This window comes from Schistocerca americana, chromosome 2 (assembly GCF_021461395.2).
Source record: "Schistocerca americana isolate TAMUIC-IGC-003095 chromosome 2, iqSchAmer2.1, whole genome shotgun sequence".
Classification (NCBI taxonomy): domain Eukaryota; kingdom Metazoa; phylum Arthropoda; class Insecta; order Orthoptera; family Acrididae; genus Schistocerca; species Schistocerca americana.
The window spans coordinates 1,105,177,685-1,105,249,773 of record NC_060120.1 but is presented as its reverse complement, the minus strand read 5'-3'; the positions used below and the strand labels follow the sequence as shown (position 1 = coordinate 1,105,249,773).

Below are 72,089 nucleotides of genomic sequence, written 5' to 3'. Positions count from 1 at the left end.
AATGGAACAGCATATGAGTGGTTTAAGTCATACCTACAGAACATGAAGCCAAAAGTTTCTTTATATGGTTTAAATGATTTAAGGAAGTTTCTCACTTCATCTAACTGGGGTGAAATTAAGTTAGGTTTTCCATAGAGTTCGATCATGGGTCCCCATCTGTTCTTGATATATGTGAATGACCTCCTCTCTTATCTGAAACAAGAAGCTAAACTGACACTTTGCTGATGATACAAGCATCATTATTAATCCAGTAAAAGAAACTCCAATAAGTACAAATAATGTCTTTGGAAAAGTTATTGATCGGTTTTCTGTGAGTGGGCTTGCTCTGAACTTTGGAAAAAAAAAAAAAGAAAAGAAAAAAAAATCATCCAGTTTTTTTCTACTGCAAGGAGTACAGTTCCTTTGATAAATATAACACAACAATGAAGTCAGTAGCCAGGGTAGAGCATACTAAGTTTTTGGGTGTACATATAGATGAGAATCTTAATTGGAAAATTTATATTTTGGACCTCCTAAAGTGATTAAGTTCAGCTACTTTTGCAATCAGAATAATTGCTTATTTTGGGGATATAGAAATTAGCAAGCTAACATACTTTGCATACTTTCACTCCCCGGTGTAAAACAGAATAATATTTTGGGGTAACTCAACACTTAGGCAAAAAATATTCACTGCTCAAAAGAATGTGGTTAGAATAATGTGTGGGGCTCATAGTCACACATCTTGTAGGCATATCATTAAAAGGTTAGGAATTCTTACAGCAGTCTCACAGTACATTTCTTAGTAATGAAATTTGTTCTCAACAACATGGACCAGTTTAAAAACAACACGGACATTCCTGATTATAATACCAAAAGAAAGAAAGACTTACACTATCCTCTACTTAACCTATCTTTGGCACAGAAAGGGGTAAAATATGCTGCTGTAAAACTTTTTGATTAATTACCAGATGAAATAAAATATCTGACAGACAGCAGTAAGACTTTTAAAAATAAATTGAAATCATATCTCCTTGAGAACTCCTTCTATATCATAAATGAATTCTTGAACAGGAATAAATAAATCTGTAGGTATAATATATACATTTTGTGCCATTTAAGGTAATGGGGTAGGTAGTAATAATTTTATGCTCTCTCTCTCTTTCTCTTTTTTTAAACTGTCATTCACATGTGCATTTCTTATGCACTAGACATGTTCCAAATCATAATGGTTACCGTGGGATTGGTGCAACTAACTAACTGTGTATAAAAGTCCACATCTGCAGTTTAAACCTGTTTAACTGGTTCTAGTTTTTTATTGTATAGCATTGGGGGCACCCACAATAAAGCTCAGAATTATTTTTGCACAATCAGGTAAAACTTTTAAGAAATTGTCATCTTTAAACAGTTGTGATAGGGTAATCAATATTAATGAGTAAGTCTTTGTGTATTAGTAATAGGGTTGGCTGCAGTGGAGCTTGAGACATACCTTGCACTACTGTGGGCTAATTCATTTAGAGTAAAAATTCATTGCAGCTGAGATGACAAGTACTCTTTGCCCTTGGTTGTATTTGCAACAAATCTGTGCAATGAATCCAGTGTTATTTCCTTGTTGCATTCTGATCTGGTTACTTACAGTAATATCTTATTTTTCAGCAAAATCTGTAATCTTTCTTTAACACTTTCCACAGTGTTGGAAGAACAGAAATATAATGTTAGTTTCCATGTTATGTTTCCGCTTTTATTGAATACTGGTATAACTTATGCTTGCTTTATCATCCACTATCTATACCAAATTTGTGAAGTTTTTTTTTTTTAAAGACCTTTGGTATTTGGTTACTAACTCTGATGCCTAATTCTACCTTACCAAATGACCTCATTGCCTTTGTCATTCATTTATATTTTAAAGTTAACTTATTATTTGTCATTTGTTTGTCTGCCTTCACATTTTTTTAAAAAACAGAGCTTTATACTATCTGACATATTCAGTAATATAAAGAAGAAATACATTGCTACTCATCGTAAAGATGACACACTGAGTTGCAGACAGGCACAACAGAAAGACTGTTACACGTTTAACTTCAGCTAAAGCCTTCTTCAGAAAAGGAAACACATACATCTCTGACATGGTAAAAGGAGGATTACTGCCCTGTTAGGCAGTGGGAGTTAGTATGTACCCTTGTAATGATTACACGAGCTACGTATATTACACTTACTAATAAATAATGTGGAAATCCTATCTCTAGGCTGTGTCACTGTTCTGCTATCACACCACCTGTAACTCATTTCTCACAGTGGTGACCCCAAATATCTGTGTCATGCCATGATTTTGCTGTTAAGCTGAAAATATGCCACATCAATTATGGCATTGAGAATGCTGCTGTTACTAATGGCACAACGTCACTGTTTCTTTGCCAATGTTGACAACATGTGCTTGTGGATTCCACGAACATTTCGTGTGGAAAATTGCTAAATATCTGCCAAGCCTTGGATGATACTACAACACAGAATGACATAGTGACAATGTCTACATTGTTTACCACATCTTTGGACCAAACTCGCATCACCACCGCTGATATGCAGGGGGGGGGGGGGGGGGATGCCATGATGAGTGTTAAATTTACCAAGTGACTTCATGATAAACACTCCAGATTTGACACCAAGCACATCTATTCCTGGTACTTCAGACAAAGGTGAAGCATAAGATCACAGTAAACAATGGCCACATGTCAGCATAACAAACATTGATCTACGTGCCTTCTACTTTTGCACAGAACAAAACATCATGTGTTCCAGTGCTAGTCATCATGAACATTACATGACACTCGTGTTACTGACCTGAATCATATGGATGCCTCTCACAGTGCTGTTACAGTTGAACAACAATGGCCCCCACCATACCACTCATTCTGTTTTGTCATTCATCTGCCAGTGGACTGCGGGATCAAGGTTTACCCCATGTTTTAGCACCTGTGCATTGGGATTTTCCAATTATGGTTCCGACCAAAGCGACTAAATGTCAGTCCCGCAAGACACATTATTATGTCACTCATATACCAGCTTCACCGAGCATCACAACTGGCTCATTTCCCATCCAGCACCATGCTTCACATTTGCAACACCTGCACCCAGCACCAAAACCAACTATTAACTCAGAGAACACTTTTGTCACAACCTCGCCTCAGCAAGGTCCGATGCCACTGCCTCCTAGTTCAAGTGACATCACACATGCGTCAGCTGCGTTGCAAAGGTGTAGACATCTGCACAAACTCCATGAGACACAGACAGTGACACTCGATAATAATTGAACCACACTTTACTTTTTTACAGTTCCAAAACCTATTGCACACTCTCACATACATTTTCCACCATCTCGGACATCTGGCATGGGGAAAGACATACCTACTGCGTCAGCCCCAGAACAGCACTCACACACACGGCCATTCTTTGAATAGCCACTCAAGTCCTACAGGTGTTGGTTCTACACACATTGTTGCATGATGCTGATGCCTCCCATGCCACATCATAACCCACAACACCCTATGTCAAGTCGCATTTCCTGCCTGTCCCACACACCAACACTCCCACTCCTCGTGCACCGTGCTACTCACACCTTGTGATGGTGCCTTACAGTCAAACCACTGATGACCATCATACCATCCACCACCATCCACAACTACCATTGTTCTGCCTGCCTGGATTCTCCTTGCATTGGGTTTTCCCTCAGCAGGCGTTTGATGTCAGCTAGTGGAATTATTGGGGATGATGAGAGTTCACCACTCCTTTTAACCACCTCAGAGACAGTGCAGAACTTATTAGCAACTTGCTTTTGTATGTTCCAGCTTCTCATAAATACAAAACTGCCATGACAGCACTGTTACAATGATTAAACACCCAAGCAGCAGCTACATCTCATCATCAAAGAGACTGCTTTTGGCAACAGCTTGCTATCTTCTCTTTGCTCTATTTGTCCATGACAGGCACCTGCATACATATTTCCTCACTAATATGTGGGCTGATGTGAGTACTCTATTGCCTGCTCACATGCCTTCTACACTGTCACCATAGCCGCTGCAACTGCAAACAGCCATTGACACTGAAATCGCAGTTGCTGGAACTGCACACACACATAGACACATAAATACCTTGGACAGTCCTTGGGGCAGGAATAACTGACCCAGCCCTGGGTGCTCATTTCCTCCGGTACTACCAACTCCTGCTGGATGGCCAGCAGCTGATCTGTGGTGTAGTCAGCACTGTAGAGGCTTCGGTCACACAGCTGCCACTGGACACACCGCTCAGTCTGAAGCTTCAAAGTGCTTTTCAGCCAGCTATGATTAAAGGAAGCCAGGTACTCGTCATTATATCATGATAACGAGGTCGTGTGCCTGAACAATGAAGAACTGCAGAGACGAATTGTGAACTCCACTGCATCACTACACGCAGCTCAGCAGCATGTCATTGACCTTCGTCATCTCAACACTGATCACTACTCTTGCGCTACTACTATTGACGCTTCTCAGGTTAGTGAAACATCACAACCCCCACTTGAGTGGGGCCATGTGGGATGATACAGTCCACCACATTACAACCACACCAAGTCCACCTGTCTGTCGTCACCTCCGCCGTCTAGCTCCCCAAAAACTTAAAGCAGTTAAAAGCTGTGGTGGACGAATTTTTGTGAGCTGGTGTAGTCCACCATCCGACAGTGCTTGGGCCTCCACAGTTAAAATAGTTCCTAAAAAGAATGTTATTTGGCACCTGTACAGCTACCCTGTTCTGACCTTGACTGATTTTTCCCACATCTTGGCCAGGGCGAAAATTTTCACCGTCATCGACTGAAAAACAGCATACCTGCAAATTCCAATGGCAGAAACTGTGATAATCACACCATTTGGTCTCTTTGAGTTCCTCTACATGCCATATGAACTAAAAAATGCAGCACAGACATGGCAAAAATTTATTGATAGAGTATTGATCAGTTTGCCTTTTTCTTATGCCTATCTTTTCGCAAAATGAGTAAGACTATGACCACCACATGTGTATCATCCTCTATAAACTGGCCTCTCATGGGACCATGATAAACGATGACAAGTGCCAATTTCAGCAACCCCATGTGACCTTTGTCAGACACCACGTCAGCGCATCTGGAGTGCATGCTACTCCTGAAAAAACTGACCATATATGACTCTTCCCACGTCCCAACAACTACCAAGAACTGCATAGCCTTTTGTGGGTTACAAATTTCTACAGGAAACAACTGCCACACGTCACTGAGACTTTGCTACCACTCACCCAACCACTGCGTGTTAAGAACACATCTGGTAAGCAGTGCCTCAATTGGGCACGGCAAATGGCCTTCGATAAAATAAAAGAACACCTGTTACATACCATAATCCTTGCCCACCCATCTCCCAACACATGTTTAATTATTGTATCTGATGCTAGCAATCACATGATTGAGGCTGCTTTACAGCAAGAGATTTGTGAAATCACTCAGTGGCTCAGGTTTTTCTTGCATAAACTTGCAGACACCCAGAAAAAATGGTCCACGTTTGACTGCAAACTAATAGCCATAACAAAGCAGTTTGTCATTTTCAAAGTGGAGTTGAGGGGAGACAGCTTACCATGTATATATAGACCATTGCCCATTGGCTGACACATTCCAAAACCCGTCAGTGTTGTGCAGCAAGGAGATTCCACCTCCTAGATTTGATAGCACAGTTGATTGCTGATGTGCAGTAGATTAAAGGTGCCAATAATATAGTGGCAGACTATCTTTCCCATATCAAAGCTACCTGCACCTAGTGGGACTTCAATAGGATCTCAGATGCACAAGCAATAGATGCCGATCTCCACAGTTTGTTTAACAAACCAGATGCTGGACTCCAATTGTGACAACACATGCTATCCAGTGCAACCAAACAAATTTGGTGTGACGTTTCAGACAGACAGGTCCAACCAGTCATCCCAGAGCTGTATCACAGGACAATGTTTGATCTTCCCCACAATCTTGCACATCTAGGTATGCACCCTACCGTACACCTCATCGCAGAATGGTTTGCCTGACCAAGCATTAAAAAGGATTATGCCATGTGGGCCAGGACTTGCATTCCATGTCAGCAAACAAAAACTGGCCATCACGCACAGGCCTAATTTGGTAAAGTCCTTATTCCAAATGGGCAGTTCCAGCACACCCACATTGAGATCATAGGTCCACTGTCCGAATCACAGAGTTACAGTTACATTCTGTCAGTGATAGATTGGTTGACATAGTGTGTGGAGGCCATGCCCTTTTCCGACATATCAGCAGAGACAGTAGCAAAGATTTTCATCAACAGTTGGGTTGCCATATTTGGCTGCCCAGCCTTCTTAACGTTGGACCAGGGTCAGCAATTCGAATACCAACTGTTCAGTGATCTATGCCACTTATTCCGATGCCACCAGTTCCACACATCTGCCAAGCACACCAAATCCAATGACCTCATCGGATGGAGGCATTGGACAGTGAAAGCTGCTGTCATTTGACACTCAGAATTGTGGGTGGAGGCCTTTCCATGAGTTATCATAGACATTCACACAGCACATAAAGATGACCATGATGTGTCACTCATGATACAAACACTCGTGCCATTGAAACTGGTGAAAAACAAACAATAGTGTTGGTGAACTGACTTAAACCAGCATGGACTTAAGTAGACCTGTCACAGGAGACACTCCCCACTCCACTGCCTCCTGTCAGTTTCCAAGTGCATGTGAATCTCCATGATTCTCTGATGATGACATATCCGTCACATTATGCATTACTGACCTGCATGGACACGCAGTCAGGTGCAAGCACTGTCACACACACAGTTTCGTGTTCACCATTCCTGTCCTACCAGATGTTGATGAGGCACAATTCACCTCCTGCCTTTCAGCAGATGGTACACTCACTGTCACCTCTCCAGCTTACACTGCTATAGGCCCTGCAATGCCTCCTGTTAATGCAACAATGTAAGACAATGTTTCTAATACACCCTCCTCTTCAAATACCACCACCAAGCCAACAACAATTGAAAATGCTGCCGATACTACATCCTTGTCTGCTAACACTGTTGGCAGCAACCCATTAGTCGCACCACCAATGTTGTGCTCTGGGCATTCCCTGCACCTCTGGTACACCTTGCTATGATGTGTCTTCCATCACACATTGCATCCACCATTTTACAGCTGCCTACATCACCTCTGACAGGTGATGCCCCAACTCAGTCTCTCCTCATGTGCTTCCACACTCCGGAGAGGGGGACACACCTCTGTGGTAGCATAACATATCTGACTCAGTAAAAGAAGGATCACTGTCCCATGAGACACTGGTAGTTAGTACGCTCTATATGCTAATAATGATTACATGAGTTACGTATATTGTGCTTACCAATAAATAGTATGGAAATCACATCACCATGCTATGTCAGTATTCTGCTGACAAACCGCAGGTTCTCCATTTCCCACATACACATTTATTCACACAAACATCCACACCTAACACAGACACATTACCACCATCTCCAGCAGGTTGGACCGAGCTGCTGTATATGGTGGCCATATGTGTGTGATGTTTGTTTGCTTAGGTGATCTTTTTCCTTGTATTGATGATATTCCAACCTGGAGTTTCTATTGTTTGATAGAGTAATATGCTTGTTATTATTACTTTTTTGTTTGATGTGGACTTGACTTTTTTCAGAGTCAGTAATTTTTATACTTTCAGTGATAAATTTAAGTCTACTAGTTATTTTGTTACCTATGTTCTAAATGAAATGCTTTCATTTAATGTTTCGCAAAGTTACTACTGGTTGGAATACATTTAGTTACTACTACTTGAAATATGGTTGTTAAAAGGACATTATACCTCTCTTACATTAGTACTAAATACGCTTAAATTTTTTCATTGAGTTTTCTTTTTATATGGCTTTCATTGAATGAAATTTCCCCATAAGTATTGGTAGTTCAGTCAGCAATGCAGAGTGGTCAGTGATTCTAAAATCTTCAAATATGTAATTACTTAAATGTTATGAATACAAGTTTTCTGATTTTGTATTTACTCTAGTAGCTTAAGAAAAAAATTACTTGGAGCCATAATATAATTTTCTGTCAAGGAATTTTGATGTATCATTGCCTTAATGTTGAAGTTACCAGCTATTACTGTCCTTCTCCTTTTTCTTGACAGATTTATAAGCAGGCACTGGAATTTGACAAAAGTTCCATTGTTGTGTCACTAGTACTCCATAAAGTAGAAACTATTATGGTATTTAAGTCCCTTAGCTTGATACTGCAGCTCTCAAATATACACTCTTCATTCAAGTATTTAAAATAATTTCTCATTTTGTAATGTCCTGTATGACTCTTGTTTTTAGCCATTTCAAAAGAAAGAATTTTTATTTATTTATTCATATGGCTCACATGCAGTTTAAAATTACAGATAACAGGAATATGAAAATACAAAGCTACATGTAAAACTAACTAAATGTCAATATCTAGATCATCAGCTTTCATGAGATTGCTCCAATGCTCCTGGTAGGAACGCAACTGGCATTCATCTCTGCTGTGCTTGATTGTCTGTTTCGGAGTCCCACAGTCACAAACCGGAGAATCTGTAGCACCCAATTTGTAAAGATAGTCTGCACATCATCCATGCCCAGTGTGAGGTATGTTCACTTTGACCAATAGTTTCCCATCGATTTCTGTGCCAGCAGTATCATAATTGTACTTTAGGAACCACTCATGCTCTTCAGGATTTTCAGTAAGTTGACAGCTTTGGTTCCATAGGTCTCTCATACCAGTATTACTGGCATCTAGTTCTTCTGCTTACCATAATGGTGGGTTTCTTGAACGGAGTTTATTTCATCATAAACTTGGTATGTCTTTTGGTATGGGTAATTCCAGGTTCTTGTGTGTCTTGCTGTATCCCCTAAGCAAGGCCTCACCTCTGCGGATTGTGGGTGGATGGATGTTACTCAGCAGAGGAAGCCAATAAATCAGTGATCATCAGATTGTCCCAGTTATTAACCGCACAGTGTGGTTCAGCTGGATGTTGATCAAGTTAGTGTGGCAGCTGTTTAGCCACACTGGGGCACAATACTCGGCTGCTGAGAAGACCAGCACAATGGATGATGTGCACAAGATATCTGCTGAAGCTCCACACATCAGTCTACACAATTTTTGAATAATATTGTTACGAGTTTTTATCTTGGCAGCAGTATTTTCAAGATTTTTCTATATGAAAGGGTGCGGTCAAGGGTGACACCAAGGTATTTGGGGTACTTGTCATGGCAAAGAGGGTTTCTGTTAAATTTCACTCCGGAAGAAAATTGTTTAATTCATGTCCATGTAGTAACCAATAAAAGTTATATGAATAAATGTTTGTTGTAAAGCAAACTGTGAATTATGTTGCTGTTGCTGGGCTAATCTTTTCAACTCACAGCGTTGTGATCTATCCTTGTTAGTGTCATTTCAAACCTTCAGTGTTAATTCACATGAACAAGTTGTACACATTCTAATCCATTTCCTGTGGAGTTGATTGGCAGTTTCTATAATTGAAGCCCATCTTATGAAGACATTAGGTGAGCCTAATGTCGAATTTTTAAATCATGATCTTCTGGAGAAGCAGACTGCACATAACTCATCACATTTCTTCGTGTTTTCTTTCTATATACCCTCACTTCATGTTCATGAATGTTGTGAGATTCAGAGATAAGCCTAGTGCACATGGAGCATTATGCCTTCTGTTTGGTGCCATGGTTCACTAGGAATCATAGAAAATTCAAATACTTTTGTATAACTGTAGCTATTCCTTATGTGTATAAGATGAACACTGTTGCCCTTCCAGACTGAAGGGGCACTGAGAGTTGATAGCACACCTAAAGGGTCAGGTATTGCCTAGCTGTTGTTCAGACTAAGTAGCCAACTGAACTGGTGAGCTTGCACACCAACCACTATTTCTACTGTAAACAGTGGTGTGTTCTAATATGGGAGTATGTGGGTTTTGCTTGGAGATTAAGATGTAAGACAAAGATCAGACCCACATATACCAGAGGAAGTCTGGTAGCAGGACAACTACTGCTCAGACTAAAAAAATGTATAATTAACAAATTTTAAAGAAAATTGTATAATTTAACAATGGAATTATAGAACCCATTGAACATTTTTTGTATTTTGGGTAGTTAACAGCTGGATGGACAGAAATAAAAATGAACAGAATTTGTGGTACAGACTGTGGTCATTTTGTAAAATGTGAAATGAAACATAGATTAGCCCATTGGAGACACTGTGTTGCCTAACAGAAGACAAGGTGCAACTTGATTGAAAGCAAGGAGGGCTCAACAACAAGCATCACAATGCTGTGAAATAAGGAAAGAATATAAAATTTGTGAAGCTGTGTTGATAATGTTTTCATTTGCACAACCAGCAGTTTTTTACTGATGAATCAGTCTAGCAGCATTTTTTAGAGGTAATGGTAGTTAAAACATCGTTCCATATAACTCATTAAGTCATAGATAGCATAAAACTGAACAACTTTTATTGTCATGTCAGTGAACTAATCTTTTTTTCCATTAAACAGGGATATGTTACTAAACTCAAATTTTTTTGTCTAAGATTTTATTTTAATTAAAAAAGGAAATATGTCTGATTTGAATTTAAACCCATTAACAAGGGTTACTAAATTTTAGAAGGGCAAACACACCAGCTTTTCCTGAATAAATTTGAAAGAGTGGGATGGTGTGGTGGAGGCCTGCCTCAGAATATATTGAGAAATTGCTGTTCATATGACACATGTTATCTCCATCAGCGAACAGCAAACACAAGTAGTAGTAGTAGTAATAATAATAATAATATCTGCAATGGATGTAAAAGGAGAATTCATTTGAGAAAACTGTTAAGTTCCAAAGAGATGGATGTGAATTTTAGAACTGGCAGTAGACACATTTAAAGCAGAAAAATCTTTTTGTAGCTTTTGGAACTGTTAATTTCTTCCTCAGGTAAGAAAGAAGCATTGATTTTGGAAGACTGGTAGTGAGGACTTTGGGATGAGAGAGTCTCATCTGTTTTCCACTTGTACTTGTGTGTTTTGGCAGTACAAGAATTTCACCTCCAGCAGATATGTACTGCCCACATATTCTTTCTCCTTGTAGTTACATAGACATCAGAGTCAGTTGTTTTACTGCCTACAGTCATTTTCATGCACCCAAATCTCACATCCACTTGGTAGTGAGCAGCTGTATGTGGTCAGACTCAGGCTGCTGCTCCATCCATATTCGCCCAGTGTCAAGTCACACAAATGCCTGACTAGCTGATGTTACTACATCTGGTTCAGTGACATTGTCATCCTCCTGGCCATCGGTTTCTTCTCTCACACTTTAAATGATTTAATTGTCATTGAGAATTTGAAATCCAGGGTGTGAAGAGTCACAACAAGCCAGTCACTGCACTGCACTGCACTGCAGTCAGAACATTTCAGAATTTTCAAAAGGATCTTTCTTATGTCTTCAAGTGATATTTTGTCCCCTGCTGCTTCTCTTTCTTCCTCTTTCTTTTCATGATTCTTCTTTTCATCTTTCTGTGCCTCATCTTTGGTTGAAATAGCTTTCAATTTATTCCAATGTCTTTTTAATGTGATTGTCTTTACCAGATTCCACAGTTCTGTCATTGTGTATGAGAATTCTTTTAAATTGCCACAGTGCATTCTTCATTTCCATCTTTTATCTAAGGCTTCCTCAACAGCTGTCTTCTGTCATGTCACTTCATAGTTTCATAACTAGTTGGTCCATTAACTAAACTAAACTAAACTCCGTCCCAAAAGGCCTTCAAAGATCATAACAGTATTGACCGACCACCGTGCCATCCTCAGCCTATAGCCATTACTGGATGAGGATATGGATGGGTGTGCGGTCAGCACACTGCTCTCCCCACTGTTGTCAGTTAAGTAGCTCCTCAATTTGCATCACAAGGGCTGAGTGCACCCCACTTGTCATCAGTGCTCAGCAGACGGAACGGGCAGCTATCCAAGTGCTACCAAAATCCGACAGTGCTTAACTTTGGTGATCTGACAGGAACTGATGTTACCACTGTGGCATGGCCATTGGCTAATTGGTCCATTGGCTGCAGCAAAATCGCTACATTCAGTGGCAGCAAGACTGTTTTGAAATGTTCATCTTCTCATCTTCTCTATCAAGAAATACTTCTGTACGCGATGTGGTTGCAGTGTCCAGAATTAATGTCACCTTACTCCCCCGCCCCCCTTTTTTTCTTCAGGGATGAAAATTGAATAGTAGCAGTCATCAAAGGCTTTGGCTGATTCTTGTAAAAGATGTACGATTTTTCACATTTTTGAAAGCCTGGTGCTTTTTCAATTTTCCTATCAACTGAAGGAATACTTTGTGGTTACCTGTAGAGTTGGAACAGCTCAGTACAGTAACAAGGTCTTTACTAACCTTAAGGCAACAAGCTCTACTTTCCCTTTTAGGAACTATGTTGTTTCATACAAAGTCTTCCAAATAAGGCCTGTCTCATCTTTGTTGCATAAAAATTCAGGGTCATAAGATTCTGCTTCAGTTCTGAATTTTTTAATAAAATTTTCTGCTGCTTTTTGGTCTGCTGATAGTTTTTCACCACTTAAATCCAACTCATGAATACAATGCCTTGCATTGAACGTCTGTAGCCAACAATTGCTCGCTTCAAATGACAACAAAATGTTGATTTGATTGCCTAAAAGTTTTACTTTTTGTCAAACTACTGGCCCTGAAAGAGTGTTTCACAATGCTTGCTGCTGCAAAAACCACTTAAATGTGGCCTCTTTGAGCTTTTGTTTTTTGCTGTTTTCATTGCTTGACTGAAAAAACTCCCACCTTCATTCTCAAGGACAGACTCAAAGTTTAAAACTTAGAAGTTTTTTGTGTCTGAAACTGTTGAGTTCCCACATGAAATGCCTCAGCTACTTGCTTACCACTCAAAATTTTATCTAATTGTTCAAGGATTTTCATTTTGTCTACCAATGATGAGACAACACATTTCCTTTTAGAAGATGTATGCTACACAATAATTAAAACACATCTATGAAACTAAACAAAACAAAAACAAGACAGAATGTGTAGCAACAAATTGATATAACCAGTAAGGTAATGACACAAACTGATGTAGTCAGGCACTACAAACACAGCCGGCCGGGGTGGCCGAGCGGTTCTAGGCGCTACAGTCTGGAACCGCGAGACCGCTACGGTCGCAGGTTCGAATCCTGCCTCGGGCATGGATGTGTGTGATGTCCTTAGGTTAGTTAGGTTTAAGTAGTTCTAAGTTCTAGGGGACTGATGACCTCAGAAGTTTAGTCCCATAGTGCTCAGAGCCATTTGAACCACAAACACAACATTGCACATATTGCACATACAGCAATGCACATAATGTATTCATTGTTCACTGGAAAATTTAGTATGTTTGCTGTGGACTGATTTTAGAATGCAAAAGAAACATACAATGTACTGCACAAAGTAATAACTGTTGAATGAAGTCAGCAGTTTTAGTCATACAGTTCAGATTTAATTTTCTGAAAGCAATCTGGATAATTGGTGATCCAGACGGCTGGAGTTTGGATAACTGGAGTTCTGTTGTATATTTTTCACATAACAGCATTTAAAATACTGCATCTGTACCAACTCACTCAACAAAATGGAAAGAGAATGATGAGTAAATTTAGTCCGATAAGTGACTGAAGAATTTAATTCTTGTCAAATGTATAAAATTATGTCTCAAAATTTCTGGGTAGTACTTACCTTCCTGTGCCAATATTGTAAGTACTGCTGACAGATACAAAACAAGAGTGGAATAATAGTTTCTTCGTCATGGAAGATAGAAAGATAGATTGTGTATGTTTAAAAAGGGATGGCACGTCACTCAGACCCCAGTGTGGTAAGAATCGACCTGTTGTGGTAATAACCCTGCTCTTTCATTTGACTGCTTGGTTTCTTTCCCTTTACTTTACCTTTTGTTTGGTCACACTCATCAGTAGCACAACTGACTCCTGATTTTTGCATGGAAAAATACAGAGAGTTAAACAGCTTAGTTTAATTATTTGTACATTCCAGTTATTATGACTGCACTGTCGCATTATTGTGTAGACAGTTTTACAATGATATCATGGACAAAGTCATTATGTTATTTACAGATGGGCAATCTTTTCCTGAACTCATTCAAAGAGCTAAATCCTTCTACTGAATGTGCAGTCAGTGGTTTGAAGAAAATGAGATGTAGCACATCACATTGACAATGTCTCTCCAGTGACATCAGTGAATGGAATGAAGATTCTACGGCAGGCTGCTGCAACAAACCCCCATGCTAAATGCTGAATTACTCCTATTGCATAGACTACTGTAGTAACAATCATCACCCAATTTGCAAAACAAAACATGCTGTAGACAACGCTATGTATATGTTTATGTAATTTATTGCCGAGAGCAGCTTTTAGTCAGCAATCAAAGAAAGTTCAGGTCATTTGAATGTTGCATTAATGCAGAAAAAATTTTGGTTTTCATTTCTGCTCATGATTTGAAAAGACAGCTTGCAAGGAGCTGTCATGCCAGCCCATTTAACACTTAACAGTGAGAGATAATGTCATGTGGAAGTGAGATAGCTACAAGTAATTAACCTGTGAGAGCAGGTGAGCTGTCAGGCTAGAGCAGTGCTCACCATTCCTGATTCAGTACGGAACAGATCACAGGTGAGCTAGCTCTTGTCAGCCACTCACTGCTCCCCTATCACTCCCAGCTACAAACAGAATGGATCACAAGGTGATACATAGACCATCTCACTTTTTACACACTTGGCTTACTAACTGATTCAGCTCACTGCCTCCTTGGCTCATGCACAAATTCAGCTTACATTTCAATGTGATTACCTTCTTGGTGCAAGGCTTTCCATCTGAGTATGGCTCACTGTGGATATTGTTCATTGTAATAATAATTCTATGTACATGCACTTTCACAGTGAAACCAGTCGTGGTCTATCACAGTGTAACCACTCATATGGTCTACAAGCTAAGCTGCAACCACTGTGCTGCATTCTATGTAGGCATGACAATGAACAAGCTGTTTACCCACATGAATGGCCATAGACAAACAGTGGCCAAGAAACAAGTGGACCACCCTGTTGCTGAACATGCTGTCAAAAATGATATCCCTCATTTCAATGAGTGCTTCACAGCCTGTGCCGTATGGATCCTTCCCACCAACACCAGCTCTTCTGAACTGTGCAGGTGGGAACTTTCCCTGCAATACATCCTACATTCCAATAATCCATCTGGCCTTAACCTTCATTAGTCGCTGTCCTCACCCATCCAGCCCTTTCCCTGCTCCCATTCCAGGACTACACAGCCGACATTTCTCCACCACATGCATTTTATTTATTTATTTTATTTTATTATATTTTATTTATTTATTTCTCTCTGTATTTCCCTCCTTCTCAGCTACTTCCCCCCCCCCTCCCTACCTCGCCCCTCCACCCAACCTGGAGCACTTCACTGTCCACCATCCCCACCATACTATCCCTCCCCTTCCCCACCACAGCCTCCTCCTCTCTCCCACCATCGCCACTCCCATCATGCACTGGTGCTGCTGCTTGCAGTGTGGTTTCAGTTGCCTGAGACTGCATTTCTGTGTGCAAGTTGCATTTGTGTCCTGAGACTACAGTCATGTGTGTGAGTTGCATTTGTGTGTGTGTGGGGTGGGGGGGGGGGGGGGGGGGGGGTACTGTTCGCAAAGGCCATTGGCCAAAAGCGAAAATCTTTTTGTCGTGCCTATTTGCGACTCAGCTCTTGTCCACTATATCGTCAGTAGCAACTTTCCTTCTCATAATATAGATATTATTTCAATGTACTTTTGGAACTATTGCTACTGTCTGTCAGACATTTTATTTCATCGGGTAATGTATCAAAAAGTTTTACAGCAGCATATTTTACCCCTTTCTGTGCCAAAGACAGGTTAGGTAGAGGATAGTGTAAGTCTTTCTTTCTGCTGGTATTATACTCATGACTGTCACTGTTTTTTTTAAACTGGTCAATGTTGTTGAGAACAAATTTCATTACTGAGTAAATGTATTGTGAGGCTGTTGTAAGGATTCCTAATGTTTTAAACAGATGCCTACAAGATGTGCGACTATGGGCCCCTCACATTATTCTAACCACTATCTTTTGAGCAGTGAATACTTTTTGCTTAAGTGTTGAGTTACCCCAAAATATTATTCTGTATGACATCAGAGAATGAAAGTAAGCAAAGTATGAAAGTAAGCAAAGTATCTTAGGTTAGCTTACTAATTTCTATATCCTCTAAATTGGCTGAACCTAGTCACTTTAGGAGATCCAAAATATGAATTTCCCAATTAAGATTCTCATCTATATGTACACCCAAAAACTTAGTATGCTGTAACCTGGCTTCTGACTTTTGTTAATGTGTTATATTTATTGAAGGAACTGTACTCCTTGCAGCAAAAAATTAGATGTACTGTGTTTTTTTCAAAGTTCAGAGCAAGCTCACTCACAGAAAACCAATTAATAACCTTTTCAACGACATTATTTGTACCATTTTCTACTCGAGTTTCTTTTACTAGATTAATAATTATGCTTGTATCATAAAAAGCAGCACCAGTTTAGCTTCTTTTTTTGTATAAGAAAGGAGGTCATTCACATATATAAAGAACAGAAGGGAACCTATGATCGAACCCTGTGGAACATTTAATGTAAGTTCACCCCAGTTAGATGAAGTGGCAAACTTCTTTAAATCACTTAAACCATATAAAGAAACTTTTTGCTTCCTATTCTATAGGTATGACTTAAACTGCTCATATGCCATTCCATTTATACCATAGAATTGTAATTTCTGTAACATGATGTCATGGTTCACCTAATCAAATGCTTTGGGTAAGTCATACAAAATTCCCATTTCTGACATTTTACTATTTAAAGACTCTATTATGTGGGCAGTGAAATTGTATATTACTGTGTCAGTAGAATGGCAATTTTGAAATCCAAACTGTGGTTTACTAAGTATCCCATTACTGTTGGGATGGCTAACCACTCTTGAGTACATTACTGTCCCGATAATTTTTTAAAATACTGTAAACAAGGATACTGGCCAGTAATTATTGACATCTTTATACTTTACTAGGATGGCATAAAAATATCTGACACTAACGTTAATATATGAGTGTCCAAAGTGATGATGGTAAGCATTAATTGCATTTTATCACTACACACACCGAGTGCAGCAGATGACAATTTCAACATTCTAAGCCACAGGTTGAGTTGCTGTGACAAGTAAGGTGGCACTTTGACTTTGTTCCATGGTGCAATTGACGCAATGTTAATGGTGAGCTAAATTTTTATAGGAAGCTCCAAATTGAGTGCGGAGGTCACCATGTGCGCTGTCCATGACATTGTCAGTTCTTGCTGGCTTTGTCACCTCACATTTAATGGTCTGCTTGGCATTCATCTTCTTAGCTTGTAGGTACATTAACCACCATGAAAATTATGTATATAATGATCCAAAGGAAAAAAACAAGATATAATTGACACTAAGTTAGTACAAATAAAAAAAGCATGGACTGTGATTATGTCAGAGCAGGGTGGAAGCGCAGATAGCAGTCAACAGTAGCTATAGAGAATGTACTGTCTCTGTCAGTGACTATGTTTTACAATTGGAATAATCTCACTGCCACAATACTATTGCTGTTGCAGGGAAGCAAGAATTGGATGAATAAAAAGATGCTGGCAAAATACAAGCAACAGAGAAGAAGTTCTTGGGGAAAGTGAAGTTCTGCACAAGAAGAGATTTAATAAAAAACGAAAAAGTTAGGAATGAATTGAACATACAGGCTATCTATTAATGAGGAAATAACTGAATATGGAGATGAGGAAACAAAATTTGAATAGAATGATAAATGAAAGACTGCCCAAGAAGATCCCAAACTGCAACATGAAAGGAACGAGAGAGATGGGTCAACCAAGGAAATGATAGACATAAATTTTGTGAAGATGGAACAAACAGATACCTGTTACCTGTACATAAGACAGTGACTGTCATTCATGAATTTTGATTTATTTCTTATTAATAAACTTTACAAGGGGGTCAGTGAATTGTGAGGCTGTAGTCAGTAAGCACATCTGTGCTTAGTGCTTTCTATGAAAGGTTGTGCAGTGCTCACTTTACAGTATCCTTATTACATGTTTTTGTGGAACAATTTTTTTCTTTGCCAGTAACATGTTATCCCAGAATACGATACCGTAAGGCAATGGTGAATGAAAATAGGAAAAGCAAGTCAACATTTTGACATTTTCATTTCCAAATTCTGGTATTATCCATTGCAAAAAAGTTGCACAGCTTACATATTTTATGGGATGTGTAACATGTGGCTTTCAGTTTTAATTTGTATCAACATAAGGACTTAAAAATTTAGAATATTGTGTTTCATTTATCAGTTTATCTTCATGCATGTTTCTAGAGTTGTGGTCAGGTCTTGTGCAGTACCAGCAGTATTGTGTATTATCCGTGTTCAGCAGCTGTCCAGTTGCGGAGAACCAATTATTAATTTTGAAGAAAATTTTATCTCCATTTTCGCTTGTTGAAGTCTCTTTCCTAGGCCTTATTATAATAGAAATGGGCAGAACAAAAGTGCTGAAAAATATAGTGTATTATTGTGGTTTATGATTCTGAGCAATTAAACATTGCCAGCATAATTTACAACGACCACTGAAGCCACAAAATTATTACTAAAATACAAGATCCAATAAAGTTCTGTATCATAGCTGTATGCTCTGCTGTTTGAAGGTAAAAATGTTATACAAATAAATAACAATGATTATAAAGTATCCAACAGTCCACATAACACCTTCACTTTGTTTTTTTTCCCTTCTTTTTTCCTTTCTAGAAATACATAACCCCAAGCTATCCATAGCACAATACTAACACCTCTTCCTCTTTCTGAGCTCAACATCTCACTCATTAAGGAGGGATGCTGAATCAGTTTTTCAGGATAGCAAATGGTTAGTTGCGGTACAGAAAATGGCCCAGAGATTACCAGTGAGTGAGTGAGTGAGTGTGTGTGTGTGTGTGTGTGTGTGTGTGTGTGTGTAGTGAGTGAAGTGTTATGAAACAATGTGTCTATAGTGTGAGCAGTGACTGATAGTGAGATATGAGTGAACAGTGTGGCATTCCATTATTTAATAAGTTATTTGTAAAAAATTATTGTAACCAGTAGTAAATCTAATCATTGTCTCTAACTAGAAGTCTGTAAATATATGTGTATACGAATTAGCTTATTTTAAATTGATCTAAACTTGTAAATACTGTGACATGTCATATATCCTTGTAAAAAGAGATCTACGGATGAATAAAGCTACTACTACTACTACTACTACTACTACTAACAGGATATCACTATTTGTGTTTATAATGCAGAGCATTTTGGGAGGCATCAGGAGCATTGTAGTTTCAAAACTTGTAAGCATTATTTCAGATTAGCTAGAAAGGCTATTTACAATAAATTACAAAAGAAATAACTTAAAAATTGGGAATTTGAAGAAGTATATTTTGTATTTAATCCATGAGTTTACATCATTAGCAGAGGCATTATTGTCACATGTGAATACAATCAGCTTCTCTTTGAAACATGAAATCATTTATATAAATGTATAAAAACTGACATTTACACTGGAGCTAATAAATAGTGTTTTCTTTAGTCAAAAGGCACTTGGTAAGTTTAACTTGCTTCATCACCTTTACCACTGTCTGTTAACATCTCGCTTACACTGAAAACTTTCTCCACAACACTTGATAGTGGCTACCTGAAAAGTTGCAGGTGTTATTAATACCTATGTGCTTGGTACAAATTATGTAAGGGTATCCACTCAGGTGTTTCGTTTCCATGTTGAAGTTTCCTGTGAATTTTGGAGTATGTTGAATCTGTGCTGCTTCCATCCTGCAATAAAGTTTAAAAACACATATGAAGTGATAAAGTATTGATAAATCAGTTTTAACACAATGCAAAACCAGCTGAAAGTTACAAACAGTAAGCATACATGGTAACACAGCATTTCATGAGGTACGTGCTGAGTGTAACTGTATATCGTCTCTGCCATGCACATACACTAGTCTCAAAGGCAGGCAGCACATGAAGGGAACAAACATGTACCAGAAACAAAAATGGAAGTTAGACTTTGGTGTAGCAATCATTTTAATGTTTTGTGAATTGGAAACTCAAATTTTTTTGCTATATATTACGAAATACTTCTAAACAGTGCTATCACGTAAGTTAGTTTTTGCCAACTAACATTTGTACCTTACAGAAACAAGTCCTGTAAACCTATGTTTCCTGATTCCTCTACTCCCAGCAGCCAATCTGAGAAGTTCCAAGTCATTCTTTGTGCATAATAGCAGGTAGTAAAGGAAAAAAAACCCTTATTGGCAATAAGAACATGAATAACAAGTAGTTTTCTTCACATTTGTGAGTAAAAGATGTTGTTTTGTAATTTCCTCAAATGCATGAGGCCTCCTGCTCTAGATTGGTTTCTTCAAAAGGGTGTAACTGTACACCACAGACAAACCTGATGAAGCAGGCATGCACAATAACATCAAATACACATACATGGGGTCAGCACAAGGCAATTAGCTGAGACATAATTTTTTGAGGTTGGAAACAAGTGAATTTCTGTCATTTCACCTTAATAACCTCAGATTGCTGCAATATAATGTAAAAATTAGTTGTATTTAATATAACAATATACGACACCATTTGAGAGAATATAGAGTTTTATATGTACCTGAAATAAGCCAAAAATTTAAATGAAATACTTGTTCCATTCTTCATTAATTTTCTCAGTCAACAGATTGGTGAGTAGCATGTATTGACATCTACTTATCATAAATATTCTTTTCAGGGACAGTCTTTTATTTCTGCATCAGTGCATCCATGTTTTATAGAGTCTATAAAATTATTTCTTCTTCTTGGTTGCACTTTCCTTCACTAGGATCTCACACTTCCTTCCAATAGATTTGTGCAACATCTTATCACATGTCTTATAAGTCAACTTCACCTAAATTGGTGAAGGCCTTTGTCAAGTTGAGACACATCAATGTGGAATGGTTCCACTCGCTACAATTCTGCTCCCTAAATATTTGTTTTGTTCTGCATTACACACATAATCTACACACAAAAGTACTTAAAATTACTAAATTCTTATTCATGAAGCATTTAACAAAACCTTATTACTAACAGTATGGATTTGAGACTACTGATGATAATGGTATATTCAGTTTATGTGGAAGCATTTTATTTAAGGAAAGATTTACAATTTTAGTGTCATGTAAACCACACGCACTTCAAAATTTGGCATAGCTTATTTGCAAGCCCACACTTACCTCTCTCACAAAAGCATTAGGCTTTTTCAAAAACCACATACTTCAGAAGTTAATTGTAGGTATTCAAAATTTTTGTATTTCAGAAAAAATGCAATCCTGTCAAAATTCTACTGCCATAGCTATGTAGCCAGGAATTTTCTGTTTTTGAAAATTCATAAATTTCCTAAAATAACATGTTAGTTTATGAAATAAACAAATCATAAAATGTATCTTTCCTGAAAATTCTCAGGAGAGTTTGAAATTTTCAGCACACAGAAAAACTTCCACTTCATACATTACTGCTTATCAGTTCACCATGTTTTGATTGTGAAGCTTATAGTTAATCACAATAACTTCAGTGTCTAATTTATTTTTGTATGTTTCATTTTTCCTGTCTTTAATGTTAATACTCATAATGCAATTGTGATTCCTATATTACATGCTTCTCTGTATAGGCACTGCACACAAAACTGCAGTCAATCAGAGAAGACTATTCAATCAGTTCGCAAACTAATGCATTCATTTTATTTATATAGTCAGTCGGAGGTGGACATTAAGTTATGCAGTCACTATGTTGTTACCATGCATTCAATATCTCAACTTCTATGTATCTGTATATCTATCTACTTGCAAATTTGTGGAACCTCTGAATAGTATGTGTTGCTTACAGATCTGTATTACCAAACTTCTATTAATGCATTTCAAGAAAGCTGAATGCTGAAACCAGTTTTGTGTCAAGAATGGTGAAGAGAATGAAAAGGTAAATTCAAAGTGGTTGTTCACATTTATTGAACAACGTTTTGTAACACTACATAATGACAGGAGGAAGACTTGTGAAGCTGAACATCCAGGAGACTGTAGAGGCACACAAACAGGTTGTGAATACTTCAAAGTGCCTGGCTGAGGGTACTTGCCATTGTACCACATATTAGCAATCTATCCCACTGGACCTGCATAGAGAGCACAGGAAGCATGGCTATTTAAATGCCTCTGTGTCGCTGTAATTAGTCTCATTCTGTCTCTACAGTGCCTATGGGAGTTATATATAGTACATGCGTAAATTCCTTACTTAATATTACCTCTTGAAACCTTAGAAGAAGCCTTTTGCAGGTATTTTGGTGTATATTTCCAAACAGTTTTTCCAGCATCCCTGTTATAACTCTCGCCTGCATCTGATAAACCTGTGACCATTCTATATATCCTGTTAGTTCCATTTAATATTGTCCGACACACTTGGACAATATTCTAGGATGGATCACACAAGTTTTTGTAAGCAGTCTCCTTTACAGACTGCATTTTTCTAGTACACTACCCGTGAACCAAAATCTGCTTATTAATTTCATATCCATGCAAATTGTTACTTTCAGTTATTTGCATGAGTTCACTGCCTCTGCGACTCATTGATATTGCAGTTACAGGATAGTTAATTCTTCATTTTGTGAAATACACAGTATTTGTGTAAAATATATGTGTTGAATGAAAAATAGCTGGAGAATTGAAAACTAGCCTTTGCATTAGTGTGAACAAGAAAAAAAATAAAAATCATATGTGCTGTAATAAAGCATTGAGAAATGGGCATGGAAGGCTATGAAACACCAGCCAGTGGCAAAGACTTCTACATCATGTAGATGTAGGCAGGGGACAATCAAATCTGAGCAACCAGCTCTATAACAACTCAGGACACTGCTTTGACTTCCCTCCTGTGATGATTTAACAAATGATTGCTTTCCAAAGCACAATCTCACACACTTATTTTTACCAAAATGTCTCAATAGATGTTTCAGTCAACAAACAGTAGAAATATGAGTCTCTTCCCTGAGGTTTCCAGGGAAAATCAATTTTGCTGAGAATCCAAATTTATCAAATAAATTATCACACTGGTATTGAAGAGAGTATTCTTCATTTAAGGGGCTGCTACTGTCAGGTAGCCTGCAGTGACAAACAATCACTCTCCAAGTTCACTGACAAACTTGCCGAAGCTGCCACCATCTGAAACTACCTTGCGTGCTCGTCCAGAAACAGATCTACTATGTGACACTAGAGTTTCTTCCAGCACATAAAATGTTCAAACAACTTGGAGAATGTCTTTAACAGGTACACATGTGCCAATTTTTCAAGGTACAAATGCAGCAAGTGAGCAGTGTGCAAGAAAATTTAAAACCTTGGGGCATATGCAGGCAGGAATATAAAGACTCTCTCTCTCTCTCCCTCACACACACACACACACACACACACTCTCTCTCTCTCTCTCTCTCTCTCTCTCTCTCTCTCTCTCTCTCCCTCTCTCTGTAAACACTACCACCACCACCATCACCAATACAGAACCAAAAATGATCAACATCAGAAATTATCGATAACAGTTAATATAAATTACCAGCAAGTGAGCACCCAGCATTAACTATGTCCTTCTGAGTACAATCAAGGAGAGAGCAGGATTCCAAGCATAATTTAAAGCCTTGTCTCTATTTAAAAAGTCACTTTCTATTTAATCTCAACTGCCTCCTTAATAACATTATCCCAGTAGATGTACGTGTATGTCAGAATCTCTGGCTGCATCCCTGAAATTTATCTAAATATCCACTTCACTGGGTAACTTTCGAAATTCACAGTATGACTACAAATATGTGACAATGTTTTTGTTTTTCTAAAGATTCACCTTGTCTGCAAGCTTATGATTCCGGTCATGTGGCTCTAAATCCTCTTCACAGTCAGAACAGTCAGGACCTCCAGGTGCTGGAACCTGGAAGGTGGCATAGGGACTGATGTCCTGCCTGTATCCCAGAGAGACGCGCACTGGAGTCGGCAGGTAGACTGGTTCTTGCAAGCTTGGAGACATTTTTCCACAGTCTGAGCTGTCAGCTCTGTCCTGCAACACTTTCTTGCCCAAGTCTGACAGCTGCTCAGGATCTTCATGTTTATCTATGAATACCATAAGTGGCATCAGTAATTCTTTTGTGTCCCTTAAAAGTGTAACATACACTTCTACATAGATATGGTAGAAAATATAGCAAGAAGCAGTTCAGGTCTGTGAATTTAAGTGAAAATGAAATCACCAAATATTGAGTGTCACAATGTCATTATTCCATTATGGAGAATAAATATTATTATTTTAATATCAGTGTCAATAATGGTCTGCAACTTACTATAGTAGTACTTCATAACAATGTGAATTCGAAGAAACATGTGGCATAAATTCTTTCTGAAATAATAAACCCTAAAATAGCAAAATATTTTGATAATTTATATTTCACAGTATTGTAGCATATCTGAAACAGCTATATAAAAATATTGCTGTAAAATAATGTTCTATAACTATTCTATAACACTCTGCAAATATGAAGTTACAGCCACTTTCATTCTGTTACCAGTGATTACAGAGATATGTACTGACTTTAGTATTACGTGTAAATACCTATAAAAATCTAGACAAATGCACCTCAGGCACTCAGGGTTACATATTCAAACTTAATTATGTGAGTAGAAAGTTAATCCATCCTGGGAATCAAGAATCTTGACAATTTCCTGCTATCAATATTGATACTGGCAAGGTACTGGTGCTAGGAATTCCAAGATGTTCAAGAATGTTTTAATTTTATGGTTAAATGTTTCTGTAATTTTTATTCACTGTTGTAATTTTCATTTATTTTATTACTTTTGGAGTTATATTAAGATGCTATGCTAACTGGCTATTGTAGATGCATTGTCTGCTCTCATCCCTGTTGCAATTATTGGTAAGATATGGCAGAAGAAAATGGTTCAGTGGGCCATGGTGTTATTGTAGTCATGAAAATGCAGAATTTCTCTGTGGAACGTTTCAGTTGATACTTTATGGGATGTCAGAATGCAAACCAAAACAATGGAAGTGCAATCCTGCATCAATTACCAGCATTACTTTGCTCTGGAAATATTACAGATGTTGTACACTTCACTTCATCACAACTCAGTCAATTAGCATGAAATATTTTTAAATTATTCACACAAACCTTCCTCGTGAATCACACTACCTATTATTGAAAACCAGATCAAAATCCCTACAGCAGTTCCTGAGACTTTCAACAGATTATGAATACAATGTCAGTATTTAAAAGCAAAAATTTTTCTTATGTGATATAGTTACAAATTAATAATTTTTGGATTTTTTCTTTCATTTGTACTGTGAAATCCTGCTTCTTGCCAAATTTCATGATTCTAGGTCAATGTAAAGTATCCTATAGGCTTTGATGTGTGAGTTTGTGAGTAACAAAAAAATGACAGTTTCCTTTGATTGCATTGACTGAGAAGTTTACCCTTCAAAGGGACCATAGACCTTAGAGTGTGACACTAATTTTAGCTTCATAGCTCTATACCCACTTCTGAGAAAAAGGGATCTTAACAGTCAGGCAGACAGACAGCAAAGTGATCCTATGAGGGTTCCATTCTTACCAGCTAACATACAGAATGCTAAAAGAGCAAATAACATTACTGTAACACAAAGCCCAGAGGTATGACTGTGTTGACATTGGCTTGAGTAGACAGGAGCTACAGTCAGTAAATATCAGTTTAAAATTAATTAACTTTAGCGGCACTATGTTCACTTAGAGAGAGTGTAAGGATAATATAATTAACAATTACTCTTGTAGAACTGGATTTTTGTTTAGAACTTACCACAGTAAAGTAGTATGTGCAATGGGAGGAAGAAATATTATTCTATAGGAGAGAAACTGTTTAATGAAATCAGACATATTGGGAAGGATATAGTACAACTAAGTCCATAAGTGCTGCCATTATATTCATTTGCACTTCTTTTTCTCTTTCATTTTCTAGCTGTGTTTTACCTCTGTATGTATTAGAAGACATTATGGTATGACTTTTCTTCAAGTAGGCGAATAGGATAGCAGCAGCAGCAATTGTAATTGTAATCCCAGTGGCAGCAGGAATTATTACTGCTATCTCACTATAAAAAGGTTTTCTTCCATATCCATAATATACTATGAGTTCTGGAGCTACTGTAGCTGGAAACAAAAAATAAACATGTGTTGAAAATTATGCTGTATGAGAAAATTTACGGTGGTGACTATAATTAAAATGTCATGTACTTTTGATGTATTTAATAAAGGCACAAACTTAAGGTACATGGAACTGCAACATCCAAAAAAAAAAAAAAAAAAAAAAAAAAAAAAAAAAAAAAAAAAAAAAAAAAAAAAAAAAAAAAAAAAAACAGAATGAATTCAGTCTTGTAGGAATAAATGATTAAAACTGCATATAGAAAGTATACTCAGTGCTCTGTCTTGCACTGTATGACTGTTTGAGAAGAATGTATGTAGTTTATGTCTTCTCTCACATGACTGAATAGAAAAAAGGGTGTTATGCTGTACCCAGTCAATGAACATCCATCAAATGAAGTAAAAATGAAAAGGCAAGAATGGCTTGTCAGTTTCAAAGAGTGCAGTATTAGTATATGAATGATAGTGAACAGGGAAAATGAACAATGGAGCTGCCAGATTCAAAATGTTTGGCTTGTTCGCTGTTATGGCAGTGATTCAAGTGTGGAATAATTGGGCACAAAAGGGTTATACCAGAAAGTGGATCTCGTAATATGACCATTGCGAAGCAGCTCTTCCATCTTGTCTGTATAAATGTAACAGACTGAAAAGTTATGGCTACAATGATAACTTGTTGCTGTGTCACTGAAATGGTTGAGGTACTTATTTTTGAAGCTGCCGACAGGGAGGTCTTGATGATGTGGCAGCTCATTCTCCATCTCACTCACCCATGCAGTGGAAAATTCTGCTATGCTGCCACATTACCTTACATGGTAAGGCATGTGGAAATAGTGAGGGAGGTGAGGTTGAAGTGCAGAAACTGAAGTGGCTACTGAGTGGTTAGAATATAAATTGGTAAATGAAAATAGTTCTAAAAGAAAAAGAAAATTTTGGTAACTGCAACAAAAGCAAAAAGATATCATAAAGAGAAATTGTGTAAAATGTGTCATCAAAAATACTGAAGAATAACCTCACTTTAACAGATAATATTATTCTTGGGCTGTATTGTTGAGTGTGCTCATAATTTAGATGCCACTGCCGAAAATCAGAGTAACTGCATTGAACAAACAATTTAAAACAGCAATCTGAACTTGGTGAGCACCCATTATAGATTATGAAAATTTTTATTATGTTGTACTGTTGGGTTCAGTGTCTTCTGTGGCACTACACTGTCTTTCCACATTGTTTAGTAACAAAGTCCAGGAAGGAAAATTCGTGAACACTGGTGACATATTAGGTAACAGCATAATACTACCACCAGGTAGAGGTTTGTTGAGTCAGAGACGGGCACAATGAAAAAATGTTCAGCTTAGGAAATATATTGTTGCCTTGCATAGTCCATAAGATGAACATTTCTAACATACTCTTTCACCATGCTTGTCTGCAACTCAACACATCTTCTATGTGGTGATAGCTATCTATCCTTCCCATATTCTTGTTGTTTGTTTGATGGCCCACTTGAAACACAGGTGTCCTTCTTGGTGTTGCAATTTTCATAAATGATGGTGTCTAACACACATTAAAAGTTACATTTCTCTGCCTTGCAGACACAGCAGTCAAATGTTTAACATTTCTGGGTAGTGATCTAAACATCTCATATTTGATAAAACCCTGTGTTTACATACTGAATAACAATCATCAGTTACACCAACACAAGAATTGTTCTACGTGAAGTCACCCTCTGTCAGCCAATACACGTTCCAAAAGAGGGCTGCATATTGGATATAGAGGTTCATCATATCATATTCTCTTCTCACTGTCATGATAATCTGCCCTTTACAATCAATAGTTATCAATGGCATAATATCAGGAGGCTGCAGAAGACAGCAGAACCACTGCATTAAAGTTACAAAAGATGTATCAACATGATATCAGGATTGCAACTGGTCATCATAAACTTCATTCCACGATATTTCAACTGGACACCTGCCAGTCACCTTCAGGTCAGTCATAGAAGACTGACAAAGACATTCTCTCCTCTGCCTTATATAGTGTGCTGATGCCGTGTATGTGTCAGAGTCACGGTAACAGAAAGACCAAACTGCCCAGTGGCAGAACCCTAGCTTGTGGAGCTGCAAGGATTAACTGTCTTTGTCACATCCGCTTGCTGCAGTTATCGGAGTATTCTGGCTGCATTTTTCAACAGATTCTCTTATAGCAGAATCCCAAAAAGATGTTGCTGTGCCCAAAATGAATGTTTTGTCAGACTCCACTGAATGTCCATTGCAGATACAATGTTCCGCAACTGCAGACATGCCCAACAGGTCCAAAATCGTAGATGGTGGGTGGAAAATCACTTTCACCTGAAAATTATTAAGGCTTCTTACTATTTTGAAGGATGTATTTCCAATGATGGAAATACAAGCTAGGGACTTTGTTAGCCCGTTCTCCTCTTTATCCACTTCCCAGTTCTTGGTTTAAGCTGAGGATGCCCTGTTAATTTGCCGGGTTGACTATCTATTGTCTCTGAACAATGTCCTTAAATGTGCAAGCTCTTTAGGTAAACTGCTTCCATCCGACACTGTATGGGCCCTGTGTACAAGGGTTTTAAGCATACTCATGGCTTGGGATGGGTGATTGCAACTTGAGGAGTGCAAGTACAAATCAGTGTGATTGGGCTTATGGTAAACAGAAAGTCCCAAAGAGCCATCGCTCTTCCATCTAAAATTTCTTTGCACACATGTTGTAGGGTTGTGATCAGTCTTCCTGTACATGAAGTAGATGATACATCATCTCCAAATACAAACTACGAGGTAATAGAACAGTTGAGTTACCGTTATCAACCTTCAGCACCACTATGTCTGGAGCCTCTCAGAGATTTTGTAGTGCAACCCTTTCTTCAGAGGTTATATTACTGCATTGAGAAGGAGCTTTCAAAAGAGCACGGCAAGTTTACCTTCTTATTTCTTTGGCAGTGTCCATAGGAAGGCATTGTACAGTTTCTTCAACACCACTCACAAAACTTGTCAGAGTTGCTGCATTTGGTGTAAGTGCAAAATTGAATCCCTTACCCAAAACAGATAGCATCGCATCTTCGAAATTCCTGTTGGTGAATTTAACATTGGAATGTCATGCAGTTATTCCCTGTGGTGATGGCTGTTGTGGCACAAAGCAATCAAATTTTGACATCTACTGAGAACTTGCATCCTCGTACCGAGCGAGGTGGCGCAGTGGCTAGCACACTGGACTCGCATTTGGGAGGACAACGGTTCAATCCCGTGTCCGGCCATCCTGATTTAGGTTTTCCATGATTTCACTAAATCGCTCCCGACCAATGCCGGGATAGTTCCTTTGAAAGGGCACGGCCGAATTCCTTCCCCGTCCTTGCCTAATTCGATGAGGCCGATGACTTCGCTGTCTGGTCTTCTCCCCCAAACAACCCAACCCTTGCATCCTCATACACTCAATCAAATTTTGCTGAAGTCACTCCATCAACCGAGTCCCATGATATGGGAGAAAGAAGAGCTGCACTCTTCAGATGTAGGTGGAACAGTTCTTCTGAAATGGCATCAAACCTTCATCTTGCATAACAAATTCTCTCCTTCACAATAGCATGACACACCTTCTCCATCTTCAGTGCAGTGGCTCTCTCTTCAGTGCAGTGGCTGTCTTAATAAACTGTATCACTCTGACAGATTTTGGTATTATGCCATGGTCTTGACATCTCACTAAAAACTTAAAGAACTTAAAAGTTTTGCTGTGGACATAGTGGCGCTGGAGGCTGATAAAAGTAACTCAATTGCTCTGTTACCTCATAGTTTGTATTTGAAGAAGATGTATGGTCTACCTGGTGGAACAGGAAGTTTGATCATGACCCTACAGCTTGGGTGCAATGGAAGACATGTACAGTCCTGAATTCTTCCTTGTTATCTCCAGAGACCATCAGGCAGTTATCACCACATGGCAGTGTACCACTAAGACTGTATGGTCTTCCTGAAGTGCACAAAGGTTGTCTTCCTTTACGGCCCATAGTGGGTATTATTACACCCCCACATATGATTTCATCAAACATCTTGCTTTCTTGCTGAGACCATTGGTTGGCAAAGGTCTACGTCATACATGGAAATCTGCTGATTTTATCAAAAGACTGAGGGCTGTCCACCTAAGTAGCTCAGATCTTCTAGTGAGTTTTAACATACTACCTCTTTTTGCAAATGGGCCTCTTGCTGATTCGTTGGTGCTAATGGATAAACATTTTCAGTCAGATGTCACTGCTTTGTTTTGACATGCTCTTTCCTCAACCTATTTTATGTTAATCCAAGAATATTTTGAACAGACTGACAGTATCGCCATGGGCAGCCCCTTATCTCCCCTAGTGACTACCTCTTTTTATGGTGAATTTTTAGGAAAGAGGACTTGAATCAGTGGTTTGTAAAACAACTGTTTTTTGGCGATACTTGGATGACACTTTCATAGTGTGGCTCCATGGAGAAGATAAGTTAATGTAGTTTTTACATCATCTTAACTCCATTCACGAGAACATTCGATTTACTATGGAATTACAGAAAGATGGCTGTTTCCCATTCCTGGATGTTTCGGTTTGATGGAAGAGTGACGGCTCTTTGGGACATCTTGTTTACCGTAAGCTTGATCACACTGATTTGTACTAGCACTCCTCAAACTGCAACAACCCATCCCAAACCATGAGTATGCTTAAAAACCTTGTAAACAGGGCCCATACAGTGTTAGATGCAAATAGTTTACCTGAAGAGCTTGCACATTTAAGGACATTGTCCAGAGACAATAGATACTCCACCCGGCAAATTAACAGGGCATCCTCACCTAAAACCAAGAACCGGGAAGTGGATAAAGAGGAGAAAGTGCCAGCAAAGTCCCTAGCTTTTATTTCCATCATTGGAAATATTTCCTTAAAAATAGCAAGAAGCCTTAATAATTTTCAGGTGAAAGTGATTTTCCGCACACCATGTAAGATTTTGGACCTTTCGGGTTCAGTAAAGAATAATTCGTTATTGAGGATGGCAGTAAGTGTGGTACTGCCTATATAGGACAAACAACGTGCATATTGAAAAAATGTTGCACATAACATAACCGTTGCACTTGCCTCCTGCAACCCAGTAAGTCTGCAGTTGCAGAAAATTGTATCTCCAACAGACATTCAATGGATTATAACAAAAATTAATTTTGGCCACAGTAACATTTTTTTTGGGACTCTGTTATAAAAGAATCCATCGAAAATCTCATGAATATCGACAGCGGCTACCAGCTGGATAATGTGTGGAATCCCGTCATCTCCAAGATTTTCTCCACAGATGAAGGAGCCAGAATACTCTGATAACTGCAATGAGTGGCAACATTGAAGACAGCTGATCCTTGCAGTTCCACAGGCGCTGCCATTGGGTGGTGTGGTCCTTCTGTCACTGTGACTCTGATGCATGTGCAGCAATACTATCAGCGCACTATATAAGGTGGAGCAGAGACTGTCTTTGTCAGTCTTCTATGGCTTGCCTGAAGATGACTGGCAGGTGTCCAGTTGAAATATTGTGGAATGAAGTTTGCGACGACCATATGCAATCCCAAAATTTCTTCAATGATTTAATTCATCAGGAAAATTTTAAATTTCACAACATAGTTTTTTTTACAACACACTCAGTTCAAGAAGGCCACCATTGTCTTGCATAAATTTTTTATAAATGGATTCTACAACAAAAATATCCACAGATGAGTAAATGTTGGCTTTCCAAACTACAAATACTCTTGCATCAGGAATTATGGCAACATGCTCTACAAATTTTGTTACATTAACTCAATTAATAACTGATTATCATACCTCCTAAATGTGTGAGGGTAACAAAGTCATAGTGTTCCACAGTTGAGCCAGCACTGTTATGAGCTGTAACTCGTAAATTATACCAAGTTCCTGGATTTAAATCCAGGACAATAAATTGAAGTTGCTCTGTTTTGACATTGTTTGATACAAGTGTCCACATGGTTTCATCCTTTACTTTGTATTCAATCACAATAGACGTTATGTGGCAACCACCATCATCCCATGATGTTAAATTTAACAATATGAAACTGGAATTAACTTTTATGAGATCGGAATTTTTTGGAGCAACTGGTGCTGAAAGTAAAATGTCATTAATTAGCACTTGGAAAATTAAGCTTGTAATAAAACACATGAAAATATATCTGCAACCATTTATGTCAGAGATAGCCTACAAAGAATTACTTCACTTGTGCTCAAAACACTAAAGGTACAACAAATCCTGGGCATATTTTATTTCCCATGATGGGATGAAGAGTCATCCAATATGTACCCAACAACAAAACATTACACATGTTAAAAAATCTATAATAAAGAAAAATAATTTGAACATAAACAACTGTACTGTACTTCATAAAAAGGTAACTGAAAAATAATAGTAAATTCCTCAAATTACGTGGTAGTTAGAAGACTAGGCATGAGATTTCTGGCCTACCTGTGATTTTTTTTCCTTTTTCACTTAAAAGATATCACCAACTTTGTAGGAACAAATTTTACTTTAGTCCAGATCACTGTCAAATAGAAATTTTGTAGGTTATAAAAATATAGACCTAAAACAACTCTATACTTGGTGCAAATGACCAGAAACAAATGACCAGTTAACACAAGAATATGTTTAAGAAAAGAAGAAAATATTACAAACTAGTCACAAGGGTTCTGAAGGTTTCTCAGGGTACTTACCTTAATTCTGTACTAAGAATATCCTCACAGAAAAAGACTAACTTCTTAATGTCAGGAGAACCTGAAAACTGACCTATCAGGATATCTCTTCATACTGACTGAACTGGAAACAATGCATCCAACACACACTACACGTTGAGTGATCAGTTGTGTGAAGTACCTGTCTGTTGTAAAAGAATGTTTCACTACAAGTATTTCTGGTAAAGATAAGCAAACAGCTCATATTCAGGTGTTACTCAAGAATTTTTTTGGCAAGAAAAATCATCTAGTACTTAAGTTGCTTAGCACATCTATCAAACGTTCAGTTCTAGACCATCTCATATGAGTCTTCTAAATCATTTTGTGGTTTTTTAATTAGCTAGCCTGTGACAACTGGCACCCATAATGGTGGGAGACTGTAGCCCTCTTCACAGTTTGTTAGATGACAGCTTTGCAGCCTCAGTGATACGTCTGCTTTTCCTGTTAGTGGTAAGTGGCAGCCACACTAACAGATCACCACACTTGTCATCATGTTGTAATACCAACAATTTATTATGTTCTCAAAGTCATGTAAAGTGCTCACCATTTGCAATACATGTTTTAATTGTGCATCCCCTCTCACCATTGACTAGTTAAGTCACATTATTGTTTATGTGCCTTTCAGTCAAATTATTGTTTGTTTGTCTTTCAGTTGCTCATTTCCTTCACTGCACAATGAATGATTATCAGTACTTAGTACATTAATAATGCTAATATTCAACCTGTAGATCAGATCATATGCCAGCACAGCATTTAAGTTAGATCATTAAGACTGGCTGTAGATAAGTAAAATTATGAGACTGTGTGAGATCACTTAAACTATCCACAGTATGTCGATAACTTGCTTAGAATGGCCTTAAAGACTGTGCATGTCCACTGGATTAATGTACAAAAAGAAAAAGATTTTGATCCATGGATACCTTTTTAAAGTACTGATCTTCTCATAATACCAAATCTGCTCTAAACTGACAGGTTGATTTGAACACCGCAATGCTTTACTGGGTATGGTACTGCTGGAAGTCATATGCCCTTGTTGTTGTGTGACCTTTTGACTTACACACCCCATTAGCAGGACCTACAGTTTAATGTGTACTCATAACCTCACCATAACTTGGAATTTCTCACATTAATTTATCATTGCCAAATGCGAAAGATGAGGCAAGTAACAGACACGACCATGCCTGGAGCAAGGCAGGATAAGCCTCCACCATGGGTACAGGCACTGAGTGGCCACGAAATCTGATGACTTAAAAAAAATGTGTTTTAAAAATTAAGCAGGGGAGGTCCATGAGTTCTCCCACCCCTCGGCTTTCTATCTGATGCCTAGAAGAAGAAACTTACCTCCTCAGCTGGCAACTGTAAATTCAGCTGATGTCACAGTGCCATTACTACGGTGTCATTTAATCCAAACAGAATGATAAAGAAATGACTACTATCAAACAGGTGTCTATCAGTAACGTGGTTCATGTAGCAACAGTGCACTCGGTTCACACAACTGCTGCAAGATTCGCTCATATACAACACTGGAGCTCTTGCTGCAACTTCATTATAGTATTGTGGGATTTCAAATGTTGACGAACTGATGCTGAAGCAAATATGGTATTTGACCGAAGCTATCCAACTTTTGCCAATTGGAGACTGGAGCAAAACTGTTCGAGCTAAGATGTTTTAAAGTATTTAATAGAATAATAAGTGCAATAGAACACATAAAAGTATTTCATCTAACTTTAATTTCCTGTCAGGAAATGCCTTAAATGCAAGTTCTGTCTTGTCTTGAAGAATGTGCAGCTGATTTTGGTGCCAAATGTAGCAGAGATATTGATACACCATAAAGTAGCAATTGTTTTTAAGTTCTAGGTGAAGAAGCACATTAAGAGCACTGAAACAGATTCCCATCTAGGTGTTTTGAAGGTTTTTCAAGGTATGGGTTAAGAGACGGTATTCCAATGCCAAAATTTGTTTGCCAGAGACTGCAGCATCTCGCGTGAAAGCAGACTATTAAATCTAAAATCTTGTTGATAGGACACAACACAGCTGTTAAACTTGACTTCCGTGACTTAAGACAAATAAATGAAAAGTAACATTATAATGAAACATAATTCTTGAAAGGGATATTGCCTCAACTCTTAATTAGGCCTTTTTTCTTCTATATCTAGTGTGTGCACTATTGGTAATTTATAAAGATCTCTTCTTTATTTCTATTATTATTATTGTTGTTGTTGTCATTGTTGTTTGCATGTGGATCATGCTGGATGTCACAGTGCTTTTAGATTCATTTTCTTGATTTTCCATACAGCTTTTATTCTCTCTCTCTCTCTCTCTCTCTCTCTCTCTCTCTCTCCATATGCTATTTTTCCTTCCTCAGTTTACTTGGTTTCTGCTTTTTTAGGAATCTCATTCTACCCAACAGTTAGTCCCTTTTAACTGAATCAATCTACTACTTCTGCTTTCCTGATTTCCTTTTTCATTTGTTTGATCCACGATGAGACTGTTAATTTTTTGACGTATGCCATAATCTTATACATAAGCTTTATTGTTGGGAGTCTATGAACATGTCCACAAAATTTAAATCCTTGTTTCCCAGTGTCTACTGTCAGGTTTCAGAATTTCTGTGTTGCCTTACAGGACTTCAGCCTCTGTCAGTTCTCTGTTTTGTCTAGGTCAAGAATTTTCCTTGTAACTCCTCGTTCTTCATGTAGGAGGTTTTCCAGGTTGCTTCTTCTGTCAAGAAATAAAACTTTGCCGACCTGCAGAGCTTCTGTATTGATCACCATTTTGTAATGTCTAATCTTTGTTTGTGTCAATATTCAGTTTTGACTGAGCTTTTGTAAATGGATTCTCAGTGCTTCCTTTACTGTCGGGTTTGTAGGCCAGCCTTCTCATTGCATCCTTTCAGAACTTCTATCTTATTTCTGTGATTTCACTGTCTGCTAATACTGCTAAATCATCTGCAAAAACTAAGCAAGGAATATTAATGTCATCTTTATTTCGAGAACATCTGTTTTCATTAAAAAGGTTTCTGATATTTTGCACCTAAACTTTACTTTGCACATTGTGTACTTTATCTCTGCCAAGTTGTGCCATGACCTTGCAGGATTCTTAAATTGATTCTTTATTATACATAATTCTAAAACCAATGTAAAATAGCTCTATAAACATTACATTACCGTTTTACTTCAATTTCTTGTAGAACATTTTTACTACTTATGATTTATCTACTACAATGACAAATTTAATTTGTTGTGTGCATTATATTATATAAATATTTGTAGTTCAGTTAAGTGATATTTTTAACTGAAAAAATAGCTTTATGTATGTAGAAAAAAATGCAGAAATGTAGTTTTTCTTGGTGAAGCATTGGCAGTTTTGTTGATGTGCAGGATCGTCTCAGAACAGCTCTGGTGGCAAAAAAGATCATGGGTTGAACTGGGAATCAAACCTTAGAACTTGTTTTCAGATCTGATGTCTAGTAAGCCATACACACGACTTTACAAATTAAGTGGCATTTACTTTCTTGAGTAACACAATAGAAAATCAAAAATATGTTTAATGTTATGGAAGTTCTCTGGAAATAATGTAACACTTACCTGAACCTTGTGTGCATGCAGTAATTGTAGAAGTTGGTTCACTTTGCCCTAGTTGATTAAATGTTTGTAAGTAGAAGTAATACTTTGTGCCACACTGCAGGTTATTGAGGATGAAACTGGAGTCTTGAGCTCTTAATTTTGTCTTTTCCCATTCGCCAAATTCTCTCTTGTGGTAGAGATAGAGACCTGTGAAAATTAATGAAACTGTTAAGCTAGACAATTCGTGACCATAGTATATTTAGACCAAAATGAATTGATGATGTTTTATTAATGTTATAGTGGTAAGTCAGATATAAAGAACTAAATCTCACCAAATACAGGTAAAATTATAGTAGAGAGTTAACTACATCTATAAACCACAGAAAGACAGAATCAAATAATATTAGAAAAGCACAAATAGGAAAAAGTGTAGAAGTTTTTCCACCAAACTGTAACACAAAGTCACTTGAAAAGAAAATATTCATTTAACAAAATTCCCTGTTCTACTTCTTGTACACTTGGTGTCAACTTCTCAAAATTTATCATTGCACTGTAATATACTAAGCAGAGACAAGTTTAACACAGAGACACTAATAGGAATGCAGATCAATACTGTTTGCACAGGGAGCAAAAATTGAAGAACGACAATGCAGAATGAAAGGAGGGTCTAAGTAAAGCATGGCATTAACTTCAGACTCTCTGATTCCTGAGGGAGTAGATGAACAGGAATTGAAGACAAAAGCAGAATTCACATTTAAATTTATTTCAGTATTATGTCAATATATATTTCCTACACATAACAGTATATGTAAAGGTGACTGAGATAGAACAAAAGATGAATTACACAGGTATTTTTTCAAGCAACAAATTCACAAAGGCAAAAATATGACTCACACTGAACAAAAATAGAAGAAAATTACTTAACCTAGAAAAGCAAACAAAATCAAGCAATAGAAAGTCTGTCTAACCTCCCTACTGTGCCTAGTTGTCCTACCATCTCTCCACCTCATCCCTGCACACTCCTCAGCAGCATTTTACCATCCCCCACCCCTACCTTGCTATCACTCCCCCTTCCCCTACCTGCCCCAGCCTCTTTTCTAGCCCCACCCAGGTGCCTCTCCCATCATGTGCTGCTGCTGCTTGTAGTATGGCTTCAGCTGCCAGAGACAGTGGTCATGTGTATGTGAGTTGCATTTGGGTGTGTTTTTGTGTGTGTGTGTTGCCTATTTTTGACAGAGGCCTTGTTGGCTGAAAGCTTATTTCATGACAGTCTTTCTGTTGTGACTATCTGCGACCCAACATCACCGCTATATGGTGAGTAACAACAATCCTTTTCATAAGAAAAGGAAAGTGTGTTATGATGAGGAGTTGATTCACACAATTACTCAATAAAATTACATCTGTTTACCAGACAACAATTGCCACATATAAATGAAGGTGAGAAAATTAGTCTTTCATCTTATCCTCCTCAACAAACTTATGTCTGAAATACAGTACTCTATTTTAGCAGAGTATACAGTGAACTGAAACTTTTAACAATGTAGGAAAAGGTAGATAGCTACTTACTGTAAAATGACATGTAAAGCTGCAGACAGGCTCAATTAAAAGACACCTATATATAAGCTTTCAGCGCAACCTTCAGGAGATAAAGGAAGAAAAACACACACTATACATGATTATCTTATATTGTAACATTGCACAAACACAACGTCTGAAAAAATTTGTCTACGAGGGCCCTGACACACTGTCTTATATATGACTGTTTACCACACAACACAGTGCCTGCTGTACCATCTGTCATGATGTGTGGCAGCCTCTTTTTTTTGGGCTGACTGTGGAGTCACACACTGTTTGATTATGAGCACTCACTGTGCATGGGGTTGCAACACCCCTTCTCCCTTGGGGAAAAATATTCACAGTGGAGATGCCCATGTCTTTGTCAGAATTAACACACCATCAAGAACTGAGAGGCAGTGACAGGGACTGTAATAATTATGCAAAGGATTTGACACTCGACCCAGTAAAATAGGATCAACCGTAAAAGCTATCAAAATCTGAGAATTGATAATGAGAAAACCATCCATGGTGTTTTGCACTTCAACATCTAAGTGGAACACGAAAGTTCATCCTGATTAAATACTGGATCATGGCCAATTTGCAATTGAGAAAAAGCATCTTCATTAGCATATTGGGCCATAGGGCAGAAAGGAACCTTGCAGTGTAATGCAACAAAACCAGAGCCCAGCACTGCAGGCTATGGACCATTTTGTCTGGTAAAGGTGCCAAAGGATGGAAAAGAGGGACCAGATGTAAAAAAAAAATAAATAAATAAATAAATAAATAAATAAATCTGTGAGTAGCGCTATTGAGCCGGATTCATAGTTTTGGAAGCATACACAACAGGGCATTTCAAACTGTCCATGTATTTGTGTATGAGAATGGACCCAAGGCCATACTGGGATGCTTCTGTGGCCAAACCAGATGTTGGCCCAGTTGGAAGGTAACCAGGCAAGGTATCGGAGTGTAATTCTGACTTCATCAGAGTAAAAGCATGCCTGCAGGCAGGTGATCAGTGAAAAGGAACACCTTCCCATAAGAGACCATGAAGCGGGTGAACTACTGGGACTGCGTTAGGAAGAAATTTATGGTAATACACAATCTTTCCAAAGAAAGGTCTGCAGCTCTTCGACATTGGTATGATACAGCGAAGCTATAATATCATTGACCTATTGGTGCAAAGGCTTGATGCCAGTATGCAGCACTTCAAAACTGAGATGAACAGTTGAAAAAATAGCAGTTTGTACAAATTACATTTCAATCTAGTGTCATGCAGCACCACGAACAATACGTGAAGGATGCATAAGTGTTCTTCTGTTGAGGAACCAGAAACCGTAATATCATCCAGGTAGTTAATGCACCCCGGCATAGAGGCCATTAGTTGCTCTAAAAATCATAGGAAAATAGAAGGGTCACTAGCTGCACCAGATGGCAGGTGATGGTATGGTATACCCAAATGGGGTATTCTCTATGAGGATATGTTTGGAATCATCTTCCAGAGTCAGTTGCATGTAGGCCTCAGACAAGTCTATGTTGGTAAAGCTGCACTGAGTTCATCCTGATGATGTAAGGGATAGGTATCAGTTGTAGAATCTGAATTTACAAAATTTTTAAAGCCACCATAGTGCTGAAAGTTACCATTAGGTTTTGCTACAACTACCACCAGAATAGACTGCTCACTAGAGGAGAAAGGCATGATAACACCCAAAGATGCAAGTCAGTCTAGTTCTAATTTGACCTCCTTCTGTAAAGCTATTGGGATTGGTCAGGCATGAAAAGAATGGAGACATGCTGTTGATTTCAGTATGGTGTGAGTCTTGAAATTGGTAGCACTCCCTAGATCTTTTGAAAACAGGGATGAATATCCCAAGCAGTTGCTAGTATGAAACCTGATCTAATACCAGATGCACTTTTTCAGAAATAGAGAAGTCAAAATTTTTGAAGGTGTCCAACCAAATTAAGTTTTCAATGTTGGCATCAACCACCACTAGAAAGGTTAAATCCTGAGCAATTGCTTAATATACTACAGTAGTAGGAAACTGTCCAGTTTTACTATTTGTTGTTGTGATCCAAGATCCTAATGATGGGACTGTTGCACTTGTGTCTACTTGCAGTTTTAACATTTTGTCCATAGCACAGACTTTAATATAGAGTTGGTTTCGGGCAACCATCACTTGAGAAACACTGTTCAAATCCATGTTCATGTCTGATGAACAAAGTTGAGAGCTACACACAGATGCAATCTCTCTCTCTCTCTCTCTCTCTCTCTCTCTCTCTCTCTCTCTCTCAGAATGGTTGTATGTTGCCCAATCTTTGGGCATGCAGCCCACTCATATTGAACAAAACAATAAGAGCATGATGGGAGAGGAGTATTTGGCTACTGTTGTCTTACTGGCTGTTGTTGCTATTTTGCATGGAGCTGCCCCATGCATTGTGGAGACCACGGTTACATGTCTGTGATGTCGCAATCGATGGTGTGGTGGCTAAGGAGGAGAATCAGAGGCTGCTACATCACACAAATCTTCTGATTTCCTGCTTCCTTAGGTACTTCAAAAGACCAGGAAATGTTCAAAACCTCTATGAAAGAGGAATATTCACACTGTAAAGCACTTTCATGAACTTCTCTGTCAGGACCAGGTATATTATAGCAACACAAACCATCAAATCAGCTTCAGTAATGAACTGGCAATGACAGCTAAACCCATAAAGTTCCATTGTCCAGGATATGTAGGGTTGATGTGGTCACTTTTGACAACATTAGAACTCAACATGAACAGCAATAAAATGGGCACATTTTCAATGATAAGTAGAATGATAAGTAGAGAGCAGCTGACACATTTCATCAAGATAGAGACTGGAAGGTTCCTGAAGAGGAGCCAGCTGACAAAAAGGTGATAAACACAAGGTGAAATCCATGACAGAAAGAAAGCCTTACAGATGCTGAGGTCAGGGACAACAAAAGCTTCAAAATGTTGCTGAAGGCATTTTTTGTATGCATCCCAATCATCCACAGTATCATCATACAGAAGAAATGGTGGGGATTGCGGCAGTGGCAAAGAACCCTGTCATGTTATCAATGCTGTCAAATTATTCAATACCATGGAGAGAGCTTGCTGCAGGTTGGTGAGAGCTCACTGCTAATAATAATAATAAAATTTTATTGTCATTTGGCTGATTATAGCAATAGACAAAGTCAAGAACATATACTTGTACATAAACTACTATATCGATGTAAATTGGTTTACATAAAATAGGTACATGTTAGAATACAGTATTTTCATTTTCAAAAAATTCATGAATGGTGTAAAACGGATTGTTCACTAGTATCTTGTATAATGTAGCTTTAAAAAAATTTACAGGCAGTTCTTTAAAGTCAGAACTTAGTCTATCAAACATCCTTAGTCCAGGAACTAGGTAGGAGTTCTGTGATTTTGATAATCTGTGATATGGCACATCTACAAATGTTCTGTTTCTGGTATTAGAACACACAAAATTAGAGACATTGTTTCTAATGTACAATAAAAAATTGTAGATGAATAATTTTACTACTGCAAGACACTGCAATTTAATAAACAGAGGTTTACAATGTTCTGTTTTATCAGAATCCATTATTATTATTATTACTTTCTTCTGTAAAAGTAAAATGTCATTTACATGACAGCTACTACCCCACAGTAAGATTCCTTAAGAGATGATGCTTTTGGAAGAAGGCAAAATATGCTGATCTCACATAGTCAATGGGAACATGTCTTTTTAAATTTGTAAGTAGATAAATAACTCTTGAAAGCCTAGCCAATATATTTTTAATGTGTGGTTCCCATGTCAAGTTATTGTCAACAGTAACACCTAAAAATATGACAGTTTCTAGTTCTTGGTAGTTAGGAATACCTTTGAGGCTAAAGTAAAGTGTCTGGGTTTTGTTTTCATTTAGTAAGAAGCCATTAGCTTTGAACTATAATGAGGACTGAGCAAGGGTATTTTTGGTCAGTGTTTTCAGTGTGCCTAGATCAGAGCTTTTATGTATAAGAGTTGTGTCATCAGCATACAATATTGTGTGAGAATTTATGAACAAGGACAGGTCATTAATCCTTAGTATAAACAGTAAAGGTTCAAGCACCAACCCTTGAGGCACTCCGTACCTAACATTAAACAAATTTGATTTCTCCCTACCAATGCACACAACTTGTTGACGGTGCTCTAGAAAAGACTTGAACATATTTATACTGTTGTCATCAAAACCATAGTAAACTAGCTTATTCATCACAGTAGCATCTTGTTGAAAATGGCCTTGGTTTCCCGCAAGCGATCAGGTGCAAGCCTGCGAACATGTGAGGAGACTGGTGGGCCTGGAGTTGTACGGATGTGGTGCACCGTCTCATGCTTCGCCCTGCTCTTTCTTGTTCTCTGTTGTGGTTTGGGTGTCGCCTTTGTGGTTGAAACAGCAGGAGCCTGTTGTTGTGTCGTCAACTGTTTTGACGTCGTTGAGCCATCTGCCGGTCAGATTCCTTCATTGCTATGGTGTCCTTCCAGGTGGGTGCACTGAGGTTATCTACCCTTTGGCATGCATGAGAGGTCAGACATCCTTGTATTCCCAGCATAACAAATCCCTTGGCAGAATGGACGAGTTGTGACTTGCATAAATCCACGGACAATGCATGTTTTGCCATGAAATCAGCACCTAGTATAGGTTGGTCGATATAGGCCATAACGAAGGTCCAGTCACATTTTTCTGGTAGCCCAGTGTCCACTGGCAGTGTTTTCTGTCCATATGTGTGGATGACTGAATCGTTGACTGCTTTCAAAGTGGTCTTCCAGTGTGTTTGTCTGAAGCGAAGAAATTTACAGGCAGAGTGCTGACATCTGAGCCAGTGTCAACCAAGAACATCCATCCTATGGAGCGATCAGGAATGAAAAGTCTTTGTGAAGCAGTGTACCTTACAGCTGTGAGAGACGTCGATCCGCATAACGTAGGCTCGTGCTGAAATGGGGGTGTTCTCCTTCCATGCGTCTGTGAGTTTAGGCACACTTGCTTGTTGTCATGGTCGGCTGCGCCTAAAGCAGGCCGTGGGATGCGTTTGGGTGCGAGCACGGCGCCTTACACTCAGTAGCTTGCACGCCGAAGCGCTGGTGGAACCAGCAATAACTGGTGCCGTTGTTTGCGTGACACGGCGGTCGCGTCGGCTGGTGCCGACACGTGTGTGTGTCAGCCGCCACAACGTCGTGTGGCTCTAGCCGCTGCAGCTGGGCGGTCAGCTGATCGATGGCAGCGCGGAGAGATCAGAAATCTTTGGCTGCGTCCGGCGCTCATCGTGCAGTCGTGGCAGCACAAGCAGGAGGCGCCGCGGCGATCGGCTCTGGCTGTGCTCGGCTGGTGTCATTGGCCGAGGTGGTTGCAGCGGCGGCCACTGTGGCGCGCGAGTCGAACAGGGAGTGCGCTCTATCAGCCACTTGCAGCAACTCGCTTAATGGCTGGCCCTCGTAAGCAATTAAGGTTAAGCCCACCTGTGGAGGTAACTGCTGTTGCCATATGTGCAAAAGTAATGTGTCTGAGAACACGGAAGGGTCCACCATAGCACGTAAATGCCGGTAAAAGTCTGAAGGCGACCTGTCACCGTGTTTCTCGTGGTACAGGAGCTGTGTTATCCGCTGGTCCACAGGTTTTGTATAACGCGAAATTAAAGCCGTCTTGAGAGTGGCGTAGGCTTGTTGTGATGTGGGTTGCATAATTATATCCGATACCACTGATGACGCACGTTGGTCCAGGTTGCATATCACTGGCGTTAACTGTTCAAAATCGTCGACTATTTGTTGCTGCACGAAAATGTTCTCCATAATAGTGAACCAAATTTCTGGACGATCGGGAACAAAAGGTGGGGGCCGAATTTGTAACCGCGACACGGGTGGGCCACGATCACTGGTGAACGGTAAGTGCGAAACTCGTGGGAGCGGTATCGACACCGGTGATGAAAACGGGAGCACTTTTGGTCTCATATCAGCGTGTCCGGCATGCTGGTTGTACGAGGCAATATCCTGTGGCGGGGGCGCGGGACCTGCCGGCACACGCGGCGCGGTTGGAAACGTAACGTCGTGGGCGAAGTCAGTTTGCGATGTAGGCGTCCGTGGCACTGTGAACTGAGGGTTTTGCTGCATCGTGTTGAGCTCCTTCTTGATATTTTGGATGACGCCGTCGATGTCGCAGAAGAGGTTCTGTGCAGATGACATGTCAATACGAGATGTCGCGGAAAATATCTAAAGAAACTTGCCTACTGTCACACTGTTTAGCTACGGGGTCACCACTTATGTAGGAGTTATTTCACTACATAAAGGAAAACATTTTTGTGGAATTTATACTGTAAACAACCACCTTTATTGTACCGCACAAACACAATAGATACATATGTTAACGCGGGAAATGAACACTGGTTGTGTCCTCCAAAGAACCCCGCTCATAAAGAGAATCTCTCAGTGTCTTGTCGACTATCGACTTGTCACTCCCACATACCCAAGTAGACACTAACTTGCTCATACATAATTGTTTCTAAAATTTTTGAAAAACTAGGGTTATGGATATAGGTCTGTAACCAGCGGGACAGTTCTTTTACCCTTCTTTATATATGGGCACAGCTCTAGAAACTTTTAGTTTGTCGGGGAACTTACTTTCAATTGGCATTTGTTAATACAAAAAGTTAAGGGATAAATCACACAATCAATGACATCTTTCAACAAATTACATGACATGTCATAGTAATCAACACTAACTGAAGGTTTGAAATTTTTCACTATTTTTAGGGTATTATTTGGGCTCACTTCTGTGAAAGTGAAGGTGCTTGGGGGAAGCTTTTCAAAGCAGCTGTCCATAATACTAAGTGCATTTTTCAGGGGGTTTGTTTTTTGAGCTACTAATTTCTTCAATTGACTGAATGCAATATTTATTAAATTCTTCTGGGGTAATGGCGATTTCCTCTTTGTGTTTACTATGAACAATGGAGTTTATTACACTCCAGGCCTTTTTGCATTTATTGTTGGATTTTTCAATGTTTACTATGTTATGCAGTTTCTCTGCTTCATTTATTGCCTTCCTATACTTGTATTTAGCTTTAGCATACAGTTCTTATACAGTTCTGATTTACTGGTTTTGTACAGACTAGAATACCGCATAACAGTATTTTTCAGTTGCCCTAACTGTGGAGTATACCATTCCTTAGTTCTCCTTTTCTTGTGATAACTACTAATATTCACTGTACAGAGGGATGTTATTTTCAAATATATTTAAAAATATGGAGAAATACTTTGTGAAAAAAATATCAGCTGAACAGTGTTGAAAGCTAATAAAATATGTGTCCCAACTGAAATAAGTGAGGGCATGTCTAAACCTATCCATCCTCTCTCTAATCACTGGTCTAGTAATCACAATTTTAGATTCCGGTTTGACGCAGTCTGAAGTTACATTATTAAGACTAAGATATACTGCATCATGGTCTGAGAAAGAGAAACTAATTACATCAGTGGACATAGAAGTTTTCTTAATATTTGTAAATGTATTGTCTAGAGAGGAGGAGCCTCTGGTAGGTTTGCAGTTAACATAGTACAGGTTAAATTGTTGAAGCACATTTTTGAGCTCTGTCACAGTTTTTCTGTCCTGCAGGACATCAAAACTTGAATTGATATCCCCTCCAATGACAGTATTGTATTTTTTCCATTTCGGTATACATATGTACATTAAAGAGTTCCTTGAGTCTCTCCAGAAAGATATGGGGGTCAGCACTAGGTGGCCTGTACACTACTCCTATCATTAGCTTAAGGCTCTCAATTACTGGACCTGATATTTCAAAATGCATTTCATCACAAAGGGTATTAAGATCCATCCTGCCACAGTTTGGTGCAAGAGGTGATTTTGCATATATTGCTACCCCACCACGTAAGTGCTGTTTTCTGCAATAGCAACTAAGTAGTGTGTAATCATCCAATACTTTGTACCCATGCTCATCCTCTTTAGACCAATGTTCACTTAAACATAGAATATCTACCATGTTTTCATTTGAAAATTCATTGTCTATTAAGTTTTTGTCTGCCATATCCTGAATATTGAGGTAGCGTATTTTAAACTCTGCTGTTCAACAAGAGACTGAAGAATTTCTTCCACTGACATATTGACCATAATGAACCAAGAAATGGAACACATGGAGTAGAACACCATACAAGTCATCAAAACATTGTAATGTTGCACAAACACAATATAAGAATTCCAAGTAACCCTCTTTTGCTCCATTTACACATGCAGAAGTATACTAAGACATTGAGTGAAGTAGTATCTGGTATAAACACAGTCCACCAAGAAGTACATGGTGCACACTCTAACATAGAGTGTACAACTATCACATTTGTCTGTCCAAGGCCCTTTGCAGACAGCTTTCATATGGCTGTTTGGCACATTGATCTCTTGTTCTTCACCATTTGCTTCCACTTTTGATTTTCTAACCAGATGTATGTTACTGATGCTTCTCATTATCTGCCTTTTCATTCTGCCTGACAGTATGGGTACATTGAAATAGTGGTAGTAAACATCTCTCCTAATGAGTATGATACTGAATTTGGCGAAATTTGGTCCCATATCTAGGGGCACCAATAATCTTTCTTCCCATATAACATGCATAAATGGAATATGAAGGAGAATAATGAGACTTGTATCATCCACGACATATCATACAGTGGCTTACATAATAGATATGTAGATGCAGAGCTCCATTTTTTAACAAAAGAGCACTGATAATGGACTGATAACAAGGAAGGAAGGCAGGGAGGAAAGAAGATTGGGTTTAACTTCCCGTCGACATTGACGTCATTAGAGATGGAGCACTAGTTTGGATTGTGTCAAGGATAGGGAAGGAAATTGGCCATGCCATTTCACATGAACTACCCCAGAATTTGCCTAGATTGATTTAGGGAAATCATGGGAAACCTAAGTCTGGATGGATGGACAAAGATTTGAACCATTATCCTAAATGCCAGTCCAGTGTGCTAAACACTGCCACCTGACTTGGTGACTGATAACAAATAGCATAACTCATAAAAAATTACTTCTGTATAAATAGATACAATAAGTATGACAGCAAGGTGGAAATAAAACAGTGTGTCAAAAATTCACTTATTTTTCCACATAGCCTTCTTATAGGTCAGTGGTTGTCAAATGTATGTGCTCAAGATCCAATACTGACATTGTGGGGTGGCACCTCAGTTTGCACGTGTACTGACCTTATTATTAATAGGTAACCTACATAAATTAGTATGTTATGAGCTCCCAATAGACTGACCTCCGAATACTAATCATTAAGCTGACACCATACAGAACACTTCCTGCTGACTGTTCTCTGTTTAATACTGCTGCCTCGCTAAACAAACTCAAAATTGTGACACAGTTATTTCTTGAGTAGGTGTTTTTGTGCTGTCTTTGTAAGTGGATGATTAAGTGATTAATAACAGTAAGTGTACTTATTTTTAAATGCATTATGCAAGAAGAGACATGCTCACAAATGTTTACTAAATGTTTTGAATGTTATTTTTCTTTTACACATTGTCCTGTACTACAACAGCGTTAACTTTATTTCATATTACTTGCTACGAATATGTACCACGTTTGAAATGGGAGATTGGTATGAGGCACACATGCCAATGAAATGTCAGCACTGGGAAGATAAACAGAAAAACATTTGCCCTATCATGTCCCTTCATCCCACAGTGACAAGTCTATCTGTGTTCCTGTACCAAGCATCACCCCGAGGTGATCAACTGGCTTTTAGCATGCCTACTATAATTCCTTCAGCATATTTTTACTTAGACAAAGAAGAGAGATACAGTAGGCAGCTGCAAATGTAAGTGTTTATTCATTACCAGATTTGCATATAAATCACTTATCCTTTGTTAGAAGATATTAAATGTTAACATTGTAACAAAAGGAAATGTATTTTTGAAACTGGTAAAGAATAAATACTTCCCATTTGCAACTGTTGGCTCTACCTGACTCGTTCATTGACTAAAATATTGTGCAGATACTGGCAGCGATAAGCCATATTTCTTATTCGACAAAAAAGTGAGGTACAGTAGGCAGCTGCAAATGAAAGTATTTATTCATTACCAGATTTGGATGTAAATCAGTTACCCTTCATTAGAAGATATTAAATGTTAACACCTGTAACAAATGGAAATGTATTTTTGAAACCGGTAAAGAATAAATACTTACCATTTGCAACTGTTGGCTGTACCTGACTTATTAAATTATTGTGGAGTTTCTGACAATCATCAGCCATGTTTTTATTAAAATCCTGTAATACGGGGAATAAGAATTCTAAATTTCTGGGCACCAGTCTGACAACAGTTAGATTTTGTGGGGCATATTCATATTCATGGCAGTCAATAATTGGCATGTGCCATTTTGACAACAATTAGATTTTTAATGAGTATTCAAGGGAGTCAGGTGTTGGCACTGAATACAATAATTGTTATGGCACCATGAGCCAGTTATGGAATTCATCACTGACAGAATTTTACAGAATGATTGCCACCATGTTTGCACATGTAGAAAATAGCAAAGTGCTGCTGATCAACTTCAGTAAACAAGAAGAAAGACTCCAGTGTGCTGGTCTAATTGAGTCCAGTCTTCCTTAACCCTGTGAAAATAACATTCACTTGATTTGTGTAATCTTATAATGCTCATGTCTCTTGCAGGTGCATGAAAGGAATGGACATATCAGTAATCTGATCATTTCGAGTCACTATCGAAAATGAGTCTGGAATCGGCATATTTTGTTCCTTATTTTATGCAAGATCTGACAGATGTATTATTAAAAAATTATTTTACATTATTTAATGTGCATATCAATTTTATTCTATTGTCTTTACTCTCAAACTGTCAGAATGACAAAAAGCCAATGCCCTCCTTCATTTCTGATATCTTTCACATGTCAAAGGCTATATAAGAATTAGAAAGCTAAAGGTTTGTTCTTGACTCTGTATTCTCGATTTTTATTCATTCTAACTGGGAAGAAGAAAAAAAAAAGAAAAAAAAGGGATACAAAAATAAAATTGTTTACTTATGTGGTGTTGTATTCTTTGGCTATCTCATCAATATTTACATCACATAAAGTCCTCACTGCATCTTCTAAATGGCTGGACAACCGATTACAACATCCATTTTTCAAGTAGTTAATTTCTGAAACTGAAGCTTCACAAAAGTAAGTCAAAGGAAACCATCAAAATAAACTCTGCACAGTGTTGTAAATTTTTATAATTGCTAGGAGCTCATCTCCAAAATTCACAATGTTCTATAACAGGGTGTATACGTGGACAAGAAAAAAAAAAATTCCTGGATTTTTCCCGGATTTCCCGGTTAAAAATACACTTTCTCCCGGGTGAAAATACACTTTCTCCATGTTAAGTGACAGTATACTCTTCCCTGGAACTATAAAACTCATCAATCCTTTGAATGTTTATGGTTTTATATATGGACGTAGAATTTCCTAACACTTAGGAAACGAAACTCAGGGGGGAAAAACACGTTTTCAAAGACCTTTGATGTGCACCAACTTGTACGCTGCATATTTCCGTATTACAAAGGTATAAATTTGAATTCCACCAAACACTGCATGTCACTTTCTGAAGCATTAAAATCGAGAGTGCGATTTGCTTTTGTAAGCCAGTCATAGCTCACGTCACACGATACCGCCAGCTGATGACAGCATAGGACACGTGATGTAGTCACCCAATAGCAATATCACTCTTAAGTAGCGCGAACATACAAATAAGAAAATTTAATGGTTGAAATTAATATACATAGCATTCACATATAATATTGGTCTCGAAGATTAATAAGCTGGATGAGAAGCTAAGCTTCCACATATAATGTTGATCTTTTTTGCGCGTGTTGCACTTTAAGATAGATTACACAAATGTGCCAGTAAAATCTATAATAACAACGTAAATGTCTTATCTTCTGGGCTCGAAATTCTCCTAAATGGTTATCCTCAAAGAGTTGATTTTTAAATGAGAGTCAAACACTTTGTGATTTTAGAAATTCATCTTACATTCTTGCACATAGTTCATTTTGCGTAAAAGGAAATTTGGTTTGAATGTAATGCTTTTCAAACCACCATTTGCAATATTTTCCGGCAACCTGTTAGAAATAGGTTCGTTTCAGTAGGTGTCATAAGGTATTTTAATTCATTTGATAGCTCTCCGCTGCAAAAATCCATTTGTTATCATTTAATGTGAGAGCAATAAATGAAGAGGAAGCAACAAAATCACTAAACGTAAACACATGACATGTGGTGATGACCCACCTCTCCACCACAACTCAGACTGCTCTGGTCATCACCACCAGATTTACTACATTTCCGAACTGAGGCAATATTAGATAGTGGTCCCCAGCCACACTTCTGTAACCACAAGCGAAAGAAGGTACTGCTCATATGAGACTCAACTGTGCATGCGCAAGAGCCCGCCTGCAACTGCTCAAGTGAATCAAATTTAAACAGTTGTCATGTCATGCTCATCAGAGGCAATTTGTTGTTATGAAGCATTGCATAGTCTTCCTAACACCTTTGACACACTTTGCTGTTGGCAGACGGTTGTATGAGCACTGTGTTGTGTTGTTGTATACGGCGCATTTCCTTTGCAACTTAAGTTTTATTTTCATTTTTCTTTCTCTCGTTCATGTTTTGTTGCTGCAGTATCATTCTGCAGTAGTGGGATACAGTAATATCCTTTGTTAGAGTATTGGTTCTTACCAGTCAAAATCACAAAAATTTAACTGAAAACTAATACAATGAATAATTCCCAGTATTCTAAACAATTCCCGGGTTTTTTTCCCGGTTGTCCCCCAGATAAAAAAATTCCCAGTTTTTTTTCCGGATCTCCCGGTTGTCCTGGGTCATATACACCCTGTATAAGTAGAGCTTTAAGCAGTGTGTCATGCTGAAGTTTCATTATTTATCAAATGAATTTCATGAAACCCAAACTGGCAGAATAATTTGAGATCAGCACATTCAACATGCCAAGGATTCTCTATGAAAATGAAACAGCATCGAATATTTCAAATAGTTGCAAATCTGAATAAAATGTTCTTGTGTTTCCGATTTTGTCAATTGCTTAAAACTACATGAGCTTTCGGCCAAGCACTCCTTGGCCATTGTCAAGTGGTATGACTGCCAGTGGGCTGTTGCTGTGCCATTATATACGTTATCTGCCAGCTGTGACATTGGTGCCCATGACATTGCCATATATGGGCATGTTTTAAGTCGGCATTCGATGTGCCCTCTTCAACCGCGTGATCGCTGGATCCCACGCAGTGCTGAGCTGCAAGCCACCGTCTCTATTCACGGTGTTTGTGGTAATTTTTATTTCAATAACTTCCTTTATTAAACTGTCCCAAAAGCCATTAGTGTAAGCCACAACAAAGGTATCTTCAAATTTTATGTGGTGACCGTTTTCTAACGCAGATTTCTCTGGATAGCATAGGCGATAATACCTCTCATGTTCTTTCCTGCGTTGTTCCACAGTGTGCACTGTTTGTCCGAAGTACTTCCAGCCACACTCACAAGGTATTTTGTAGACTCCAGGTGTTCTGAGACCTACTGTGTCTTTAACTGGTCTCAGTAACTGACGGATTTTTGTTGGAGGTCTGAAAATTGATTTGATTTTGTGTCTTTTCAACAGGCGGCTTATCTTGACCAACACAGAGCCACAGAATGTCAGCAAAGAAATTTCTTTTTCCTACTCTTCGTCGGTGGTCTTATTCTGATATATCCCAGAAATCACTTCTTTCACTTGATGGGCGCACTACGTAATGATGAAAGCATTGTGTTACTTCCTGCCCACAAGGGCAATGCCACCATAATTATGGAGTTCGAGGACTATGATACAAAGATCTGTGCGCTACTGAATGAAGATACTTATCAAAAGCTCCTACATGACCCGACATCAAGAATAGTAAGAAAAACATCAGAACTTCTTAAGCCACCTTCAGTGGAAGACAGTGTGGTTAAGAATCTTCTCCCACAGATGCCTAGACCACCTACTGCTTATGGTTTACCGAAGACACACAAGGACGGGACGCCATTTCACCTTATTGTGTTCATGATAGGTTCTCCAACATACAAGCTGGTGAAGTACTTGACCAAGCTCCTCGTTTCACAAGTGAGGCACTGTGAACATCATATAAAAAAGTCAGCAGAATTTATCAGCAGAATCCACCATCTATGCCTTAGTGAGGATGATATTATGGTCAGTTTTGATGTTGTGGTGCTGTTTATGAATGTGTCTATCAAAGACGCTTTGGACCTAATTTCCCAGTACTTTGTAAGTGACATGGTTGAGCTATTTAGGCACGCTCTTATGTCCTCCTATTTTGTGTACAGCAGCCAGTATTACAATCAGACAGACGCCGTAGCAATGGGTAGCCCATTGGCTCCAGCTGTTGCAAACCTCTTCATGGAGAATTTTGAGGATATTGCCATAGATACTGCACCACTGAAGCTGAAGTGTTTCTTTCTATACATTGATGACACATTCGTCATTTGGCCACATGCACATGAGAAACTAGATGAGTTTTTGAACACCTCAATGGCATCAACAGTAATACCCAGTTCACCATGGAAGTGGAAAAAGATAATGCATTCCACTTCCTCAACGTTCTTGTCCACCGTAAACAAAATGGGTGCCTTGGCCACAGCGTCTACAGAAAACCCACCCACACATACCTGTTCCTGCATGCCACCAGCCATCATCATCCAGCACAGAAGCACACAGTATAACAAACATTGGTGCATCGTGTAAGAGCAATATCAGGTGACGATATCCTGCCCATGAACTGAGCCACCTATGCAAGGTTTTCAGGAATAATGGCTACAGCGCAGAACAAATGAAAGAAGTGATTTCTGGGATATATCAGAATAAGACCACCGACTAAGAGTAGGAAAGGAAAATTTCTTTGCTGACATTCTGTAGCTCTGTGTCAGGCAAGATAAGCCACCTGTTGAAAAGACACAAGATCAAATCAATCTTCAGGCCTCCAATGAAAATCCGTCAATTACGCAGACCAGTTAAAGACGCAGTAGGTCTCAGAAAACCTGGAGTCTACGAAATACCTTGTGAGTGTGGCCAGAAGTACATCAGACAAACAGTGAGCACTGTGGAACAATGCAGGAAAGAATATGAGAGGTATTATCGCCTACGCTATCCAGAGAAATCTGCATTAGCTGAGCATGCATTAGAAAATGGTCACCACATAAAATTTGACGATACTTCTGTCATGGGTCACACTAACAGCTTCTGGGACAGTCTAATAAAAGAAGCTATTGAAATAAAAATTACTGCAAACACCCTGAATAGAGATGTTGGCTTGCAGCTCAGTGCTGAGTTGGATCCAGTGATCACATGGTTGAAGAGGGCACATCGAACACTGACTCAAAACATAACCATATATGGCATTGTCACAGGCACCACTGATGTCACAGCTAGCAGCTAGCATATATAAGGGCGCACCAACAGCCCACTGGCAGTCATATCACTTGACAATGGCCAAGGGGTGCTTGGCCGAAAGCTCGTATAGTTTTAAGCAATTGACGCAGTTGGAAACCTAAGAACATTTTATTCAATGTTATCACCACAAGACTGTATTCATACAGCTGCAAATCTGTTTTTTATTTCTTGCAAATGTTCTCTCAAATGGTACACCATATGACTTAGTAAATAATTCTGGTGATAGTTAAGGTCGTTCTGAGCATAGAAATGGTTGTAAAATTAGACAAATCTTTTTTTTTCTAGTTCATTTACTTACAATTGCAGTTTGGCTTCAAATGCAAATATTTTGTTGGTCATTTGTCCAACTATCTTGTTTGGTTCTTGCAATTCCAAATGAAATTTGCTGACATTTTGTATAATATTGGGCAAAACAGCAGTAAGTGCCCACCATTCATTATTAAGTTCAGCATAATTTTTTCCACTTTTTTTTGTAAGAATAAAATAATTTCAGATTTCAAACTGACCAAACATCCCAGCACTTTTCCTTTGCTTTGCCATCTGAATGCAGTATTTTGGATATCATCAGTGTAACAAACTTGCAATTCCTACAGTAGTTCTTTACTTTTTCAGTGATTAAATTCACATGCACGAATGAAATAATGTCCTTTAATTTCTATTTGAAATCTGACACGCCAAACTTTCTTCACACAGCAAGCAATGAATGGGCAGTAATTGATAATTTCCATCCATTCTTAATTAATTCTATCAAAGTACTGTTTTTTCCTGTCATTGACGGACAGCCATCTGTACACACTGATATTAAATTGCTTGTAGATAACAAAATCTTTATTGCATTCATAAAATCACAATCTTTTGTGTGACCTCTCACGATTATAATTGCCATAAAGTCTCCTCCTATTACCCCATCATCTGTGCAGTTATGCACAAATAATGTAGATTGAGCCATCGAAGCTACATCTGCACTGGAATCAGATGCAAGGCTAAAATATTTGCATATTTTTACTTTATTTATTACTACAGCAACCATATATATTGAGACATCTTCTGTGTGGTGGCAAAAGGTAGATTCTGAAAACATAAGCTTATTTATTTCAGCTAATAGTCGTTTACTGTTTGAGAAATGCTGAAACAAAGTTTGAGAAACAATTATCATACATTGCTTCACTAATTCAGCATCAGTGAATAACATTCAGTTACCTAATATTCTTCTCTGGTTTTTTAAATCACAATTCTACACAGTGCCCTGCAATTAAAATAACCACTATGGCAGACAAGTCATCTGGCAGTAGGTACTTAGCGATACCTGTGAGAAGCCCGTTAGCATTATTATAAAATATGGCTGAGAACCATGAGCCACATGAATGCTTGATTCGGGTCACATGCAGCCTATGGGCTGCAGTTTGACAGCTACTGTTTTAGATCAATGCACTTTGTCCACCATTTTTAGAGAGTATATTCCATGTGTGAAGTGAAATACTGTATAGCTTTCTGAAAAAAGTACTGAAAGGTAGATGCGACACTCCAGATACCAAATATTATGACATAATGAATGGTGAAACAATTTTATATCTTTCAGATACCTTGTATCCAAATCATCTATGCTGACAGATGCTGGCTTGAAGATAGTCTTTTAATCAGTCCAAGTTTTCTCTCATGTATTTGGACAACCATTTGGTCAATACGACTTGTTGGGCACTTGCCAATAATTGTTTGAGCATTTTAAAAGTAACCAGTTATTATATTACAGAAAACACTGGTCATGGTCCCTCCTGCACATAAAATGAAAGTTACCTTTGCTTGGTGCACCATTGACTTATGCCTATTGATTTCATTCTTGTTTCATTTATGACATGGAGTGAAGGACCCATACCAAATCCATTAGAAGAAATGAGTGGACAAAATCAGTTGGATTATTTTTTAAATGATACAGACATTGGTAGTAATTATGAATTCACAGCTGTTTTTGGTCACTGTTCAACATACTCAGCACTTGTTTCGCAGAAACCTCTCTCTTAGTTAATTGTTTATTTGAAATGTATCGTACTTCTCTCTTTGATATGCCTCTAAAATCAACCATTCAATACAACTTCAATTCCTTATGGTCCTGCATCATAGTCTGCCTTTTTCAGTGTTTCCATGAGTGATTGCAGGTGTTGCACATTGACTGTCTTCAAGAAATTATTGTAAATTTGAAATCAGCCATACATTTCTTGATCACTGAGAATGAAGGAGCAGCTCCTGTATAAAATTCCTCCAACTTTGGATTAACATCCTTACAAAGCTCCCAGAAAAGAAGTTATAATTACATAGTATTCAAGGGCATAAGTTTGAATGAAATGTAGAAACAGGAGTAAAATGCCAACTTAAAAATAATTTCCACATGCACCAGTGGCATTTCTCTTGGTTTCATAAAAGAACTGAAACACTTGTAAAGCCTGGATGTTATTGTAATCCTGTTCTTTAATTCAAACCTGATTTTTTTTTTTTTTTTTTTTTTTTTTTTTTTTTTTTTTTTTTTTTTTTTTTTTTTTTTTCATAATGCATTGGACAGAATTTCGGAGAAGAGGAGCTTGTGCCACGACTTGACTAGAAGAAGGGATTAGTTGGTATGACATGTTATTGGAGGGCAGCATGGAGGGTAAAAATCGTAGAGGGAGACCAAGAGATGAATACACTAAGCAGATTCAGAAGGATGTAGGCTACAGTAGGTACTGGGAGGTGAAGAAGCTTGCACAGGATAGAGTAGCACGGAGAGCTGCATCAAACCAGTCTCAGGACTGAAGACCACAACAACAACAACAATGCAAAACTGAGGTGGGTCATTGCAGACACCTCTTATTTTCTCAGTATTCGATGTCAAACGTGCATCTGTATCAAGTGAAAGGCTATTGCAAGCTTAACAGGGGTTTTTCTTTCCACAATCTTTCTGTCCCAACTTGTGACAGCAGGGCATGCTTGCTGAATAGTGTTGTAATAGATGATGTGACACACAAGAAAGGTAGAAAGTAACTTCCTTGTTGACACAGTTTGATCCTCTTGAATGGTACCTAGAGAACCACCAGTCTTAATGTACCTACCCAATGGATGGACCATCACTAAGTGTCACAGTACCGCACTCAATGAAAAACTGTAAAGACACAGGAGACATAACACTTAACACAGATTATTGGTGCACAAACAGGTGAAAATAAACAACACAATTCAGTGAAGAATCTTATAATATTAGTGATCAAAGAATCTTATAATGTGTGTGATTGAGCTTCAAAATCATGGTGTTACTATATGCAATGTATTACCTTCAAGAACATGGCCAGCATCTGGTGGAAGCTGCCACTGAAGTGCAATGCTTGATGCAGTTGTTGAAGATATTTCTATCTCGCTTGGTACAAGTGGAACTGAAAATATTATAGTTTTACATTAAATTTCAGTTAGAAATTTCACACAGAACATAAATTCATTTAACAAGTATATGATATATACAACACAACATTTTTAAGACCTGCATGCAAACTGAGTAATAAACATATATACTTTCTCTGGCCCTGCACACAGAAGACACAGTGCATAATGGGCACAAATATCAAACTGAATGCATCTACCCATATAATGGAACTTATTGTGACAGTGTTTAGCACATGGAATAACAAAAGAGAAGAAACATGATGATATCCTTGCAGCATTGCAACACTGTAATATGCAACATTCTGCCCCCCCCTCCCCCTCCCATCCTCCTGAAGAACATGGTTTATGGTGTGGACATGCAGTACGCAATATGCAACGTCCACCACAAGGATGTCCTTCAATCAAGGAAATGTCCCCAGTCATTTCCACAGCACAGCTGTTCTCCTAGTTTTTGTGGATTTAAACCACAAATTCTTTTCACGTTAGGGATATGCCAGTCAGCAGTTAACTTTCTGGCAGAGACTAACAAACTGAAATACCGATCTCCTACTAATATAACCAATATCCTCATACCATAAAATTCAAAATCTTACAAAATAGTTGCAGACTTTTTGAGATTGTAACCTACACAGAGAATTATCAGTAACTGTGTGCTCTGTATTTACTACCATAAATATACTGTAATCATCAGATGTGCTATGTATGTTATGTAGTGCTCACTGCATTTTATCTACACAAAATGGCAATAAAATAAAATTTAAACAAGTTCAATCCAATTGACTAACTAGAAAAATGACAAAGATATAGGGACAGACACTTCAGTAAATAGTTGTAAGTAATGTGACTAAAAAGTGTAACATAGAGGGAGTTGAGAAGTGAGATAAAGAGGGAATTAGAAATGTGAATAAATATTTTGAAGCCATTATGGTTCAAGGAAAAGGAGAGAGAAGGCATAAGAAATTTTAAGTATCACTTACACAAACTAAATAGCGGAGATGCTGAGCCACGATAGGCACAATAAAAAGATTCACACATCATAGCTTTCGGCCATTAAGGCCTTTGTCAGCAGTAGATACACATACACATACACACACATGCACACGCACACACTCACACTCTCACTCACGCAAGCACAACTGTAGTTTCAGCTCTCTGAGACTGCAAATGTGTGTGCAAGTTTGGTGTACTGTACTAGACAAAGTGAAAAATCAGTCATGGATAATTTTTCAGAACTTTCCAGAACATTTTCAATATGACAGAAGTTGCCATTCCCTTAATTCCACAACTAATCACACCAGTTCAAAAATCTCACCAAACAGAAGCAGCAGTTGAAATGTCGTAGTTGTGTCAGGCCAATCAACATGATTTTCATGTCCACCTAATCATGATGTAAAAATGCTGGGGGTGTCACAGTGATCCTGAAACAAAGCAGGAAAGAAAGCAATGGAAACATGTGTACTCACTACCACCAAGGAAGGCGAAGACCCAAACATAATCAGGCAAGGTGATGCTCAGCGTTTTTTGGGACTGCCATGGTGTGGTGCTAACAGAGTATACTCATAGTAAGCCTGAACATTGCAGGAGCATTGCAAGAAGCTGTCCATGTTGTTGGTTTTGCTCCAGACAATGCCTCAACTCATTCTGCAAAGAACACAGCCTACAAGCTGCTTCTTCAGGCTATCAAATGTTGACTCAACATGTTACACTGCTGATTAGGGCTCTATAAAAACTGTAGCACTTGCTGTTGAGTAATTCACATTTATTGTCATGTTTTGACATTAACTCATCATCAGAACATCTGTCAAAAGATTACAAATGTCATAAGAAACAGAATAATAAAGATTTTCTGAATCATGACTAACAAATTCTTTTTTTTTTTTTAAACATACTGGACAAACCTAAGAACATACAGAAGAAAAATATCTTCCTACACAATATGGTGTCATGTGTGTGCTAACTGCTGCAGAGTACAAATGAGCATGAAGTGCATAACAAGCTGGCAGGTTAAGGGAAATGACCTCCAGGTAGCATGAGAACATACGTGATGTGGCTAAGAGTAGCTAATTGGAGTATAAAGAAAGAAGTGTGCCAATACAGTAAAATGAAAAAGAATAAACACTTAAAGGTATTATTGGTGGCATAGCCTATGCCTATTCAGAATGGTGCAATGACTGCATACAAATTTCTATTGCTTTTTTAAGTGCCCATTTATTTTCATACACTCGTTAGCTCTTTCATTTTGCACATTATGATTTCATCATGTGTTACATGTTTTAATCTCTTCATACCAACTGAATTCTTCCTTTTGTCTTTACCCCTTCTCTTGCATTAACTTTAACAAAATAAATTTAAAAATTAAATAGTGATATTTGGTACACTGCTCTAAGATCATATTGTATATATCGTTTTTTATTATGGTTAGTATTATATCAGTTAATGTTGTGCGTAATTTCATATCATTAAGAATAGTATTCTTCCTTTTATCCCATTGTCTACTTCCTGTTTTTTGTTTAACAAATGTCTGTATGATGTCCATCCATTTTACTTGTAATCTTTTTGTATTTTTTCCATTATTATTTATCCAGTATTTTGTTTTTACCACCTCTTATGATCCTGTTTATGATTTTTAAAGATAACTGTTATTCACATATATGTTATTGTTAACATTATTTTGTGCAGCTTTATATTTTGTATATCTTAACAAGCAAGGTGGCACAATGGATAGCACATTGGACTTGCATTTGGGAGGAAAATAGTTCAAACCTGATTTAGGTTTCCTGTGATTCCCCTAAATTTCTTCAGACAGATGCCAGGATGGTTCGTCTTAAAGGGCACAGCCGATTTCCTTACCCATCCTTGCCTGACCCAAGCTTGTGCTCCTTCTCTAATGACCTTATTGTTGACAGGATGTAAAACACTAATCTATTCCTCCTCCATTTTGTATATCTTTAAGTATTTGTTATTTTACATCTTATTTTAATAATTAACAACTTGTTTTTTCATACCTCCACTAGTCACTCTTAGTGCCACTTCAGTCATGTACTCACACTATCTGGAGGTCATTTCTGTTAACTTCATAGCTTGTGATATGCTTCACTCTCAGTTGTACTTTGGAGCAGTTAGCTCATACATGGCACTGTACTGTGTATGATGAACCCCACCATTCTTCTTTGGCATGTTCATAGGTTTGCCCAGTATGTTTTAAAAAAGTTGTTAATCATGACTCAGAAAATCTTTATGGTTGTGTTGCTTATGACTTTTGTAATCTTTTGACATGTCTTCTGTTGATGAATTAATCTCTAAATATATCAATAAATGTGAATTACCAAACACCCGGTGTTAAAATTTTTTGAGCAATGTAACCAGCAATGATACAAGTTTTACAAAATTTTGTTTGATGATGGTTGCAATCATCCTACACAACTTCAGGTAGCACCTCTTCTTTTTTTTTTTTTTAAGGAAAAAAAATTGACTCCCCCATCAGTTCACCTGTCATGGTGCCTAGTGACTTCAACCAGATGAAGACATTGTTTGGCACAAATTTCCAGAATGGCAACAAGGATAATTTAAGATAGAATGTTTCCTGAACAGCCAAAAGACAGATTTCTACAACCAAGGTCTCTAGGAAGTCATCTGTCGTTGGAAAAAATGTGTTTTATTGAAGTGTGAATATGTAAGGAAGAGTAACATCTCCAATCATCATAGTCATAGCTTGATTTTTCAAGGTAACATTTACAACTTTATGACTACTGCTTTTGATGGAGATTAATTGGAAAGGTTGGAGGGTGGAGCATGTAATGTGATTAAGGCTAAGGAACTGCGGTACAGCAGCTCATATTATTCGGAGGCCAATAACTGTTGAATGTTATTTTCTATTGCAGAATTGTAAGGTAGTGACACTGGAATGACTACCTTACAGCTTTACATTTATATTTAAAAATGTAAGTAGCATTACTGACATACTTACTTCCTTTAGTTTGACTCTCTAATGGGGCATGCGATTAAAGAAACAAGATGAATTAATATAAAATATAATGATAATGACATTAAAAGTATTTATTTACATTTAAATCATCAGTAAATATACATATACCATGGATTGTAACAAAATAGGCAATTTGGTCTCTCCCAAATATGTTTTCTGCTAAACAGGAGTAATTCCCAGCATCAGCTCTTTCAAGGGGACTGATGACAAGCAGCTTTCCCTGGATAATCTGGAGACGGCTGTCTTCTTGTATCGAATTCCCACTGAGAAAAGAAAGACAGGGTGAAATAAGAAATGTAGCTGAAATATAGTCTAAAGGAAGTAAAACTAACTGAACATGTCATGTATGAGTTGTGTTTATTGAAGACTTTTCCAAAAGTGACATTAAGTGTAACTCAGCAGTTGATAAAATTAACCATTATGTGTCTAAACAGAAGGCTAATAGGTTCATGTCAGTCATGGCATTATAAAACACCTTGAAGAGGTTGGCGATAGTTCTTTTTTATGTTATTTAGATTGTGCCTTAAGCAGAAATTTCACGTAAGGCAATAGACTAAAAACTTCACTTGATGTATTGCCCTAGTCGTATAGACTTTATTAAATATACAAACTGCTTCATAACAAAAATTATTCCATTATTGTTATTATTATAGAAATATACAGCATTTTAAAAATACTTCAGCACTATAGTTAAGAGAAGCAAGACTTCTTCTGTGAGACCAGAGACAAATTCTGGACTGGTTTAAAAAAAGTGCATTTTTATCACAGTCTTATTTGCCTTATTTAAAAGTAAGCATGTTGCTGATAAATGAATGACATCACAAGCAATTTTAAATAGCGAGTTGGTGTGAATTCATATTATAAACTGTAATACTGGCTCATACTATTGCAGAGCTTCCAAAATAGGTGTGTTTGCTTGAAATTAGTCAGAAAATGTAAACTGGTTCTACAGTGAGAATCATTTCAAGCACCATGTTCTTGAGATGAGTCAAGAAAAACAAATCACTGTCTGCACTTACAGGGTACCAGAAGACAGTTTATCAATATTCCAAGAGAAATTGGCACAAGTTATAAATTCCTACACAACATGTGGGGATTTTAATATAAACTTTGCCAATGAGTCACGTGGATCAACCAACATGAACAACCTACTGGCTATGACTAACATAGCCCACGTGGTTAGCCATGTGGTCTAACGCACTGATTTCCAGGCAGGAAGGCATGCCGGTCCCAGGCACAAATCTGCCGGGCGGCTTAGTGTCAAGGTGTGGTGTGCTGGCCAGTCTGTGATGGTATTTAAGGTGGTTTTCCATCTGCCTCGGCGAATGCAGGCTGGTTCCCCTTATTCCACCTCAGTTACACTATATCGGCGATTGCTGCGGAAACACTTTCTCCACCTACGCATACACTGTAATTACTCTACCATGCAAACATTCGCGTTACACTCATCTGGTTTGAGACATTCCTGAGGGGGTCCCCTAGGGGCCAAACCGCACAATAACCCTGGGTTCAGCAGGGGGTGGTGGTGGAGTAAGTGGACTGCTGTAAGCTGTTGTAGGGTTGTGAACCACTGAGGGCTATGGTGGGGATGAAGCCTTTCCATCATTTCTAGGTCCCCAGTTGCATACAGTACAATAACATAGTAAAGTTGCCTACATGAATAACACTCACATCCTGCTCCTCAGTAGATGCCAGATTAATAAACACTAATTCTACTCCTGCACTCAGTTTCCAAAACTTACTCAATGGGCTTTCTGACCATTAGGGCCACTTACTTAAGCTTAAACAAATGGGTGTGAACAAACACTTATTACTAACAGTCATGTAAAGATATCAACAAGAGAATGTTAATTGAGCACCTGCTAAAGCACAAGACCTGGGAAAATGTTTATCTCTAGGAAAACACTGAAAAGAAACTAAAAATATTAGTTGCTAATTTGTGTCATAGTTTTAACATAGCCTTTTCCCTCAGAAAATCTACAGAGAACCTACTGAGAAGCAATGGATACAAAGGATGGATCACCAAGGGAATAATTGCTTCCCGTGCAACCAAGAAAACATTTTACACAGAAAGTAAGCCAAACAGTGATACAAACTTCTAAAGATACTTATGAAACTATGAAAATATCCTCAAGAAGGTCATCACTAATGCAAATCAGATCTATAACCACTAGTTTATTGTGAACTCAGGTAACATGAGTAAAGCACATTGGAAAGTTGTCAATGGTACCATAGGAACCTAAACTGAATGTGTCTCAGCTGAATATCTCCAGCCAAATTAAACAAATATTTCTGATTGAAAACAGGTTATTGAACATTTTAACTTCCATTTTTCAAAGGTTACTGATAATCTAGTGTCAGGAAACACTATGCCAGCAATATCACACGAGGCTATAATCCCAGTAACCAATCAAGGCATATTAAACATTGTAAGAGCCACATAATCATCATTTCCACATGTCACACCATTATGTAATGTGATCAATAGCTCAATAAGCAGAGGATGTTTCACAGAAGTATTAAAGGCCTCGAATGTGATTCCAGTCTTCAAAAGGGGACTGTTATGATGTAAACAATTATGATCTTACTGCCATACTTCCAGCTATATCCAAGATATTTCAGAAAGTCATATACAATAGAGTCAGAGCATTTCTAGAAAAAACGAAATCATTGACCAAACACCAAATTGAATTTAGTGAAACCAGGACGGGTATTAATTTCACTAACCAAATTCTTAAAACCATTGATCAATATGAATTTTTTCTTGACTTTTCACTGACGATAGTAAAGCTTTTGATCTGATTAATCACTCACTGTTCCTTAAGAAGCTACAATCATATGGCATCAGAGGTACAGAAAATAATTGGTTTAAATCCTATCTCACCATATGAAGCAAATGGTAGAACTCACAAGCCCTGAATCTATAAAAATTTATTCTGACAATGCCCTGACAAGCTGTGGAGTCCCACAAGGCTCGGTACTGAGCCCTCTTCTCTCCGTCCTCCTTTTCAATGACCTTCCTATAAATCTCCCTAACACTTCCCTTGTGTTGTTTGCAGATCACACAAACTTGCTCTTCTGTTCAGACTCAGTTCTGAAATTGGAACTCAAAATCAATGATACAACTGAAAGACTCCTCTCATGGCTCCACTGCAGTAAATTATTTTTAAACACAAGCAAGACAGCTCATATGCTCTTCTACCCTTCCTGAAACCATCCTGCCCGCACGGAACCCTTGCAGGATGTGGCAAAGAAACTGAACTAGTAATAAAAACAAAGTTTTAAGGAGTCTGGATTGACAGTTCAGACCAGTGGGACCCCTAAATGGAAAAATTGTTAAATAAGCTTGGTAGTCTCTGCTATGCTTTCAGAATTCTTGGGCAATCATGAGATATAAACACACTAAAAACTAATGAGTCTATTTGCATGGCCATCCTCTGCAGTACAGAAATAATTGCTTTGTAAATAATAAATGCCTTCTCTTGCTGCGTTGTAAGCTACAGTGCAGCAACAGAAGGCATTTTTATTTACATAACAAACACTAAAAACTGTTTATCATGGGCTTGTGCAATCAATAATAGCACATTGTATCTTGTGTGTGTGTGTGTGTGTGTGTGTGTGTGTGTGTGTGTATGTGTGTGTGTGTGTGTGTGTGTGTGTGTGCAGGGGGGGGGGGGGGGGGAGATTCTTGCACAATACTTTTCAATGAGCAAAAAAGAATAATAAAATGATGAAGAGAGCACCAATACAAGCTGCCAACAAACCCATCTTCAGAGAGTTTAACATATTGCCAGTCTCCTTTATTTATATTCAGAGACAGTACCAAACAATGGAACCTCTAAGTAGGAATATCAACAACGTAAGAAAAGACAGATTGTTACATACCATAAAGAAGAGACAGTAAGTTACAGACAGGCTCAACTGCCAAAAGCTTTATGTAGCTGCCTTTTAATTGTTTCTGTCTGCAAATTAACAAATCTTCTTTATGGTAAGTAGCAATCTGTCAAAAACACCCTTGATCTCTTTACAACTAATGGAGAAATCCACAGCCATGACAAGAACAAAAGCAAACATTTTTATGGTGACACAAAAATTAAGTAGTCGTCACAATGGGGTGACATATATGGGCAGCCTACTTTTCAACAAACTACCCCTACCAATAAGAAACAAAAGCAATACCTTCAGGAAGAAAGTTAAAGATTTTCTAATGAAACATACTTTTTATTCTGTTGATGAGTACCAGAAGGCAAATTTGCATTGACTTCCTGACCTAATCCTCTCCCTCACAGTGTGCAACAGTGCTTATCATTACTTTCTATGCTTGTCTCCCACTTATGGCAGAATTTCTTTGTCACTGTTTTGTAAAGCTGCGTAGAAATAATAATCTTCCATTCATATGTAACAGGATCTGTTAAAATATTACCATGTATCCTCTATTTTAGGTACATTAAAATAAACACAGAGTATTTTTTCATTCATACTATTGTAGCCACTATTGTATTTTGCACAATATGTGTGCTGAATTTTCATGTATATTTTAATCTGTTTAACTGTTAAAAAAAATGTTAAGTTATTGCTGTCATTACTGAATATCTGCTATTGTTTGCAAATATAGTAATAATGCAATTAACATCAGCCCAATATCTTTGTGGTTACACAGTGTATGATTTCTGGGCTTCAAATATACAAACAAACAATAATGAACCACATGAAAGGTAACTTATGAGGTGTAATGCACCACTGATGTTAAATAAGATAATATGGTACAGCTGTGACTGAAAAAAGAAGTCCATTGTGGATTACAATATCTTTGATGGGGAACTGAAGTGGCATGTTACCAATATACAGAATACTTAGACAGAGACCACTGGCCTTATTGATGAGTCTCAGTGCCATGATGGAAACAAGGAGGAACAAAAAGGAAGGAGAAAAACTGGAAAGTAAGAGAGGAAGAAACCAGAGGAAAGTATCAAGATACCTGAAGGTAAACCCATAAAAGAGGAGAAGGAATGGGACAAGTTTAAGACAACACTTGTGAAAATCTAGTATTAGTTTGTGGAAGAATATACAAAATTAAAAGATGGAAGCAAATACAAATATCCTGGTGGAATGAAAGAATTAAAAGAGCAGTACAAGAAAAGAACAGAGCAGGATATGGTTTCAGCAAAGGGCATTAGGTGCAAGAGATGGATTGTGATGCCAAGAAGAAGCAAACCAACAAGATAGTACCAGAGATAATGAGGGAATGAATGGACAAACGCATGAAAATGAAGGAGGGAGACAGATGAGCAGTAGGAAAACAATGAATGGGATGGTGAAGGGAAAGATGAAAGGTGTAACTGAAAACTTCACTATTCTGGATGTAAATGGAAAAATGAAAAGAAAAACTGAGAATAAGGTGGAAAGCAAACTTTGAAGCCTTTTTAATCCAGATTAGGCAGCTGATGAGGAGAGGCCCAAGAAAGAAATGAATAGCAACCAAGGAAAAGAAACTGGGAAGGATCTGATCTAAGCAAAGCTACAATCAGCAGAGTACAATATGAAAGAAGGAAAGGTATTAGATGTGGATGAAGTGTTTGCAGGAATGGTAAGTGCACCCAGGATGACATCTACATCTATACACACACTCTGCAAGCCTCATGCACTGAATAGCAGAGTGTGCTACCCATTCTCTTTCCTGTTCCACTCATTAATGTAGCAAGGGAAAAATGAATGTTTATATGCCTCTATATGAGCCCTGATTGTTCTTATCTTGTCTCTGTGGTCCTTATGAGAGATCTACATCAGTGGAAATAGAATTTTTCAGCAATCAGTTGTAAATGCAGTTTCTCTAAACTTTCTCAATAATGTTGCACAAAAAGAATGTTGTCTTACCCCCAGGAAAACAACGTTCATGGGGAATTTCCATAACAGTTGTGTGCTGAACAAAGCTACCAGTAACAAATCCACCAGTATGCCTCTGAATTAATTCATTGTCTTCCTATCCTAGCTGGTGGGATCCCGAACATTTGAGCAGTACTCAACCATGGGTCACGATAGCGTTCCGTAAGTGGTGGCCTTTATAGATGAGTTACACTTGCCAAGAGTTCCCTCAGTAAACCGATGTCAACCAATCTCTGTCCCTACAACTGACTTCCACTGTCAGATAATGATGCCTGGATTTTAGGGCTAGTTAAGGATGGAAAGAAAATCTCTTTTGAGTTGGATGCAGGGGCACATGCCACATATCAGGATTGGTGCAAATATTCCCGTAAAGACAAGTTGTGCAGAGTCAATTTGTAATGGATCTGGGAGATGTGTTATTTTCTACCAGATTTGTCGATACCAAATTGTAAATGTTTTCTTATATTTTTGTCAGAATATTTTTTTAATTGTAATTTGCCTTATTATATGCTAATTTACTTATGTTTTTGAGAGTGAAAGCATATTGATTACTATTAGTAAATGTGCCGAAGAATATCAAAGAGACTGATTACAAGTGGAAGCTTGTGTGTTGTGTAAAATGTCTTTGACGCTGGAGTCGTCTTTGACTGTAATCAGTCGGCAGTGAACTCTTGGTGTGTGTTGACGGTAGAACAATGTGCAGGTCGCTGTCATAATAATTTGGAAGTGAACAGAAAAAAATGAATTATGTTACTATTTTTTTTTTTATATAAACTTTAAGAGGAAACCACATTCGAAGAAATGGTATTTGAAGCACCAAAAATGAGGCAAACCCATTGAACTAGGTCATTTCTGCAGCCGACGAAACTGCATTGTGGAATCATACTTCCACTAGACAACTGAAGCCAAGACAAATATCGCCTTGTCAACATTTTACGGAAAAGGTACTGTCACAAAATATGCCAAATTTAAGTAAATAAAAAATAGTGAGCATATTTCAAATTCATTATGATGAAACACTTGCATATTTGGTTAACATTGCCGTCAAAGTTGTGAAGGAAACTGTTTACTGCCTCTGTAATTGTCTTTGTTTAGCTCCACTTTACTGGGAAGAAACTGGCACAGACCCATTCCACATAACTGTGACAATACTGCAAAAATACATCAGGCAAAACAATTAGAAGTTTGCTACCCATAAACAGATTCATTGGGATAACTTGTGTGGGTATATCATGAGATTTTTACCAAAAAATTATTTAGTTTATTTATTTGACCTGAACTGATAATGATCATCAGGTCCTCTCTTACATCAGACCACAGTTTCACACATACAGTATCTAGGAAACTTTAAAAAGATCCATTTGGACCCTATCGATAAGAGATGGAGCACATCCTAATGCCCTTCACGCCAAGTCATTTTCCCTAGATCACCAAACTATAATACAAAATTATATAAATATAATATAATATAATATACAAAATTTGGGTGTGGAAAAGAAAAAATGCAATGTTATCAGATGATGATTTAGTCAAAACCAAAAAGCTATAGCTGTGAGAGTCTTCTTTTTGTGCCTATCTGCAACTTTCCTTCTCATAATGTTGTTACATTTCATCCTGGATTTTCCATTGTTTGACTTATCCCTTTCCAAAGACAGATGGGATTTTTGATAAGCTAGGAGGAGAAAAGAATTCTCTAAACGTGTCTTATAGAGTGCCTCGTAACAACGAGGAATGGATGAGCCATCTCAAGATTTCCAAACCATTGTAGCTCCTTGGGGCTTGTATAAGCTAACTAGACTTGATTCTGGAATTGCATGTGTAAGCAAACATGGATAATATTTGTAGTAACCTGCACATTACTACACCTTGGTGCCACTACTGCAGTGTGCATAACACATCTGAGTATTGTGTTCTTCGGCTGGTCCAGGCCCCTAGCAGAGGCTGCTGGCAGTGGACAACACTTCAGCAACTGGTAGCCAGCAACCCCTCACTGGCAAATGCTCTTTATATCACCATGCACTGGCTCCTGGCTCCAGCCAGTAATCCTGAACATGTCATTAAACTGTATTGCACTACCATATTGAATTGTGTTCAGAGTCAGAACACTATTCATGTTGTTAAGAAAACATTTTGGTATCTTCATGATACTATCATCATAACCATCTCCCTAGCAGAGCAGTTGTTCCATTTAGCTGTATAACTGAAAGGTATTAGAAAGTAGAATTAATATTTGAAAATTGTAAAAAGTTAGCTTTTCAAAATAAGGTGGAATGTCGTGATCACATTGATAAAATGAGTTGAACACTACCAATGGAAAAGAAGTAGTTTTACAGAAAGACATAAAGCCAACAATCCAAATTCATACATTTGTCATTTCATAGTACCATGAATTTCTGTGGGAATTTATTACCACACCCATCTAAGAACTTAAGTTTCTGTATTCATGAATGGTGTGCAAAATGCAACAAAGCTTTCAAAGAAGCCAAAAGTATGTTTCTGTCACAAAGCATTTTGTGTTATTGTGATACAAATTTTCCACTAGTTTTAGCTTGTGATGCTGCTAAGTCAGACATGGGTGCATGTCTTTCTCGTGTTTTTCGTGTTAGAACTGTAAGACATTCAATGTTTGCTACTTCCAGCTGGAGCAAATAAGAATAAAATTATATATCTTGAATAAGAAGGATATAGCCACTGTATGAAGTCTAAAAAGTATGCTGTGCTCTAAGAGGCATCAACTTACTTTCATAGTACATCATAAACCATTCATCTATAATTTCAGTTACAGAGTTTTGCTGCCTTCCATTTGTAATAGCAGACTGCAAAAGTGGGCTTGAATTTTAATCTCCATGTGATAGTGATTTTAAATATGGTAAAACGGATAATCGTGGTAATGCTGGCATTTTATCAAGATTGTTATGACCTAGACAGATTGAACCAACTGTGCTGTACATGTAAATTTTCTCATGGCTTATAGGGCCCTTATTACAGCAAAAGAAGTTTCCAAAGGGACTGCCACAGATAGTATGTTATCTGTTTTCATGATTTATGTCAAAAATAACCAATGATCAAACAATATGCCAGACATTCTTGAAGAGTATTCAATGCATTGTAATTATGACACTGCTGATCACAAATATACTGTTAAAAAGTAGAGAATTGCAACTTCAAATAGTCTAAGACCCAGTGGCGGATACAAAAAAACCTCAAGGAGGGGATTCTAAAGGTATCTTGAGCTACCTTTACCTGATACACATATACAAGACAATGCCACCTTATGATATAAGAAAGTGTGAACAAATACCTACTGTGAAAGTGACAAGCCAATATGTACCTTACAACGTATAATATAAGGACAAGTTTCCAATGATGATGGTTGTAGAACTATTATTGTCAGTTCCATTCCTTTCTAGTGCATTCAATAGAGGACCTATATAGTAACAGTGCCTTTTTAGGAATCTTCTCAAAAGCCACTATTACCAGAGATATATGCATCAATAGTTTCCATACCTAAGTCATATTATGAGTTAGGTATGGGAAACTATTGTTACGTTATTAGTAAAAATATTGTTACGTCTGTTACAAGACTCATTACAATATATTTTTAAAAATATTTTTACTGAGAAATTACTATGAATTACTATTATTAATACTTCACAATTAACAGATCATTCTCACTCTTGACTAATCTTAACACTTGCACTCACTGCAACTAGGACATTTTATTTATTCATTCTTCAGTCTTAATATTTCAGCTTCTGAATGTAAACTAGCTTCCTATTTGGCAAATAGTCCATATTGATAATGCTACATACTGAAGGTTCTCTTTACAAGAAAACAGTAGAATATTCATGAGTTTTCTCGAACAAATGCCAGACAGAATAACGTATCAAGAGCACTAGAATGGCCGTGATTTTTCTTTTAAGTTTGTTTTAGCTATCTATGTGCCAGACAGAAACGTATAAAACATGATGACACATACACATGTGCTACAACTACTTGATAACTCAATTGAGTCAAGTCGACTGACGAAAGAAACGAACAATTAGCGTGCGGGCTGACTGGTGGGTAAAAGAAATATGCACAGGCCATTTGGGTATCACTAAAACCAAGTCTGTTGCTCAAAGATTTGTATGGTGGCCTGGACTGAAAAAAGAAATACAGAAAGAGACTCTGTTTGCAATGGATGTTATGGGTTTGGTAACATACCAGCAAAGGCCCGTTACATTTGGGAATGGTTTAGAAAGCCATGGGAGGACTTCACATCAATTTTGTGGAGTTTTCCAAGCTGATGTATCTCACTGTAGTATCCCTACTCATCACTGTCAATGAAACCTTACTACAGAACAACATCTCTCATGCCTGTGGCCTTGCCTTGATTGAACACTACCTTTCCCAAGACCCTGCACATTCTAAACCCACCACTTCATTTCTCATACACATAACCAAGTAAATGCTAACTCTTAACTTACTTCACCTTTGATGGGAAGGTACAGAGACAAATTCATGGTACAGTCATTGGAATCCATGTAGCACCCTCCTATGCCAACCTCTACATGGGCCACCTATAGGAAACATTACTAGCTTTCCAAAACCCCAAACTCCTGGGCTGGTTTAGGTTTACTGATGACATCTTTATAATCTGGACCCAAGGCCAGGACACTTTACCCTCATTCCTCCACAATCTCAACACCTTCTCTCCTACTCACTTCACCTGGTCCTCCTCCAACCACTGCACCACCTTCCTAGATGTTGATCTCCTCCTCTCAGATGGCTCCATCCACACCTCAGTTCTCATCAGACCCAACAATCACCAACAGTTCATGCACATTGACAGCTGCCACCCCTGCCACACCAAAAAATCCCTTCCATGACAACGTGGTCATCTGTGACAGATGCATCTGCAGCGATGAGAATTTCCTCGCACAATATGCTGATGGGCTCATAAAGGCCTTTGCGCACAGGTAATACCACTCAGACCTTATTCACAAACAGATCTTCAATGCCATATCCTCATATAGACCTGATCCTCACATCCATCCCAAGAATCATCCA

The 72,089-nt window shown here is 38.1% G+C and overlaps 1 protein-coding gene across 1 annotated transcript; it reads right to left on the bottom strand.

Moving 5' to 3' along the window:
• Nucleotides 1-19,706: 19,706 nt before the first annotated feature.
• Nucleotides 19,707-60,208, bottom strand: LOC124594705 (Down syndrome cell adhesion molecule-like protein Dscam2). Its single transcript, XM_047133073.1, has 7 exons — nucleotides 60,175-60,208; nucleotides 57,064-57,162; nucleotides 36,698-36,883; nucleotides 32,196-32,489; nucleotides 26,201-26,377; nucleotides 24,043-24,305; nucleotides 19,707-19,968 (listed from the first exon to the last, which is right to left on the bottom strand). The coding sequence occupies exons 1-7, from the start codon at nucleotides 60,206-60,208 to the stop codon at nucleotides 19,855-19,857; spliced, it is 1,167 nt and encodes a 388-aa protein (XP_046989029.1). The 3' UTR covers nucleotides 19,707-19,854.
• Between the last annotated feature and the right edge of the window lie 11,881 nt (nucleotides 60,209-72,089).

Coding starts and splice junctions, on each gene's coding strand:
- LOC124594705 (XM_047133073.1), bottom strand. CDS start 60,208: ATGACTGAAGTGGCACTAAGAGTGACTAGTGGAG. Junction 57,163..60,174: donor ACTAAGAGTGACTAGTGGAG/GTATGAAAAAAC, acceptor TAATATTTTCAG/TTCCACTTGTACCAAGCGAG. Junction 24,306..26,200: donor GTCTTCTAATACATACAGAG/GTAAAACACAGC, acceptor TGGTATTCATAG/ATAAACATGAAGATCCTGAG.